The sequence below is a fragment of the Bidens hawaiensis genome, unplaced genomic scaffold, assembly GCF_021521415.1.
Source record: "Bidens hawaiensis isolate Kalapana, Puna unplaced genomic scaffold, B.hawaiensis_p1.1 tig00009623_1, whole genome shotgun sequence".
In the NCBI taxonomy this organism is placed as follows: domain Eukaryota; kingdom Viridiplantae; phylum Streptophyta; class Magnoliopsida; order Asterales; family Asteraceae; genus Bidens; species Bidens hawaiensis.
The window spans coordinates 88,187-156,146 of record NW_027491722.1 but is presented as its reverse complement, the minus strand read 5'-3'; the positions used below and the strand labels follow the sequence as shown (position 1 = coordinate 156,146).

Here is a 67,960-nt window from a genome sequence, read left to right as displayed (position 1 = left end):
AAAAAATGAGAAACAAAAGGATGCCAAACAATCAAGCGAATAATGATGAAGCTTCAAGTCAAAGAAGCAATATGAACATATCATGTAACAACTTGGATTTTTCGTTTATTATTTTGTTAGCCGTTACCTGACACGTTGTTATGATCGGGTAATTTAATCAATAAAATATCGCATTTATCGAGTTATTATTGTTTTATTATTATTGTTTTTTATATTTATTTAACTATCAATAACAATTTTCAAATATATACATTTTTACCTCTAAACTTTAGTTTAACCTACTATGTATTCACACAAGAACTTGAATGACTTAATAGCAAATATGTCCACATCTTTTATATTATACCCAAACCCAAACCCGTAGACCTGTATTTGAACCCAAACTCGTATACATGTTGATTGCTTGAACCATAATTTTCGTGTTATAAATGGAATTTGATCTGGAGGATCGTTGTATTACCTTTTTCGACTTCACCGACACAGTTAATTTGGAAAACGAGATCATTATGATACGGATTTACATAATAACTAAACCGTCTTTATCATATTAGGGTTATACCATATATAAGTTATAATAACTCAATTAATCACGTATGCGTCTTCCTATATACCTCGTGAATCAAAACCCTATAAATTACATTAACACAACTTGCTAGTATCAATTTTTGTTCGAGTTCCAGCCGTCCTTAGTAGTTAGTACGATCAATTAAACATCGTTGTAAGTAATTGCTTTGTGTTTCTAGTTCATCGTTAAATCAACTACAACAACCCTATGGTTAATCGGCCAAACATCAAACGTTCTGGCTGACTGAATTAGTTAGGGTTCTTATGAGAATTGGGTTTGATCTGCTGGTGTATTTAAATTTTAGTTTTTGTATAACACATGAGTTAGTCACTAGCCTAGTGGCTGATGCGTTCTGGTTAAGTCACTGGACAGCTGGGGAAGCCGGTTCGGGTCACCCCCAGCCCATTTTTTTGGAAACTTTATTGTTTTGTTAGTTTAATCTTATTTAATCAATAAAATACATTATAAATTATATAAAAATAATAATTAATTAATATTTTTATGAAATTGGCTCGTTTAGTTAGTCGTTTTCCGTACTTTTGTATATATATATATATATATATAGAAAAAGGGTTCAAATAAAAAGAAGATGTTTCTAGGAATGGTAAGAACCAATAGAATTTTGACATTTGACATTAAAAACTACGGTGAAATAATAAATCTAGGAAACTATGTCGGTTAGAGTAATTCTAGGAAATTATGACGGTTTTCAATAATTTTAAATTTCAACCATTGATTGATATGATCAAATGACTATGATTTATTCTTAGTCTTCATAGGAAACTACTTATTTTTAGGATAACCCTCCCCTATATATATATATATATATATATATATATATATATATATATATATATATATATATATATAAGTAATAAAACGATAAGGTTTTTAACAAATAAAAATTATAATAAATATTTTAGAAGCCTTTTATTTAAAATAAATATTTAAAACATATATTATTACATAACATATTAAAATATAACTATTGGTCCAGGTATTTTACCAATAAGTATATTTTATATAGTAGTTAGATTTTACAAAATAAAAGTGTTATTTTTATAAATAATAAATTAAATAATTTGTTATTTCACAAATACACTCGATCATCATTCAATCCCGAATCTCTATCAATTATAGAATCCATATTAATCTATAGTTATTTTCTCGCTATCACTCTTAATTAGGGTTTTCGATTGATATTTCTCGACGAACGTGACGCCTTATATCTTATTCTTATCAAATCGTTCCTCATTTGCTTATTTGATAAGGTGAGTAACTCATCCCCCATTTTTACCCATGTTTAATCATTTTGAGGACATATGTGTATCATATCTTATTTACATATACATAGTATTCACATTAGCAAACTGTAAACTTTATGTGATATCAATTATTTGCCTAATATGCTGTATGTTTAATTGTTTATTTGAAAAATTCGGGGTGATCCATCATAATCACATTAATAGTATGATCATACGACCGTCGTATAATCAATTATCATGTGATTATTATGGCAGTGATTTAATGAAACATTTTTCTGGGTTATTTTTTACTTCATTTTAATATAAAGTGTTTTTTTTCACGGGTTTATAAAATATGTGTAACATCGTGAAAATATCGGATTAAAAATACCAAGTTTTAAAAGTCTAAAGACCAAAAGTGAAAATTTTGTTTTCCTGAGCCATCACGATACGCGATGGATCAGAAGGCAAGCCCATCGCGTATCGCGAAGAGCCTGTTTACAAACCCAAGAAAAATAGAGGAAGGCGATACGCGATCGCCTGATAGCCAACGTCATCGCGATGACGTGGTCTGACAGGCAAAGACACGTGTTGCCACGTGTCAGCTGGTGGCACTTGGTCTCGCTACGTGTCACCACGTGGCACCGTGTCCACCACGTGGCAGCCCTAGTTGTGACTGGGCAGACCTACGTCACAATACGCGACGGGTCAATCAAGGGACCATCGCGTATTGCGATGGGTCCCTTGAAATGCCTATAAATAGCAAGCTCGGCCATCTCATTCTTCACACCAAAATTTCACACATTTCTCTCTCTCTAAACATCTCTAAGCCTCGTAAAGCGTGCCCTCAAACACCTCGATTTTTGTGCCCGATTTCCACGATCACCATGTCCAAATTCTGACGTTCTTCGAAGTACGCGCCACACACCAACGAAATTATTTTGAAGTACGAGCCATCCCGAGACGACCCGACTATCCACCTCGATAAGCGTGCCAACAAGTGTCTTGAAGATTGAAGTGCATCGTTTTGCGTGCCAAGGTGGTGTTGATCAAGGAAGCATTAAAAGAGTAAAGGCGTCGAAGTGTTGCTCGATTGTCTAGGGTTAATATAAGCCAAACAAGGTAGGCATAATGCTCGAGTAAAATAATATTAAAATATTAAAAGTTAAGACGAGGATATACTCGATGCATCGATAAATAATAAAAGAAAACGTAACAAAGAAATGTAAAAGAAAGATATATATATATAAAGTGATTCTTTGTTATAATTATTATTTAAGTTTATTATTATTCTTGGATAATAAATAAAAGAAAGTATACGTTTCTTAACGAAGAAGAAACGTGGTGTTTTGAGAAAAGTAAAATGACTTAAACTAAAGGTTTATCTTATAAAAGAAAAGAAAAGTAAATAAGTTAAAAGAAAGATGTTTAACTTATAAAAGAAAATATACTTTTAAACCAAAGGTTTAAAGTAAAGAAACTATGTTTTGAACTAAAGGTTCATAAAGAAAATATAATCAAGGTAAGATTATAAAAAGAGACTAAAGGCTTTAAGCCGGATTTAAGATCCGACTAACAAAAGGTTATACTCGTACTATAGGTGCGAGATAGCAAAGAAAGGGAAAGACCCTCGGTCAGTGTATTGAAGCTGATCAAAATAAAAGGTGAATACTCCCAACTTTATAAACTTGTTTAATCGACTCAAAGAAATGAAATGAATTACATGAGATTACGTATCTCTAAAACATTATAAACAAAAGTAACCGCTAGCCCTCAGGCTGTCGTGTACGTTTGTTTGGATCCTTACATATGTGGTAAAAAGTCGGTGGGCACACCGCACCACACTTAATCATGACCTCCGCCACGATGGGTCGGACCTAAGTTACGTCCGAGTGAGACTGACCATGTGTATACGTATGGTACCTAAGTAATGTCGAACGTTGCGGTGTTTGCTGGGGTGTCTTGTGTGTGACTTAAGTTTATAATTGTGTTTTGTTGTAAAGCTTGATTATTATTAAGTCACGATGGGCTGTACCTAAGTTATGTCTTGAGGGGTTAATCAAGTAGCTTATTCACTAGCATGTGTTGCTGACGTATTTTCTAAACATTTTGCAGGTAATCAAGATTAGGAGCTTAGAAGCTCGAAGTGTTATAATATCCGATGGCTCGGATCATTTTATTAATATAAAAATATGTAATGGTAGTTTAACATGAACAAATAATCTTTTAAGTATAAACAAGTAATACTTTAAACGGGTATTTTATAATCCCGTCTTTTGTAATGTAAATATTATAATCCACATAATTATAAACTTCCGCTTTAATTCACTAACTCTGATTTATTCACAAACATGGTACCAACATTCGTGTCATACGCCCAGGCCGTGATCTGGGGTGTGACAACCTGTATGCATGCCGTTTAAACTCATTTACAAGTTTTACTCTTACACAAAAAATGATACCTGATTTTAACATATATAAGTTTCAAACAAACGTTAAAAGGTAAAACAAGGGGTGAGCAAGACAAGGGTCGGACTCTTGAAATCTGGTTACCCGACTCGTAAAACCCTTAATTAGACCCGGATATATAATATGGGTTGGGTAAAGGGTATTTAAATTTCACCATAAAGGGTAAAATGGTTTCAAGGGTCTGGGCCTTTATCAAGCCCTTAACCCGTTTACTAGTTTCTATATAGATATACATCAAATTCGTGATTAATATGAAATTTAGAAGAAACTTGTATTTCATATATGATTCATCAGAAATTACTGAATTACCAAGAAAAATAAAAATAGAGGGTCATACTATTGATTAGAAACATATATATGGAAATCACTGAATTGTTCTCTACATGTAATTTGTGAATGTGAATATTATTTGCATCAGTTCAAATGATAGATAAACTTTCGAAGTTAGACTTTTCTATGTTATTAAATGAAAGTATAATTGTTTTAGGATTCATATATTAAAGTCATATATGAGATATGGAAATGATAAATGCAGAAAAAAAATGTGATTATTGTCTTAGAGGGTAAAGGGTTGGACCCTTGAAACCCTTATTTATACCCGACCTTTTTATTGTTTAGAGGGTAGGGTCTCGAGTCCACGTTTCTTCCTAAAAAGGTAAAGGGTCCGGGTAAGATATTAGGTAAAATGCTCGGGTCTTACTCTTTAAACAGTCCTAGGTAAAACTCCACAGGCCACAACAACATGCGGGCTCTCATGCTTGTTGCTTGGAAGATGCATGTGTTTATGATGGATGTATTGTTGAATGAACACATTTATAAAAATGAGTGATGGTTTAAGCGTCTTCGCAATTGACCTTTTGATTTAGTGATATACATGTGATGGTTAAAGTTTGGAATTTTATGATCTCAAGTTCAAAACTTGACTCAAGAGGGGTTCCCACGGTGGTGGGTTTTCTCTTGACATGTTCCTGTGTGAGTCACGTTTGAAGCGTCAAATCAGTATGGACATTCGACATCATGTGCCAACAAGCCTCACTCAAGTTTTGAACGTAGTTTCAAATGTTGTTTAAGAAAATAGATAAATAATTCAAGTGCGCTTATAATCTTTTAAAACTTACAAAACATATTCATGCAATCAACGTTTTCATGAAGAAAACATGGCAACTCAGCCTTAGGTGTATTGACAAAGTTTTCGTTTTGTAGAGAATAACTCATGTATTGCTTCTTGTTAAAATATCTTTTTTTAAATACAAATTTTTTTTATCTTTTTTTACATTTATAACCTTGCAATAAAAAGTATTTAATAAAATCGATTGATAGCAGTAGTCTTCTTGTTTTTTTTATCGTTCCATAAATCTATTCTATATTATAATAAACGATCAATTTACCGTTTGACAGAGTTTAAAAAAACATTCTTTATACGTAATATTATAATCTTCTATTAAAACTTCACATTCGGTGTTAGTATCTTGTGTTTCTCGTCACATCACATAGACCCCCTCTATTAATATATACACACACATCTATGTTTACCGGAAGATAACTTATTAAAAAATAATATATATATATGTGTGTGTTTTTTATTATTATTATTATCATCATAAACTTTTTCTATGTTATTATTGATCACAATAATAATTTTCATATGCTTAGTTAAAGTAACGTAATTTTACACTTTATTGACCATAACAAATTACTTTTTAATTATACTTAAATATTGTTATTATAAACAAAGATATAAAAAAAGTTTAATTATTACTACTATTCTATTGTATCATTATCATCTCATCAATAATCACGACTAGAAGTATACACTGTTACGCTCGATAGGTACTAGTATAATCGCTAACTACAATTTTGAAGAAAGAAAGAAGCAAATTAGTGAAATGCCCAAACTAGAGTAATTTAACGTCTCAGTTTTAACAATTAAAATGCCGGAACCCATATTTTATTTGTATTGAAAATTTTAATATGATCAAATCATTCTTTATCAAAATACATATATACATAACTACTACATATTTTGAAAATAAAAGCATATAAATAGTAAAAGTATAGAATGAAAAACTAAGACGACGAACCGCCAAAAGTGAGCTAGAAACCAAAATAGTTGGATCTCAAACAAGCTAAACTGATAAAAGCTGTATTGATTTTGACAATTTTAAAAGGCAATGGTTATTCACACGTTAAAACACCACGCATTACCTGTATATTATTTATCAAATATACTCATAAGTCTCATTTTTACTATTTATTTTGATTGTACTTATTTGTTGTTGTATATTATGCTTTAAATCTTTAAAATAGTAGTTATCATCTATTTCACATTTTCCATTTTATGTTTTCTTTTTATGCTTAATTGATTTGTACCTTAACTGTCATTAAGGTGTTAGATATTTTATCGTATCTAATTATTTTATTTCATTCGCTTAGACTTTTGTAAGTTTTTTATTTTCTTTCCTGTAATAATATTAATAATAAAGTTTAGTTTATTTTCTTAAAGTATTAGTAAAAATACAATATAACTCTTATACTTTTGTTTGGATTATATTGAACCTTGTATTAATATACATATACTTTATACTTTTAATAATAAACTCTATACTCTGTAAATCTATTTATTTAACAAATTTTATATTAATTTGAATCGTTTTTAATAATGTTCTATACGTTTTCAACTTAGGTGGTGTTTGTTTTTTAAGTGGTAAAATGTCTGCAGTCTGCGAACCACATCTGCAGGGATCTGTGACAGAAGAGGTGGACCAAACCTCTGCAACATGCAAGAAAAAGACTGTTTGTTTTTTAACGTCTGCAGACTGTTAAAAATTATTTCTGAATGATATAAACAAATAATTCATAAACAAACCGAACCAAACAAACTAATGGTAATCAAACCTATTAAAATTCTTAACAAATCAAATAAAACCACAATTGACATTAATCAACAACCAAAACCTAAATTAATATTAATCAACAACAAAACCTAAACATAAACAAATCAAACCTACTAAAAATGCTTGAAAAAACCAAATATATAAACAAATTTGTGGTCCATTTTCTGGTGAGAACATCACACACATGAACAGAGTTTGTGACACCATCTAACCCTAAAATTGAAACATTTAACCTAATCAATCAATTTGGGGACAATTATACAAACTCAAGTAAACAATCAATCAATGAAGGATGGATGGATGGTTACGGATTCCAGGGACCGGAGACGAAGGTCCACCGCCAACAGCAGTGTCGCCGCCAAATAATACGAGGCAGTGGCGCCGCCGAATAATATGAGGCAAGGAACAGCGTGGGAGGCGGGGTTGTGTAGACAGGGCGTAGCAGCGGTGGATGGATGGAAGTGCAGGAGGAAGGTGGCGGAGGAGCGGCGGCGAGGTGGAGCAAGGTGGTGGCGGCTGAATCAAAGGTGGGAAGGGGCTGACGGGATTTGAGGGTTGAAGAAGAAGATGTATAGGTTTTAGGTTTGAGAGAGCTAAGGGAAATAAAAGTTGAGAAGAGGTTAGAAGTAGCACGAACAACACTTCTGGGAGAAGAGGAAGGGCAGAGGTTTTTTAATGAAATGTCTTCGGAAAAACAAACACACTGCATACCACAACGTCTGCGCTTGGTCTGCGCGGCGCAGACAGAAGTGGTCTGGAAGAGCTTTTGAGGAAAAACAAACACCACCTTAGTTATACCTTTTTATGCTACGTGTTTCGGCTTGATTTTTGCGAGTTAATGCGTATGCATGGTTCAATGTTTTTATACCTACTTCCCGTCACAACACACAGGTCTCTTAAGCTATTAAGTTTTAAACATCTTCAGAACATCAAACTTACACCGTATTCAAACCTACACAATTACCCATCACGAAACTAAAATCTTCAACAAACTTATATATATATTGAACGACCAACTAAGTAACGTCAGTTACTCCGTACGCGGCCCCCATTGGCTAAATGTAGTCCAAGCCGGCCACTAGTCTGGACGGACGGAGCCCCTAGTGGTCCACCTATTGAGAGATTCACCGGATAAAACCCGACTCTCACGCCCGCCAAATGGAACGACAACAAGGAGCCGGTAAAACCGGGTGAGATCAGGACTCGAACCCTGCAAGCCAATGTCATCCCTCATATCTCCCATATAAATGAGTGATAGTAAGATTTGAACCCCCTACCCTCTTCAACAACCTTATATGAACACTGTGATACCACTAAACTATTTTAATCCATGTAATAATTATAAATTATATAATAACCTATTCATGATCAAAATATACACACATTCACACCTCCTATATTATTATAATAAAATATAATTACCTAAAAAGTGTTATAAAAGACACATGATACCACCCCACACATACGACACAACCTATCACATTTGTTTTGTTTCGTTTCGTTTCATCTTCCCCAAACCCTCCTTTGACCCATATGGATTACAGCAAAGCATTAGTCTTGCATTAACTTGTACCCACTCTCATCTTCTCTCTCATCATTCACATACTCAAGACTGTAAAATTATTTATTTATAAACATTTTTACTCACACTTCAAAAAACCAACCTTTTTCTTTTCTTTTTCACTCTCTCTCTTAAAACCCATTTAGTAACAACTGAGAGTGACTGTTCTTGTGTGTGCTTGTTGGGTGTTTCTTTATTATTAATATTATTATTATTGACCACCATGGATACAGTTGAAGCCACGAAGCTTGTGATGTCAAGAATCCAGAAGCTAGATCCGGAAAACGCTTCGAAAATCATGGGTTATATTCTGATACAAGATCAAGGAGATAATGAGATGATAAGGTTAGCTTTTGGTCCCGAGAATCTGCTTCTTTCCGTCATAAAACAAGCGAAATCTTTCTTAGACATTACGTCGAACACCTCATCTGCACTACGAAACACTCCACAAATCACCATTCCGACAAATGGGTTTTCTTTCTCCGACCACCGTGGTAGTCCCCGTCCGGCGTCGTACGCCGCCGTGGTCAACGGCGGCGGAAGTCCGTCGTTTTACCCTAACGATGAGTTTGATTATTCTGACTCTGTGTTGAGTCCTGGTGGCCGGAGTGAATATTCCGACCACGTGGGTCAGCACCATTTGCACCGGAGAAGCTGTTCGGTGAATGATATGTTTGGTGGTGGAGGTGATGACGTGGCGGGTGGGTGGAGGCCGTGCATGTATTACTCACGAGGGTTTTGTAAGAATGGGACTGAGTGTAGGTTTGTTCATGGGAATGGTGGGTTTGTGGATGAGTTAGGGTTTGGGTCTTGTTTTTCACCTACTGGTAATAATAATAATAAAGTTGATTACTTTGAAGATTTGGTGAGGATTAAAGCTATTCAACAGCAGCAGCAGCAGCAAAGATTTGCAGCCATGGCTGCTGAAGGTGTTGGTGTTCCACATTTTCCGTTTAACAGGTGCATTACTTTCTTTTAAAAATTTAAGCTTTTTTTTATTTTTATTTATTTTTTAATGTTTTTTAGGGTTTTTTTTAATATTTTTTTAATATTTTTTAGGGTTTTGAATAATGAGGGACAGAATGATTGTGGTTCAATTATATGTTATAATTAGTTTATTAAAGGGTTCTTTTTGGGGTTTTGATGTTGGAATATTTCTTGATATGTTTGAAAAAAGAAAAAAATATGGAATCTTGGTTGTGTTTCTTGATAAAGTTATGTTATTTTTTGTAAAATTGAATTTTATTTTTTATCTATATGCATGTGTATATATGTGTTTATAGATCAGCAGCAGCTGCATTGATGATGGGAGACGAGTTTCACAAATTTGGTCGGTGTCGGCCCGACCGAAACGAATTTGGACCGATGGGGTTCTTGAATGCGAATTCGAGTTCTCGACAAATTTACTTGACGTTTCCGGCTGATAGTACTTTTAAAGAGGAAGATGTTTCAAATTACTTTAGGTGATTGATGGTTTATAATTTGAATTAAGCAATTAGATGATATTGTTTTTTATTAATTAAGGATTTATTAATTGTTTTGAAGTATGTTTGGACCTGTTCAAGATGTGAGGATTCCGTATCAGCAAAAACGAATGTTCGGGTTTGTCACGTTTATGCTTCCAGAGACTGTGAAAGCGATCTTGGCTAAAGGAAACCCTCACTTTGTTTGTGATTCACGGGTGCTCGTTAAGCCTTATAAAGAAAAGGGAAAATTACCCGACAAGTATGAATGTTTTTGACTTCTTTTGTTTTTTTAATAAAGTTTAGTTTTTTATTTATTATTTGTTAATCTTTTGCATATTTTATGTAGGAAGCATCTGCAACAGATTGAAAGAGGGGATTTTTCTAGTTGTTTGAGTCCGACTGCACTTGAATCTGCTGAACCGTTTGATCATATACCATTTGGTAAGCGAAAACATAAACATGAGATGATTTTTAATTCTTAAAATGTCTTCCTAACAATTGTTTATTTGAACAATATTATTACAGGGGCACGAATGTTTAATCATGAGATGATGATCAGAGGAAAGCTAGAGGAGCAAGAATTACAACAGGCGATTGAACTCCAAGATAGGCGCTTGATGAATCTGCAGTTAAGCGACGTTAAAAACCATCATTTCCAAAGGAGTTTATCCGTTTCTTCACCGACTCAGATAAACCAAAATCTTGTGTTCTCATTTGATGACAACAACAGTGAAGAACTTGTTTCAAAATCATGCGATGAATCTGATCCCAATGTGGAAACCACCAAGAATGATGAAAGGTTTGATGTTGACACTATTATTATGCAAGTTTTTATTTTTAAGGCATGCTATACAAACTTATAATTGCCCGTGAATCTGATCCCACGTGTATCGTTTTGTTTATATATCAGCTTATTAGAGAATGCTCTTCCTGATAATTTGTTTGCCTCCCCGACAAGATCGGCCACCACCGACAACAGGACTAATATCAATATCTCAAATGATGTGTCCGAGGGTGATTTTGGTGCTGCAAATCCACTTCGTGTTACTTCGAAATGTCAAGGTATATCCAAAACATTCTTTTTTTTTAGCTTAAAAAAGTTTGAAACTTTTTAATCTTCTATTAAATATTTACCATTTTTTTTTGTTTTATGGACAAGAAGCCATTGAAATGTAGGTGATTTCCGGATGTGCAATGGCGATCATGGATCAATTTTATCTTTCTTGGTAAGTGTTTATGCATCTTATAGTTGTCTATGTCAACACTTAATATGTTAAGATGATATTGTTACCATAATGGGAATTGTTTGTTGTTGAATACTTGAATATTGTTTTTTTTTTAATATTTTTGTTTTGTTGCAGGAGTAGGAGCATGATATACAATAGGGGAAAAACACCATCAACAAAAAAAAGTTCTTTTTAGGATTATGGTCATCCATCATGAATACTACCTCCATCCCCATACTACTTACAGCTATACATAAATATGCAATACATAAAAGAACAAGGATAGATGAAGAACTGATTTTATGAGTAGGGTATCTTTGTTTGTTTAACTTTTGTACCCCTCTCTTCTACTATGTGCTGGACCCCCTACCCCACCAAACACTTATTGAACCATGCATATATAACAAATCAAAAGACAAAGGGTAGTGGTTAACTTTTTTTTTTACTTGTCATATTTAACTTGCAGCCTTTTATAATTTTATATGGTATTTGTACAAGCATGTGTACCAAAAGATTTGACCCCTCATGGGGATCTTGAATGCTTGTGTATTTAGTTTTAAAGAATCACGTTTGTGTCGATAGGCGACCATGAACATCGCCTTCTGACACAAACGTGTTAACAATTTAGTAAAGTTAAGGTTTGTAGGAGGTTGATACAGAAGACAACCAAAGAGGTAGTGGTGTGCTAGATAAATTAACTCGTATGTAATTATCCGAAATATAGGGTATGCGTGGGTAGGTATTATGTTAAATTCAAATAAAAAAACAGAAAGTTTAATCTTACAATTTTTAAAAGCTGTTTGATCTAGGTTAATGGTTTTAAGTTTTGTTTTGATATTATGTTTTTGCTTCAATATTTGTTGATCGGAAAATAACTAGCTCTAAATTAATGAATTTGGGTCTAAATCTTTTGTTAATTTTTAATTACATCTATTATAAAATTTTTATAAATTATTTTTCTTAATAAATCTTTTTAATTATTAAAATTCAACATTAAAATTGTTAACCCACAAATTCGGTTTGGTTTGATTTGTTTGTCTTTGGTTTAGTTGCATGCAAAATTGAAACTAAACCAGAGGTTTAGCTTTTAAGAAATCTTAAATCAACCCGTTGTTTTTTTGGTTTGTTTCTTTATGTTCCATCGACACCCAATGCAGACTTTAAGTATTTCTTTGTACATAAAGCAAACCTTGTGTGACCTTTTTTAAAACCAAAGTGATGCATGTATGTAGGAGTGCATGTTTAGATTGGATAAAAGTTTTTTTAGACATGCTAGTGTTAATTGTACATTTGACAATAAAATGCTATATTAAGAGATGTTTTTGATTGAGAAATAATAAGAAAGTTGTTGGATGAAAGTAACTAGATTTAAAGTATACTTTAGGGTTTCTTTTATGTGATTTTCTGGTTTCTTTGAGGGTGGACATGAATAGGAAGAGGTCCACATAAGATCACATGGGGGGCTGACACCCCATTTCATTGGTATCTTCATTCACATATTTACTGTTACTGTTTTGGCATTTATCTCAATAATGGCCTTGATGGTACAAGTCCTTTTAAGATGGCAATAATGTTACTCTACTTGTACATGTTGCTGCTTAAGTTGTACATTTGGATTTAGTCAAAAGGGTTTGCCCTTGTTAAAGCTGCTTTGCAGTTAGAATATCCCCAAAAGATCAAGATTTTGAGACCCAATTAGGCTGAGGGGTGTGGGGGATTTTAATGGGGGCTTTAATGAGGGCTCCAACCAATAATATTATGACGTGTGGCAGTGAGAGAAACTGGATAAGGGGGGTGTTGGAGCCCCCGTTGGAGCCCCTGGCCCTGGTGTGGAGGGGCTCCAGCGAATTTTTTTTTATTTTTTTATAAATATATTCAAACAACGTATTATTAAATAAATTAGATTTCCATTTAACTTTTATATTTAACTTTTTTATTAAAAATCATTTTTAAAAACGTTAAAACAATTACCGCAACGCCGATCCTCAGAAATGACTATCCAAGCCCGACACAAGGCTTCCTTCTCATCCGATGACCACGGAGTGGCTTTCCGTTTCGTCCTCGGAGTCGAAGCCGGTCCCGACCCGTCCGTTGCAAGTTGTTTTTTCCGGTGGACGCATCTTTTTGGTCCCGTAGCTTCACCGTGTAATTCTTGTGTCTTCGGAACAACAAAGTTAGGAGACGGTTGTGTGTTGGATGGTTGAAAGCCGGATGATTCTTGCGGCTCCGAATAAAACATCGGTTGGTGCGGTGACGACCATAAATCGTCGTCAATATAATCTGAATCAAGGTTTGGGTACCAATTTCCAGCCATTTTTTTTAAAAAAAAGTTGAGAAGATAAATTGATTTTGGGTGAAGGTTTGAAGTTGTGGTATAAAAATGGGTGAAATGAGGTATTATATAGGAAATTTTTTTTTTTTTTTTTAATTTAATAAGAGCCCAACGGCTCTTTTTCTAAAATTCAACAAGCTCCTCTCTCTCTTCTCCCGCTAACAGGCTCACGCCTGCATGGATTTTCGCGTTAGCGCCCCGTTAGCGCCCCGGTGATGTGATGTTAGTGCCTGGGGGCGCGAGCGGAGGGGCTCTAGCGCCCCCGTTGAAGCCCCACACCCCTCAGCCTTAGATTTAGTCAGAAGGGCTTCAGTTTGACCATGGTGTTGACGTACAACCAAAGATGCACATTGTACAACTCTCTTTTGCATGGCTAGGTGGTAGCTCATAGATGGATGATGATACAACTGTTTTGTTTTTGAGTCTTTAGCCTTAAGTCTTAACTAGGTTTTAACTTTTAACTTTCTAGAGGTACAACCAGAGATAAGTATGGTACAACACCCTATTGCATGACTTGAAAAGTAAAATTAAAATGGAAAGATGTTATGATTTTGACTTTTTGAGACCCAATTCGTTGACCTTGGTTGGGGGACAATCAAGTTGCACACGGTACAACACTTCAATGCATGACTTGAGAGTTCAAGATTATGTGACCCAAGTCCTTAAATGCTATTTATTGAATTTAGTTGAGGTACATGCATAGATGCATATGGTATAACCCTTGAATGCTTGATCTTGGTATGTGCTTTTTGGGGAGTTGGTCATGATTGTATGTTGTTTTTAATTTGATTAATAAGTTAACTGTTCAAACATCTAAGTTGGGGAATATTAAAAAAAATAATTTGTAGGCATGTGGTTACATCACATAAAATCTAATGCTGTTACATCAATGGTCTATTATTAGGCTGAGGGGTGTGGAGCTTCAACGGGGGCGCTAGAGTCCCTCCGCTCGCGCCCCCAGGCGCTAGCACCACACTACCGCACCACACTACCGGGGCGCGAGAGGGGCGCTATCGGGGCGCGAGCACGAAAAACAAAGCAGACGCAAGCTGGTTAGCGGCTGAGGATGGCGTAAAGTGACATTGGGAAGGGAGAAAGAGCCGTTGGTGGTGTTTCAAAGAGCCGTTGGCTCTTATTTAATTAAAAAAAAACGTTTTTTTTTATATAATACCTCATTTCATCCCATTTTTATACCACAACTTCAAACCTTCACCCAAAATCAATTCATCTTCTCAAATTTTTAAAAAAAAAATGTCGTGGTACTCGTCTGATTCCGACTCCTCCGAAGAGGATGATTTGCTTCTTCATGTAGGGGGAGTTTTGACCGCAACCGTGGTCGAGCTCTTGCAAAATCAAGCCCATCAACCTCGAGTCCCGAGGGTTAGAGCACCACCTCGTGATCGTGATCGATCGGGTGCTAACGATACTTTGATTAGGCATTATTTTAGCCCTCAACCGGTATACGAGGAGTCGGATTTTCGAACTCGTTTCCGAATGAGCAGACAATTGGTCATGCGTATAGCAAGTGATTTAGAGGCACGGTATCCCTTTTTTCAACAAAGGGAGGATGCTAGGGGTCTCCCCGGTTTTACCCCTCTTCAAAAATGCACGGCTGCTATCCGTCAATTAGCGTACGGCATCTCGTCGGACGCTTTGGATGAGTATTTACAGATGTCGAAAAGGGTTGCACGTGAATCCCTTCATTTTTTCTGCCAAGGTAAAAAACATTAATTTTATTTTTTATTAAATATTTATTACATTTTGTAATATATATTATATGTTTATAGATTATTTTATATACGTAGGAGTCATATCGATTTACGCTCGGGGATATCTGCGTAAACCTACAATGTATGACATCCAACGCATATATGAGGTGCACGCAGAAAAACATGGTTTTCCTGGGATGCTAGGTAGCATCGATTGTACGCATGTTGGATGGGCTATGTGTCCAACGGCCTGGCGAGGTCAGTTCCACCGTAGTGATCATGAAGGGCCGACCCTTATACTTGAGGCGGCGGTGTCACAGGATCTTTGGTTTTGGCATGCTTTTTTTGGTGTTGCTGGGTCAAATAACGACCTTAATGTTATCGATCAGTCACATTTGATCAACGACCTTATCGACGGGGTTGAACCACCTCAATCTTTTGTTGCAAATGGAGAACTCTTCAAGTACGGGTACTATCTGGTCGATGGTATTTACAACGAATGGGCTTTGTTAGTTCAAGCTTTTACAGATCCAATCGCCGACAAACGGAAGTATTTTACGAAGAAGCAAGAGTCTGCTAGAAAAGATATTGAAAGAGCTTTTGGAGCTATTAAAAAACAATATTATGTACTGGCGAACCCGATACGTTATTGGACTCGGGAGAGGATAACTGACGTCGTCTACACGTGTCTGATCCTACACAACATGACGTTAGAAGACGAGGGCAAAGCTATCTGCCAAAACTACCAAGGTGACATTCCGCCGCAACCGTCCACAATCAGTGATCAACAAAGACTTCATAACATAGCAAATATCAAGAGCCGTGAGATACACGGGGTTCTTCGACATGAGTTGGTTGAACATTTGTGGGCGATGCGACCCGATGATCTTGTATTAGATTAGTGTTATTATTAAGTATTATTGTTTGTTTAATTTTTAGTATGTTTTTTTTTTGTAATTTGAATTTTAGATATTAATGTGTTTTTTTTATTAATGTGTGTTTTTTTAATAATTTATGAGTTTTTTTAATAATACGTTGTTTGAATATATTTATAAAAAAATAAAAAATAAAAATCGCTGGAGCCCCTGCTGGAGCCCCTCCACACCAGGGCCAGGGGCTCCAACACCCCCCTTATCCAGTTTCTCTCTCTGCCACACGTCATAATATTATTGGCTGGAGCCCCCACTAAAGCCCCCATTAGAGCCCCCCACACCCCTCAGCCTTAGTGGTTATTGACATGTTTTCTTAATGTTTTTGTCTTCCAAACATTTTTTAACATATCGAATCTATGTCATGTCCTTTTTATCAGGCTTGTTATTTAATCGTTCGAGCTGTCTAAATCGAAGCAAGTGATTAGTCTGGCCGGTTTAATTTAAAAAATTTTCTGTTCAATTGGGTCTAGTTCGGTTTGGAATTGGCTGTGTAAACTGAACTTTTATATGTAGTTAAGCACATGTATTATAACAAAAAAAAATCATTTTATTATATATACTTTTTTAAATACGATCAATTCATGTCAAACCAGTCAAACCGGCTCATCTCAACGCCCAACGGCCCCAACCTACCAGACATATTTGTTTTGTCATTCTTCGAACCCATGGTAAGTGATTTGACCCAACAAACTAGACCATGAATATGCATTACTATGATTAGTATGCCTAACAATAACAAAAACAAAAATAATTACATCACCTTATGTACAATAACCATGTACATGTTTACATGCATCATAGAGTTATTATAATGATTCCAAATGACCAACTGTACATCTTGGTTGCATGTGAAGCACTGAGCCACTATCATCAGCTTCTTATCAATGGCAGTACATGACCGCTTTCTTTCTTTCTTTTCAATGCCTTGTAGTTTTCTTGTCTAGGCAGTACACTTACATAACTAGCTCTATCCCTTGATCCACTTTGATCACATGCCGAATCATCATGGTACATGATTTGGAACTACTATAAATATTGTGTTGTGTAGATGAAGAGGTCCATGATCGATAAGACATAATTGTCAAGTGAACATGTAGTTGAATAGGGTAATTTAGTTCCTCTTGTGAGTTTGAAATATAATATATTGTACATTTTATAAGTTTCATGATCAAGATGATTTGTAATCTTTTCGGATGGTCTTGTGATCGCACCACGCTTCTAGGGTTAAACACCGACTAGGCAATTAATCTTTGTAATGGTGCAATGATGACGAGAGAAAGCCATTGAAACGTGATAGTCCTCATGAAGTGAGCCTGAGGGAGTATGTAGTATACTTCGTAATCGAGTTGGTGTATAAGTGTATGATGAAATGAAGACGTATAATAAATAATATGAGGTGGTGTAAAGGAGTTGGACATTGCATTATTTCGTGCACTCGTATTTAATAGACAACTTGATCTCTATACGAGTATTCATATTAGATTCTCAATCTTTATAATATTGTTTTAAGTCTATCTTTATCTCTCTAATTTGTTCATATGACAACTCTACATCGTATTTGTTGTATACATATTAAGTTAAATAATATTTTTTTTATTATTAATAAGAATGGATGAGAGTGAATCCCAAAAATTTAATCCCTAGAATATATAATCATCTTCACCTTATTTGCCATATAATCATCTGGAATATATAGCCTCTGATTGTCATTTTTTGAAGTAAATGTTCTTGTTGGATTTTATAATAAACTAGTCACAACCAAGAGGTACATACATTAACGGGTCTTTTTTTTTTTTTTCCAACCGGTGGTCACAGATTGTGTAGACATCTTGGGCTTTCGTCAACTGTTTGAAAGTGCAAGACACAATATTTGCGTAGTTGGATTTTTCACTGAATCGGCTACCTTATCGTTCATTGATCGTACAAACCGAACCGGTCAAAGTGGTTGAAGTCATACTTAAGTCTTAAAAAAAATTGAAAATACACAAAATATAAATACTAAACTAAATTGAGAGTTCAATAAAAGTGTGGTATCATGTTAATTAAATTCTTAAAAATTAAAACATAGATTGTTTTCTTAAAGATAACAAATATTAAAAAAAAAACGAATTTGGAATTGGTTTAGCAAAATAGATAAATAAATAAAAATAACTTGTCCATATTATTGGACGTTGATTTGGTTCGATATAGTTTGTTTAGCTAAGAAAATAAAAAACATTATAATATAGATGAAATCCACCTCCTTGTAAAGAAAGTTTTATTTTCCTTATCAACTGATGTGGAATGTTACAGAATAAAATAGAAAGAACGTTTCACGTTAGTGACAGGTGGGGGTGATCAATAATGATCAAAATTCAAAAAAGAACAAATTTGTAGAAGTTTAAACAAGAAAATAAATGCTGAAAATAATAATTAAACAAAAATATCGGAAGGCATGTGCCTAAATTCTTTTTTACAAACCGTGGAGTACCAGACACGAGATAGATCATCCAAAGAACAAGGCATTTTTCAAATAAGCCAATTCATTTGGGACCCTGCAGATCCACTCTTTTTCCTATTCAAAGCCCGGCTCTTTGTCTTCGTGTTTTGGATTACATTATATAAAGCATGTATTATGAGCTCAAGCAAGAAGCGATGTAGAGCATTGACAAAGATAAATTCTTTAAACACCTTAGGTTGGGAAGGGTTTAGGATGTCTTGGATTAAGTCTCATAAACAACAAAAATTAAATTTCGCCCTTAAAAAAGAGGATGAAGAAGCTATTAGCTATGAGGAACATTTACCAAACTACTCACCTCCCTTTGACTTTTAGTTGTTTAAACTCTAAACGGACTACTCGCTTGCTAGCTGCTCTGTGAGGTCACTAGGTCAGTGGAAAGTCCAAACTCAGCATTTTGACTGGTCATAGTAAAGACCATAACTCTAGTACTAGTAGTAACAACACAGTTATTTTGCTACATATTTTATTGAAATATATAGTCTTTTCCATATAAACAAAAATTAGCTTGGTCGTCATCAGTCAAGAAAAAATAAATATTTTTTTCAACAGTGTTAGTAGTTTTCAGTTTTTAGATGTCCGTCTCTCCGTTATAGATATTTCGGTCAACTGGCCGGGACACATCCTCTAAATATTTGACCAAGCATCTAAATTCTAAACAAGATTACACGAAAGAATCAAAATACCAAATGACTAAAGGGGGACAGTCGCGGAGGCGTGAGGAGCGACAGATGTGGCCGGACTACAGCGGCGTTTTGGAATTAACTTCGGCTTAGAGGCCAAATAGCGACAGGGGAGGCTGCATTTATGCTCACTATTTAGTGGCTTGTACTCTTGTAGGTTATGGGTTTACTCGATTTTATTGTTAACTTAATTGTTGTTAATACTTTGTTTATTTGCTTGCTAAAAAATTTAAAATAATTTCTTTTGTTGTCTTTGATCACAAAATTTTCATGGGCGTCACTGTCAAAATATCTTAGGTGTCACTTCAACTTTATGTTGATTTAGGTAATTTAGATTTGCTTAACAGGTTCATTTAAGTTTGCTTAAATTATACACTAGGTCAAAATGAGTTAGAATTGATCCAAATGAGTCATCAATTATTGTCTACAGCCGCGACTACCATCGTCCTCACCATCACTACTCCACTAGCCGTCATAAAACAAATATAGTGAGTAAACCCATTATAATTCCTTTTCTTCTAGACGACTCGCTTCTATTGGGCTCATTTTAGTCAAGACCCGTTCTAACATGAACCAATTTGATACTTTCTAAAAACATGTTTTGACCCGTTACCTAGCTCAGCTGGCCTGGTCGTATATGTATACAAATTTGTGAGTTTTTAAATCGCGACAAAGGAACAGAAAAGATAGTTTTTATATATATTTTAAAGCAGTGATTTTGCTAATGAATAAAGGTGGTGAAGAAATATAACAATGTAATATAGTAGGATACTTTCTGTGTAACCAGTCTCTGTCACAGTGTGTGGTATGTATATATTTGTGCATATGTTACACGTATATTCCAAGTCCAACCAGCTTTGGATTTGTTTCCACCATCCATGGAGACCTGTATGCATGCATAAACGACTTTTTAACACATACATATATTGTATGTACATGTGTATATACGCATAATGAAATTGATTGTGCATAATGAAGGGAAGAGAAGAATCATACTTGTGCATTACAAAATTAATGGTTCCTTGTGCAGCACGTTCAAGGAGAAGTTCCCGAGCTTCAATGGCGATCCCTTCCGGCTGTAAAAAGAGTGAAAAACATAAATGCCGAGAATCATAGAACCATGTATGGAACGTCATTTTTATACCGCATGAAACGATCCATTCACTGCTAAAACTTTCAATATTACAAGTTTACCCTTTCATTTTTTAAAATTATGTGTTTGTGGCGCGTACCTCTTCTGGAAACCATACGCCTGGTTGTGTGCTGCCCTCAAGAACAGCTAGAGCAAATGCAGCTACGGAATAACCAGCTGATCTGGAAAACATTCAACCGCATACAATTTTTTAAATTTACTCATTTTTAAGATAAATTAACACAAAAGCCAACCCATTTACTCATTATAAGGCCAGAATTGCGGAGTCCAGATAAATATGACTTACATAGAGAGTCTTTTATGAGTGAAAACACCGATTGTTTGACGTCCTCCTGAACACTCCAAATCAACCTGATAAAAAAGACTTATTAGTGGAGATTATTATTAGTATACTTATTATTTTGTATAAGAAGAAAAATTTTTGAACTAGTTACTCTTAGTGAGACGCGTTCTCCAGCATAGCCATCTATGACGCGAACTACAGGATCAAACAACCGAACCATCTCTTGTACTTTGCTTCTGTCTCTTAGTACTTCCTAAAACATTGCAACCATAACCAAACATGTAATGTCAATGTGGGCCCCTTGTTTAATTCTACAGGTGATAATATTAATGAATTACAAGACTAAGGGGCTGTTTGGTAGCTGTTAACCATTAAGAGTCTACCTCTGAATCGGTCAGAGGTAAAGAGTGTTTGGTTAGACCTCTAAGAACCATGTAGCCTCTTAGACAATGGACGAGAAGAGAGGGAGATTGGGAAGAAACACCCCCCCCCCTCTTGAGAAGTGAACAAGAAGAGGAGTGACGAGAAATATTTCTCGGCCAAATGTTTGTGGGCCCACCCACTTTTATTAATTTTTTATTCACATAACCACTAAAATTGTGACACCTCTCCCTCATCACTACACCCCTAAAATACAATCCATCTTCTTGTTGACTGGCGTCACGTTGCACAACTCTCCTCCCATTCTCCCCTACCACTACGCATGGTCTTAATGGTAAGATTCAGAAGCATGTTGAACCATTCAGAGGTTTCCTCTAGTCGGTCAGATATCTTAATAGTTCATCACTAGATTGACAAACAACCCTTAATAATTTGAGATAGAACAAAACACACGTGATATTTAACAAACTGAAACATGATTTGCATACAATATATTCAAACGTGCCAAAAGTCGTGCAAAGTGTAAATTTCATTTATTAAACCTTCTAAATCATTTTATTTAAAACAATATATTATTATTGAAATAATTAAAAGCTTGTAATCATATTAGATGTTATTTATTTATATGAATTTCAGGTCAACGGTCAACCCACCCCATTTGGATCCATACAAGAGGTTGCATGCATTGACCCGAATCCGATTTGGCCCGTTATCCAACCTCTTTATTTTTTCATCTCTAATGTTAATGTAGATAGGCCTGTAAACGAACCGCACGCTTAGTGAACCGTTTGTAACCACTCGGTGGGAAGTTCGTTTATTTAATAAACAAACATGAACAAATCATTTTGTTCATTAAGTTAAACGAACAAACATAAGCACAGGTCTCGTTCGTTTATTTATGTTCGTGAACGCTCGTCTATTTACACTCGATTATGTTTGTACGTTCGTTTACGTTCATTTATGTTCGTTGGTTTACTACTTTACTTTTATCAAGTTCGTTAGTTTATATATTCATTTAATTTTCTTTTGGCCTCATTAAAATTTATCTAGTTTATACAATTAAAATACCACCCATGAAAGTTGAGTCTGCTTTTATTATTTCTTCAGGCCCAACAGATTGATGTTCACGTTTACCTTTAATTGGTGTTCCCTCGGTTATGTTTATTTGTCTATGTTCTTCGTTCGTTTCTGTTCGTGAACCGTTCACTTATACTTTTAACGAACGAAATCCCGTTCGTTTAATTTTTTGTGTTCGATCATTTGTTCGGTTAAAGTTAAATGAACGAACACGAACACACCTCCTTCTTGTTCGTTTTTACAGGCCTAAATGTAGAAAAATGGATTGTGATTCTTCACATGTATATCTTACAGAAGGAAGGAAACCGGTCATTGCATCCATGGCCCAGTTCCAGATAAACGGTGCTGTTCCAAATCGAGCACTGACAGTTGGAACTCCAAGAATCTCATGTGCACTTGTCACTTCTGGTAGATTCCTAACATTAAATGGTTTATGTGTTAAACTTTATGCACGCATATAATATAAAGATTTCAAATTTCAAATGATTACTGGTTCTGTTGAATGCTGATAGAATGATGGTTGAAATATAGAACTTACAAGAGATACACATCTCTTTTCCCAATTCCTTTCCCAAAGTCAATGTTGATCATTCCACTATAAGGCCTTAATTTGATTTTCTCTCCTGTTATAAACAGTTACTTGTTAGCATCATGAAACATGTATAATGTTATAAGAGAAGCATAAACAGTTAGATAGACCTTTATTATATGCGATAACCTCCTCTCCAAGAAGTAAAAAACTAGTGGCTAATATTGTCGGGCCCGCACCACCAGTTCCTGCTGTGTAGTAGTAGAACCTGAGACGAACATATCATTAAATCCAATATGTAGCATCTTCATAAACAAGGAACGAAACACATAAGATGTTGACTTGTTAAGCAAATTAATACCTCAATCGTTCAGGCTCACCCTTATTTTCACTTTTTGCAACACGCACTAACTCTGCTGCCATCACTGTCGGGATAAGTAGATAAACGATCACGTCAAAATCTAATGTCGATACATAGTAATTATGTTCTATAAATTGTTTTCAATCTTTAGTTATTTGATCATGTAAAGAAGATGGTTGTAGTGAAAGTAATGTTTATTACTTGAAGGTGTGTGAAATACATAAACAACTACATTTATTTATACACAAATAAACCCTAGCTATCAACCCATAAAAGGCCCATGGGCTTTAGCCAACTATATGGGCTAAAACCCTAATTATAACTAAATACAACTAACACTCCTCCTCAAGTTGGAGCATAGATGTTAATCATGCCCAACTTGTTACAAATAAAATCTATCTGAGCTTTCCGGAGCGGTTTAGTTAGAATGTCTGCTAGCTGAAAATTTGTCTTCACATGAACTGGTTGAATGGAAGGAGGATCAGTTTGTGTGCCTACTACTCGATCTCTGATAAGGTGGCAGTCGACCTCAATATGTTTTGTCCTCTCATGAAATACTTGATTCTTGGCTATGTGAATGGCTGACTGACTATCACAGTATAACCTCATCAAGTCATTAGAAACAACCCCGAGCTCTCTGAGAAGACGACGAACCCATGTCATCTCTGATGTTACATCTGCCATGGCTCTATACTCCGATTCGGCACTCGACCTGGAAACCGTGTGTTGCTTCTTACTCTTCCATGATACAAGATTTCCTCCAACAAACACACAATATCCGGTGGTAGATCGTCGAGAAATCGGACAACCTGCCCAATCTGCATCTGAGAACCCTGATATCCGACCATCTCCTTCTTCCGTGAAGGCACCTACATGACAATGACCCTGATCGGAGTATAATATACCCAAGCCAGGTGAGGTCTTAAGATATCTTAAGACACGAATGGCAGCATCCCAGTGACCGGTGTATGGTGTAGCCATAAATTGGCTCAGAACACTGACAGTAAAGGAGATATCCGGTCGTGTGACGGTTAAATAATTAAGTTTACCAACCAACCGTCTGTATCGCTCAGGATCTTTCATTGGATCTCCTTCCTTTGGGAGGAGTTTCTTTGTAGGAAGCATTGGGGTATCAACAGGTTTACAACCCAATAAGCCATATTCAGTTAACATATCAAGAACATACTTTCGTTGGGAGAGAAGTATTCCTTGTGGAGAGCGGGATACTTCTATGCCAAGGAAATACCTCAATCGACCTAAGTCGCTGACCTGAAACTGAGACTGAAGAAACTGCTTGAGTTCGATAATCCCGACCTCGTCATCACCTGTGATTATAATGTCATCCACATAAACAACTACGATAATCCTCTTTCCTTTCTGGTGTCTAAAGAAGACAGAGTGATCGTAGGCACTCCGAGTCATCCCAAACTGTCCCATAACACTAGAGAATCGACCAAACCATGCCCTGGGAGACTGTTTAAGACCATATAGAGAACGACGTAGTCTACAAACTTTTGAGGCCTCCTCCTCAACAACGAACCCTGGGGGCTGCTCCATATATACCTCCTCCTCAAGAACACCATTAAGAAAGGCGTTCTTGACATCAAGCTGATGGAGCGGCCAATGATTAATGGCAGCAAGAGCGATACAAATACGGACAGATGACATTTTAGCAACCGGAGAGAAGGTTTAATCGTAATCAATGTCATATGCCTGAGAATACCCTTTTGCAACCAACCGAGCCTTTAAGCGGTGTAAGGAGCCATCCGGGTGTAGTTTAACCGTAAACACCCAACGACAACCAACAATACGCTTCCCTTTAGGAAGTGTTTCAAGATCCCATGTATGATTGGACTTTAGAGCCCCAATTTCATCTTCCATAGCCTGTCTCCATCCTGGGTGAGCGAGAGCGCTCGTCACATTCTTGGGAATCGGGTAGGAATCAAGGGTAGTGGTGTACTCATGAGATTCAGGAGATAGGTGGGTGTAGGCAACATAGTCCTGAATTGGGTAACGAGTACATTTCCGGGGTTCCTTGCGAAAGGAAATAGGTATATCGGGAAGCGGGGCACCAGGAGGATCATAAATGGGTGTATCAGAGGTTGTTGGATCGGGTAAGGATGTATTAGTGAGAGGTGTGGATTGCTCAGATGTAGACGGAGTATCGGAGGGTATTTCGGGGTCGTGGCCAGGGTGTGAATCAAGAGTCGCTGATGTTTGACCCCTACCCCGCCTAGCATATGTGAAAAGCAGTGGCGGAGATTCTGTCGGTGGGTCAGAATCAGTAGAGATTGGATCGGTAGAAGGAATTGACACAGGAATGGTGGGGATGAAGGGAGATGTGGGTATATCGAGGTCGGAAAACGGGTCAGAAACAGGAGTGGAACACTTGAGAAAGTAAGGAGACTCGTGAAAAGTGACATCGGCACTGGTAAAGTATCGGTGAAGTGATGGGCTATAGCATCGATACCCTTTTTGAACCCGTGAGTAACCAAGAAAGACACAACGAATGGCTCGGGGATCAAGTTTGATGGTTTTTGGACTATGGTCATGAACATAGGCGACGCAACCAAATACTTTAGGTGCGAGAGGAAATGGATCATCGTTGGGAAATAGTACAGAAAACGTGTTTTACCATGAAGAACGGTTGAGGGCATGCGGTTAATCAGATATGTGGCAGTGAGAACGGCATCTCCCCAAAAACGATGAGGAACACGTGATTGGATCATGATTGTGCGAGCAACATCCAATATGTGACGATTTTTGCGTTCGGACACACCATTTTGTTGAGATGTATAAGCACACGATGATTCATGAATAATGCCGTTGGTTTTTAAGTATGAAGAAAAGTCGGTGGAAAAATATTCTTTAGCATTATCAGATCGAAAAGTTTTAATGGTGGTGTTAAATTGGTTTTGAACATAAGCATTAAATTCTCGAAATATGGAAAATACCTCACTACGAGATTTCAACAAATAAACCCAAGTAGTGCGAGAATAGTCATCAATAAAGGTAATAAAATATTCAAAACCCAACGTAGATTTGATAGGGCAAGGACCCCATACATCAGAATGCAACAGTTCAAAACAAGAACTGACTCGATTGGACACCCTACGGGGATAGGGACGCCTGGTATGTTTACCAAGTTGACACGACTCACAATGAAAATTAAAAGACGAAAGTGGTAAATCTGGTCGCATTTGCCTCAGAACCGCTGTAGAGGGATGACCTAACCGACAGTGAGCCTCCCTGACAGCGGAATCACATAAGTTTGCTACATGATGCGAAAACGGGGATATACGATAGAGACCTCCTGATTCAAAACCAGTACCAATTACCCGGTTTGTTCCTAGTTCATGAAAAACGCAGTGAGTTGGGTGAAAGGTCACAGAACAGTTGTTTTGTTTGGTAATCTGACTCACTGAACAAAGACTGGTAGGAAATTTAGGAACAAATAGGATAGAAGACAGTTTTAGGTTTTCCGAGTTACTGATGGATCCTATGCCGAGAACGGGACATGAAGATCCATCGGCAAGACGTACCGGTGCATGGGAAACATTTTGAAGACTAGAAAAAATACCCCGATTCCCAGTCATGTGATGTGTGGCTCCAGAATCAATCACCCATGATAAGTCAAGGCTAGAAGGTTTACCTGAATGTGCCGAGCTGGTTTGAGGATGAGGCAACTGGGAGGTAAGAAACCGTTGAATGCTCCTCTTTAGTAAATGTATACATGTATGTATTTTCGCCCATAGTGATACACGAAACTGAAAATTGACTGTGAACAGTAACAAGTGCGGGTGGAGGGCGGGAACAGATTCCGGCGTAAACAGTTAATCGTCGCGAACAATTAATCCCGGCAGCGAACAGTAATTCCGGCAGCGAACAGTAACTTTCCGGCAGTGAACAGAAATTCCGGCAAACGAACAGTGACTTCCGGCAGTGAACAGTGACTTCCGGCGTGAACAGTGATTTCGCGGTCAAAAAAAAATTTTTCGTGACAGGACAGAACAACAAGGCAGGGGCTTGTTTCAGATCTGAAGGCTGCTGGTGACGGCTGGTCAGACTCGGGTTCGGGTCAGATCGCGGCTAGGGTTTGGATCGAGAGCCGTAGCTCTGATACCATGTAAAGAAGATGGTTGTAGTGAAAGTAATGTTTATTACTTGAAGGTGTGTGAAATACATAAACAACTACATCTATTTATACACAAATAAACCCTAGCTATCAACCCATAAAAGGCCCATGGGCTTTAGCCAACTATATGGGCTAAAACCCTAATTATAACTAAATACAACTAACAGATCACATGTTTTTAACAAACAACTGTAGTCGTGTAGGTACGGGTGTGCATGAAACTGAAAAAACCAATTCGTAACCGAATAAATCAAAATTATTGAACCCAAACAAAGACCGATGGTTTAGTTTTATGTTTTGTAAAAACCGAATATAGGTTCAGTTTCAGCTTTTAATGTAATTAAAAATGAAAAATCCCAACCGAATGTATAGGTTTTAATGCTTATTTTTGAATGTTATGTAATTTATAATCATATAATAAATAGTGTAGCCTAATTAGCTAATTTTTTTGGCCCAAAAATTTCAAGCCCAAATGGAAAAACTGAAAAAACCAAAATCGAACCAAACTCTAATTAAAAAACCCAAACGGTTTTCAAAAACTCAAAACCCGAATTATTGGGTTTTGGTTCAGTTTGAGCCCAAAACTAACCCAAGCAACATCCCTACATGTAGGTGTTTTGGAATAAGGTTTGCACCATTGCTCACTCCTGGATAGATTCCACCAGTAGTTATAGCTGGAACTTTTGCAGCCAATGCTTCATTCATAAACGATTTTGCACGCAACGCGTAGCTTGTATCATCACACACATCCAGATATGCTGTCTAGCAATGGATGGAGATTAGTTGAGTTGCATTCAATGAAAACAATGCGTCAGAACTCAAAAGTATTTCCAAAAACGACAGATTGCTATAACTTGAAGAAATTATGGAATTAGGTTTACCTTGTTCTCACCTTGGCCCTTAGGGCGGCTTTCAGAACTGTGCAATTATCTGTTTGTTGGAATGGCCCTGCAGCGTGTACCACAAGATCGACATCTGCAGAAGTACTAGACTTAGCTATTTGTGCTAAATTAAAAGAAATATATTAAAAAAAATGCAAAGTTTCAAATATTTTTAAGAGCTAACATACCGGTCAAAGCCGATTCCAGTGTTTTAGTATCGTTAATATCAAGTTCAGTAAACTCAGCATTTTCCCCGAGTGTGGCCACCATACTAGCACCTTTTTCCCTAAAATACATCAGAGTGTTCAGCATGCAAGTTACAGAAATAACGGGTGTTATTATGTTAAGCACTTCCAAACATGATATTGAAATGGGAACGTGGACGACAATTAGGTTAACCCGAAAAACGAAGGCATATGATTAATATCATTCATCGCCATTATTATGTGTTTGACTAATTCAACATGGTTGGAGATATGCAAATCCAAGAGCTTTCAACTGTATTAATGTGGCAGCATCTGAATTGCTTACGTGTATGGGGACTTTGAATCCATGTGATAATTTCCATGAATCAGATACATCAAAGTTAGTAAGAATTGTAGGATTAGAATATCCCAATGATCAGTCATGTGTGTGTATTGAGAGAGATATCAGAATTGACCAATGTGGGATTAAGCAAATGAGAGTTACATGTATATATAGACTAGTCAGGTGCCCGCGCTATGCAGCGGAGTAAATGCGCAAACCCGACGACGGTGCGTTCGTAACTCGAAATTGGACGCGTAACACATGCAAAGCCAATACGTGTGTAACTGACAGTTGAACACGCATAACCGGCACCTGAATGCATGCTACATGCATTAAACATGCTTAACCGACATGATGTGTGTAACTCACGTTGATTACTTGTGTGTTATGTGGTGTTGGGCGCTTACCAAGGTTGGGTAACGCTCATTACGTGGTGTTGGACACGTGTTTATTGGGTCTGATACGTGTAAACAATGTCATCACGGAACTGATGCCTAAAATGTACAACAATTTCAAATAAATCGATTTTCAAACTAGCCCGTTTTGACCCGAAACCCATCTGGACCAGACACCGTTTTAACTCGAAACCCGTTTCGATCTGATACCCTTTTGACATGACCCCTTTCGTCCTGAACCCATCCCGAACCAAATTAACCAGCTTTTGTATTGATATGTTCCGACTCTAATTCATTTTGACCCATGATTCGAACCGCCCGACCTGACCCGCTGTCGTTACAAACCGGTAATCACGTAAATGTTAAATTTTTTGAAATGAATAAACTCTAGCAATATCATACTCAAACTAGAGAGAATAAAATGTTCGTTTTTATTGAATAATTTTCTTAAAAAAATATTAAGTCGTGGAGGTAGTTTGTTTTAAATAAGGAGTAAATGTGTAATTATTCTATAAATTAACAAAATTTGATAAAAGTTAGAGGACTAAAATTGAAACTATTATGTAAGAAACTAAAGTAACCATGTTGTGCTATAAAGACAACATTACGCTTAAAATTTCTTAAATCTATGCATAGTATGTTGTACAATAAGCAACAAGTTAGGTACCTCTTAAAATTTAAGAGGTCCCTAACTCATGCTTTATATATAGTAGAGATATACAAACTAACGGTTGTCTATGCCGTCGATATTGCCGGAATATCACCGATATATCAGTGATATATCGGTTAACAGTCCCTTGATAAAATATCGGTCAGAATATCGGTACCGATAACATCGTCGATATTGACCGATATTTAAATGATATATCACCGATATTCCCTATATCAATGTTTTAACTTTTAAGTCTTAATTATCAATTTTTAGTTTTTTTAAGTCTTAGTCAGTTCCTGCTTGCCAGGATTGTTAGTGTTTTGAATGTTTTGCAAGTTCCAAAAGATTAATTAGTTAATGGTAGAAAAGTATACTTAAAGTATTAGTGTTAAATTGCTATACTTATAAATTTACATGATATTGAAATTACCTATATCTCACCGCGATAACCGATGTCTCAAATATCGGTCCTTGACTGATATCCGATATTTTCCCTCAATAACTGCCTAGATGGTTGTTATGAACGTTATGGATCCGAGCCCAATTAGCATACATGACACCATAATGGACTCATTATACAGCCCAATTCAAGAGTTTGAATGGCCCAACAATTTGTGAAGGATTTCCAGTACCATTGCATGTTAAAAAGGACAGGTAGATTAGAGTTAGGGCATGAATGAATTTGTAGATGAAAGTCTAATCTCCCATCTCCTTCTCTCTGTAACCAATTTACTTATGGATCAATTAAATACAACCGATTACTCCATTAATCTCGTGTTTAATTGTTTAGCTTGTATCGATTTGCTTCAACAGGAATAAGTACTAACGGCGAGTAGGGGTGCAAACGAGCCAAGCTGCTCGCGAGTTACTCGAGATCGGCTGGCGAAAAAAGATCGACTGAGCCGAGCCTAAACGAGCCCGAGCCCGAGCCTAAAAGTAATCTCGTTTAATAAACGAGCCCGAGCTTCACTTGTCGAGCTCGAGCCGGCTCGTGAGCCTAAACGAGCCTAGCAATTTTATAGCTTTTATAATCCACACACACACACATAATAACTATTAACAATTATATATTATGTTTTGATAAAATAACTAAATAATATAGTATGTTACAAATAAAATTATAATTGAAAAAAGTATAAAAATAATTATAAATATATAAAAATTAATTAATTAATAGTAAACGAGCCGAGCTCGAGCTTGAAAAACTACTCACGATCCGAGCTCGAGCTTTAGAAATAGAGACCGAAATGAGCTGAGGTCGAGCTCTATGCAAGTTAAACGAGCCGAGCTCAAGCCTAGTCGAGCTCAGGCTCCTCATTTGTACCCGTGGCGGTGAGTAGTTATCTGAAGAGCAAAACATGATCAATACAAAAGAGTTGATGATGTGCCTACTTCATAAGTGCAACTAAGCTATCATTAACATTAGTTAATTATCAATTTTATCACAACTAACTACGACTATTTACTAGACGAATAATTAAAAAAAATTAGGCGTTTAAATATTGAAAGAGGATGAATTAAAAAAACCTACCTGTTACGACCAGCAATGATGATGCGGAGGTGAGGTGAAAGCTTGGAGAGAGCGATGGCGGTAGAGCCACCGACTCTGCCGGTTCCACCGAGTACCAGAACCCTAGCATTCACCGGTTCCGGTTGAACACCGGCGCAAGCCACCGTCGGAGCCCTGATACTGCTCCAGTGGCGCATACACCCCCACGCCATACTCTCTTCCTTCGTTCGTTACAATATCCGTTATGAAAGGTTTCTATTAATTCTGGTTCTATACTTTAAAATAATACTAAAATGAATAATTTAAAAAAAAAAAAAACGTTACGTCTGGAGTAAATATTTATTCATTTAAATGGTAAAGATTATTGAGCTTACTTATAAAATGATTAAAGTGTTTATAATGATAGATTAAGATGGTTAGATGAGCAATTATTAAATGAATTTAGTTTTTTAAGCATAATAAAAATGTGTTTTTTTCGACTAGGGTCTGTCACAGTTAGGTTATCTCATTGCGCGAATACACCGCGCCTCGCCACCCCACTTAGGCCAACTATGTTGACATGACCGGGATTCCGAGTTTGGCTTGGCGATCCCGGTAAAACCCAGTTGGCTCACCCCGCCCGAAGGCACGACAGGTTTTAATGCTCTGGTAAAATCCGGTCGGAATCAAGATTCAAACCCAGGACATCTAGGTCATCTATCATGTTCCTGACCATTGGAGCAAGCTCCACTGGTTATAATAAAAATGTGTTAAGCATATCTATCTATAAACAATAAAATTTATTTAAATAAAATAAAGAATAATTTTAGTAAGATATAACTAAAACCAAAATCATATTATCGTTATTGAATTAAATTAACAATACAATAAAATATAAGTTAAAAGTTAAAGAGAATACTAAGTTTCAAATTTTAAATATGCAAAGGGTAAATTACAGAAATTAGATTTTGTTTTGAAAGACCTACCGAAATTAGATTGAGTGTGCTTTTTTTAATCTATACTTTTATGAATTGAAATGAAAGGAGTATTACTAAATGAAAAGAAGTTAAAAGTATATGTCTAACTACAACTTCTTCTCTCTTCAATTTTCAACAACTTTCTTCTTCTTCGTTTTACAATTACACCTAACACTATTGCAGACCTTTGTAGACAGTAGTTGCCAGATACACTCTAAAATTTAGAAAGCTTGTTTTCTCTTTTCACCTAGATCCTCCAATAGTCCTATTAACGGGGGCAAGTGGCGTATCTACTTTTAGAGCAGGGGGGTTGGCTAACCCCTGTGAGAAATTTCTTTTTAGTGGTATATGTGTTAAAATCTCGACTGACCCTGTGAAATTTTGACATCGACCCCTGTGAATTTCGTGAATGACAAAAAGACCCTGTGAAAATTCGAGAACGACTCCAATGAAATTTCGAGACCGGCCATAATAAAAAAATAAACTTTACAAATTTACATTTATAATTATATAAATGTATATAAATAACTAAATTTGAGTTTAATTGAAACAAATTTAAGCCCAAATACTCGATCAATCTATTCCTAAGTTTTAAGTTCAAGCTCAAAACTCTCAACCCAAAATACATCTATCTTATTAAAAAAGGTTACAATGACGCAAGTAATTTGTTAAGTGAGTTCAACGGGATTTTAAGTGTTTTAATCTTCAAATAAAATGTTTCGACTTCCTACATACGTTGGTTTGCTCGCCAACTTCATTTCTATTGGTTTATCGTTTATTGAGGCTAGCTCTTGGATTACCCGTCACAACCGCAAACGTTGAAAATACTTTTACGTGAAGTTTGATTTGCATAATAATATGGGCGATAAGAATTTAAAGAACAGTTGTATTTGTTTTATTGAAAAAGACATGTTTACCATATGATATTTTTGTTAAGCTTCAAAAAATGAAAACCCGTAAAGAACAATTTTAGACATGGCATTTTATTTATGCATTTATAATGAAATTCACCTTATTTTTTTTTGTTTGATTATCTTTTTTCTATATTACTCGAGCCGACCCAATTCTAGCCAATCGGAGGGGCCAAACTTGACCAAAAATTATATACCGATTACTTGACACGGGCGGCCGAAACATATCGGAAAAAAATTATGTAACGATGGCCAACTGAATACCGACTAAAAAGTTTTCCGACACCTGTAAAAAAATTTCCTGAATCCGTCACTGCGGGGGGGGGGGGGGTGAAATAAATCACATATATACTTAAATAAGATAAAATTTTAAGGTGGGCGGCCGCCTTCCTTATCTACACCCTTCATATGATATGCAAGCCTATGAACTTAGAAACTTAAAAGCTTTTGAAAACTCACGTTATCCATTCTTATGTAACTATTGAAGACAATAAGATTCAAGTCTAAACCTTTATTGTATTGATTAGTAAGTTGTTGTGAATACTTGATTACAAATAAACCCTATTTATAACCATACAATTACTTGTTAGACAATAATAGGAGGAAAACTAAATCAATAACCCCTAGGTTTGTAAGTACGACAACTAGGGGTCCCCGCACTTACGCAAGATTACACTAACAATCACCCCCTAATCTTGTGACACTGATGAAGCTTCGCATCTCGTTAAACTTCAACCGTGGCAACGCTTTTGTAAGGATGTCTGCTCTTTGTAAATCTCCACTGACATGCTCCACCTTGATTTGTTCTCTCTCGATGCACTCCCGAATGAAATGGTACGTGTGTTGATGTGCTTGCTTCTCCCGTGAAAAACCGGGTTCTTCATCAAGGCAATAGCCGATGAATTATCCACCTTCAACGTCACGATCTCCTCCTTTTCTCCGGTCATCTCTGACAACAAACCCGAAGCCATAAGGCTTGACATTCAGTCGATGTAGCTGCCATAAATTCAGCCTCACATGATGATAACGCTACCGTTCCTTGTTTCTGAGAAACCCATGATATCGGTGATGTACCATAGTATAAAATCAAACCTGATGTACTCCGACCATCATCCATATCCACCGCATGACTACTATCACTATACCCGTGCAACATACTGTTTCCGCCTCTCGAGTAAGTAATACCAAAATCTAGTGTACCTCTTAGATATCGGGGAATATATTTAACCGCTTGAGCATGAGCTTGAGTTGGTGATTGCATGAACCGACTCGTATAACCAACCGAGTAGCTAAAATCGGGTCTCGTATGAGTTAAATACCGCAAGCTTCCGATTATCTTTCTATAACAAGTCGGATCTACCTTCGGATTTTCATCTTCCTTTGACAACTTTAAGCCCGGTTCCATAGGAAATTGAGTCGAGTTGCACTCCCAAAGACTTGCTTCTTTTAGGATCTTCGTTGCATAACCGCTTTGCTTTAACGTTATCCCACGATCACTTTGCTTGACTTCGATCCCGAGATAGTAATGCAACAACCCGAGGTCACTCATCTCGAACCTTTACTCCATTTGTCTTTTGAAATTTGCAATTTCTTGCACACTTGTACCCGTGACTATCAAATCATCAACGTAAACTCCAACGAGTAGTAGCCTTTGACCGGAACACCGTTTGTAAACCGCTTGTTCTTGTTTACATCGAGTGAAACCGAGTTCTTTTAACGACCCGTCTAGTTTAGTATTCCACGCCCTTGGAGCTTGGCATAGACCGTATAACGCTTTAGCCAACTTGTACACTTTTCTTTCTTCACCTTTCTTAACGAACCCATCCGATTGAAACACATACACCTCTTCTTTAAATCACCATGAAGAAACGCGGATTTTACATCCAAGTGATGAACTTCCCAACCTCGGTTTGCTGCTAACGCGAGTAAAAGTCGAACGGTTTTGATTCTCGCTACTGGTGCGAACACTTCTTCGAAATCGATCCCATATTTCTGAACATACCCCTTAGCTACGAGTCGGGCCTTGTACTTGGTTATTTTCCCGAATTCATCTCTTTTGATTTTATAGACCCACTTTAAACCTATCGGTTTTACTTTGGGTGGTGCTTCGACTAACCGCCATGTCTTATTTCTTTCAATCGACTCGATCTCCACTTCCATTGCTTTTCTCCAATGTTTTTCATTATTCGCTTCTCGAAATTTACCGGTTCATCATCGAATAATAGGAGATTTACCTCGTCGGTTGTCGGATCTTGCTCAGCGGGTGTCGGTATACCTTCAACTAGAAAGTCGCTAAATTTCTTGGGTAAAACCGTCTTTCGAGTAGTTCGACGCGGCTGGATAACTTGTAACGGTTCTTCGTTTAGGCCAGTGTTGGGCCTAGCCGGGCTTACAGGTGGGCTGCCACCTTCTGAACTTGATGACTCATTTCCGTTTCTGAGACGAACCAACTCACCAGTATCATGTCGGTCTACGGACCTGGTGTCAAACCCGGATGTCACTTGCTTCGGTTCGGGATCAATGTCGCACCTGACAATTAACTTGGTCCATTCAGGACCATTTTCGCCCTCTTGTTTGTCAAGATTAGCCCACGCGTACCTTTTACACTCGTCAAACTTAAGAGGTTGGCATCGACTAAGTGACCCTAGCCTCGTGCGAGGTATACAAAGGCAAGGAGTCAGAAGCTGGTATCAGCTTTTTGCGGGGAAACTTGCAAGTACAGTTTGGGGGGAGACGGGCGTCGACCCAACCTTATGAGTATTTGGACTATAACAGTTCCGATGAACAGTCACTCACTTTTGACAGTTATACGCTCTGCCTTTCTTTCCTAGTCCTGAGTTTTTCTTCTTGACTATTGCTTGGGATTGGAATGAAAGTTGCTATGAAGCCCCTACTACTTACTTTGTTTGATTCAAAAGGCGAACGGCCTAGCGAACAAAGAAGCGCAGCCCCTCCATCGACCAAGACTCCTTCAATATGCACTTTCCCGCGTAACATGTACTCACCTTTTGATCGGATCAAACATACGCTAGGCTTTTGTTCCAGGTTGAGTACCTAAGTGAATCATCACAATGCTTCGGTCGTCTAATTTCTTTTGACCGGTACCAAGGACTTTTACATACATACCCCGTGCATCCGAACACTTTAACGTGTGAAAGGTTCGGTTTTCTTCCTTTAAAACTCTCGTACGGAGTCGAATCCTTCAAAGATTTTGTTGGTGACCGGTTTAGTAAATAAACCGAGTGATGAACCGCTTCTCCCCATAGATCTTGTGGTAGTGACATCGCATTTAACAAACTTCGAGTCGTACCAAGTATGGTTCGGTTTCTTCTTTCAACCACTCCGTTTTGATGTGGGGTGTACGGGGCCGTAAACTGATGTGCCACACCTATACTTGATAAGTAATCTTCCAACACATGGGATGTAAACTCACCCCCGTTGTCGGTTCGTATGGTTTTGAGTTTCTTGCCCGTTTCGTTTTCCACCATTTTCACGAAATCAATAAGTAAACCCGCAACTTGGTCTTTCGTCTTTATCGTGAAAACCCACATATAGCGGGTGTAGTCGTCAACAACAAGTAAAAAGTATCGGTTGCCACCATGTGTTTCGGGAGTAATCGGGCCACAAACATCGGCATAAACGAGCTCGAGCGGTACCTTTGCACGATAATTAGATTCTTTCGGGATATCCGAATCTTGTTTGTTTACCTAGCATACATGCATCACAAATTTGCATCGGGTGTTCGATTCTTGGCACTCCATCCGCGAGTTTCGAGAGTCCCCGAAGGGCATCGAAATTCAAATGCCCCAATCGAGCATGCCATATCCATGCAACATTATGAAAATTGACTTGTAAGCAAACCGAAGAAACAACCTTTAAATTAATTTTATAAACCCGGTTGAAGGAACGCGGTACCTTGATCAGAAGCCTTCCATCTTGTTCGAGTATCCATAAGATACCATCTTGTATCCCGATCTTGCATCCTCCTTCGTCTAATTGCCCGAGACTTATAATATTATTTTTGAGAGATGGAATAAAATAAACGTCACTCAAGGCTCGTTGTTCTCCCCTTTGGCCTTCTAATACTATCGTGCCCCGACCTTCGATTTCAACACACGAACCATCACCGAAACTTACTTTACCGGTCTTGTTGCGATCGATGTTGGAAAACCATTCCGGATTTCCCGTCGTGTGGTTACTCGCCCCGTTATCAAGAATCCATGTGTTTTTATCACATGGGGTTGAAGCATATTGCTTTGGATCAACCCGACCTTCTTTTAGAAAAAATACATCTTCCTTACTCCGAGCTACCGTCATCATGTTTAGAACCGGTCCGCCATCTTGAGCGAGGTTACTTTGATCGTTCGTCTCCTTGTTTCGGTTAGGACATGACGTGGCAAAGTGCCCTAGCTTATCACACCGATAACATTTAATCTTTGACCGATCCTTCTTCACTCGGGGTTCTTTCTTTTCCCGATCCACAACCTTACCAACCTTACCCTTTCTCTTGTTCTTTTGACTTGATTCGGTTCCCATCTTACCTTTCCCATGACGCCTTTCTTGATTGCTTTTAGCTTTCCATTCTTCATATGTATATAGGAGTTGTTCTTGCTTACCGGACATGGGTTTGTCTTCATCTCCAGATCGTTCCTCAAACGCTTTTAGGCGTCCAACAGCTTCATGGAACGTCATGGTCTTTATATCGACAAACTGTTCAATAGTAGCAACAATCGCTATATACCTCTTTCTCGGAACGGACTTCAAAAGCTTTCTCACAAGGGTCTTTTCTTCAAACGGTTCTCCAAGATTACTTGCTTTGGAAGCTATTTGGCTTATCTAGGTCGAGAAGTCATCAATCGTGTCCGTTTCTTTCATCTTGAGTACATCGAACTCATGTTGAAGAGACTCAATACGTGCTTCTCGAACCTTATCAACCCCAACGAAACGAGTCTTAAGTGCATCCCATATATCTTTAGCGGTGGAAAGGTGAGCCACTTGCATCACCAAAGCCTCCGGCATGCCTTGATAAAGATACACAATTGCCAACCCATCTATCTTCGGGTCAACCACCGTTCCCGTTCTTGGTTCGATAGCCTCCAACAACCCTTGAACCTTGAAGATAGCTTTGATTTTTACCGTCAAAATCGTGTAATTGGTGGTCGTAAGAATCGGAAACTGAATCGAGAGGGAACTCGATTCTTTGGGAAAACCGACTTGATTACTTGGCCCACTAGTATCACCCATCTTTTTGCTAATCGTTGGTACTTCTATCGAAATCTTGAATCAACTTTCCTTGGAAAGCTTGAACAACTAATAATGGTATGTGACTTGAAAGCAAAACAAAAATTCGTGTTCTGCTTTTCAAAAAAACTAGCTGTGTCCACAAAACAAACAAAAACCCTTTAATGCACTTTTGTCTGCTTGTGACAAAACCCTCTTTGTTTTCAAGAAAACCTTTTTTTGACTTTCGTGACCCTGCTTTTATCAATGAACCAAAAGAAACCTCACAAGCTTTCCTATTTTGATTTTCCGCCAACAAAACAGATACACCAACGTTCGTAACCAAACCACACAATCAATCGATCGCACCTGCTACAAAACCCTATCGCAAAGAAATCTTACAGTCGTGGAGATGGCTGACTTTTTCTTGCGGAACTTGGTTTTTGCCGTCAACACCTTACAAACAATTTGTCGGAAAATTTTAGATGGGCCACCGGAATTCAACGAACACCAAATCTTTCTTTTGCGGGTGCCGCTCTTGATCTCCGATCTGTCTTCAGAACCCGTCGCGGAGGTCTTGCAACCAGATGTGATTGCCTTCCTCGTCGGACTCGATCTTCGATCAGAGATGCCTTGCGCCGCCGGTGGTGTTGATCGGTATTTAGGCTGACAATAAGATTCAATTCTAAACCATTATTGTATTGATTATTGTGAAAACTACAAATAAACCCTATTTATAACCATACAAAATAGGAAGAAAACTAACTCAATAACCCCCTAGGTTTGTAAGTACGACAACTAGGTCCCCGCACTTACGCATGATTACACTAACCTATTATATGATAGATATGTCGAAATGTGAGTATTTATAGTTGAACTTGATTGGTCTTCTTCATCCTCAACATCGTCAAATAAGCATTCTAAGACTCTTTGCGTCTTTCAAGATCGTTAATTAGTCTAATGAAACTCTAATATCTATAATTTTATTTTAAAAAAATCACAGAACATGACATATTATTAAGAATTATAAAAGCAACGATTATATTTACTTGATTGTTCAACGCATTACAGATAAAAAGCTAACATTTAAAAGTCTTAAATGGACGAGTTTTTACTTTTTAGTAAGTCTTAAATAGACGAGTTTTTACTATTCATCTGCTTACAAAATTAGAGGTTCTTTTACTACTTCTAAATGAAGTATCTTGACCACAATTATAACATCTTATTTTCCTATGGGGTTTAAACTCTTATAGTCTAATGAGTACCATGTTCCCTTTTTTTTACATATGTTTAATACTCACAAGCAAAAGCAAAGTTCATCATTTTTTTCCCTACTTAATTAGCTTTTGAAGTTTTTCTTTCAAATGATGCATACTATAAAGGCATGTGAACACTTAATCCGGTAGACATGCGTATATGAGTAATCAATATTCAAGAATACCTTTTTGTCGATAAAGTGTGTATAAAAGTTCGTTGGTTTTATATATACATATACAAAACCCACCCACATGTACACATACTAGATGCGGGTTCGATTTGTACACCTTCATTGTTAGTATTAGTGTATGGGTCGCCTTATATCTACTTTTGTTCATTTTTTTTACCATGATTTTATTTATTTGTTATTTTTTTATCTATTTGTTGCGACTTGCGCCCTCAACACTCTTTAATAATGACATGTCTTTTTCTTGTAATGATATGTCTTTTTCTTGATTTTTGAATACACCCTCACGACATGTTTTCTTTATATATATTTTGATATTTAAGACCGAACCGTCGTAACCCCTTACACTTGCTTTTGCATGTTTAACCACACTAGATGATTTACTTAGGTGCTGTTTGTTTTTGAAGACAAAATATGTCTGCAATCTGATTTCATCTGATTTAATGTCTGCAACTGAAGATGTGGTCTGAAGGTCTGCAAGCTGAAAATATAATACTGTTTATTTTATAAACTGGAAATCGTCTGCATAATCATATATATTACAGTAAATAAAGTCATTTAATGTTTGTAGACTGCTAAAATAATTCGTAGTGGTGTACGAACTATGGAAGTGGGTGGTGGTAGACGATTGTGGTAGGCGGTGAACGGGGGGTGGTGGTGATGGACGGTTGTGGTGGTGGACGGTGATGGTGGCCGACAAAGGGTGGTGGTGGTGATGAACGGTGGTGGTGGGTGGTGGACTATGGTGGTGGTGTATGGTTGTGGCGGGGTGGTGGTGGTGGTGGTGGACGGTGGTGGTGGGTGGTGGTGGCGGCGGACGGTGGATGGTCGTGGTGGTGGCGGACGGTGGGTGGTCGTGGTGTTGGACATTGGGTGTTGGTACTTGGTATGATGTTAAGAAGTGTGAAGATAGTGAAAAAAGCTTATTTTTTAAGACAATAAAAACAGTTTTTAGATCTTTTTTTAAAAACAAACAGTCTTCAAAAGCTTATGTCTGCGCGCCCGCAGACATAGGCTCCTTGCAGACCTTATAAGCAAAAACAAACACAACCTTAGAGCATTCTCATCCCATCCCCTATATTTATGTATGGGGAGTTTGCAAATTATAGGGTGAGGTTGTGAGTGTAAATTATAGGGTAGAGAGACGAATGTAATGATTTTTGTAAATTTGGGGAAACATTGTTTGCCCCTATTTATTTTTTAATATTTGTTGGATTGGTTGTGAGTAGAGAAGAGAGAAAACTGTAATGATAAAGGTATAAAAATATTATTTAATTAAACAAGAGAGAGAAATGTAGTATTTTTTAGTGTAATTATAGAGATAAGGATGAAAAATGGGATAAGAATGCTCTTACTAAGAGCATATACAAGGGGAAAACCCCCTTGTCTGAATTTATATGGCACCACTGCAAACTAATAAAAAAGTAACTTCACCATTGTAGCAATTAAAGTTGTGAATGAAGTCCTGTTCTGCAAACTTGTAAAGGACTTCAAAATGTGGCCCACTTTCTCTCTTTCTCTCACATACATATATATACACACACTATATATATATTAATATTTTTTTAATTGGTTTGTTGTTGTGGGAAAAAAGTGAGGTTTTTGAGAAAATATTGAAATCAGATATGGCGATAATGTGGCGATGAGGTGTCAGTTTGTACGAGTTTGTTGTTGTGGATGCTCTAATTTAATACTAACATGTAGTCTATAATTAGCTGATTCCATATCAACTATGAAACTTTATTCTCTAATCATTGTACTCACAAAAATAACCAAAGTTTTTGATTCGTTGGATGGGTTAATCAAGGTTTATAAAAATAAATTATGCTTTCACAACATTGAAACATCTATAAAATAAACGCTCCACATATGTAATGATACCCGATATAAATAAAATTAACTTATTGAAACATACAAATAATGTTAAAATGTGTTGTTTGTATTTTGGTAAAAACCATGAACACCAATTAATTTGACCATTCCCTTACTTTCTGAACCCAATCGCCAAAGAATTACAGGCAGAGACAAAAACCCTAATTCCAACCCAATCATCATCATCATCATCATTATCATCATACATATACATATACATACACATATACATATACATATACATATACATATACATATACATATAATCAATCTCACTGCGCACCAGAGTTTGTATCATATTTTGCCCTTACATTCATATGTCTTCTTCTTCCATTGCTTCTGCTCACACTTCAGAGCCTCAGTCTTCTTCTGTCACACTCCATGGCCAACACTTGTCCTTGATCTTATTTCCTCAACATGACTGACCACAACGTAAGCTTATTTCCTTTAATTTCACTCCGATTTACTCATTTTGTGCTACTTATCTTGTGGAAGAAGTTATCGAGTTACGGATTTTAGGTTTAATTCGTGCGATTCGTCACTGTCACTCAATTAGGTTAACTTTAGCTTTAGCTTTAACTGTGGTGCTGCTGAATGTTATTGATTCTATCCGAATTTACGATTCGTACATCGTTATGTTACTGTTACTCATTGCTGTGAAGTTGATGAAGCTATGTAGTAACTGTTATTTAGGTATTTCTTTTACTGTTGTTGTAAGACTGCTAAGAATGTGTTATCATTTGCTTTCAATACGTGCAAAGTTTGTTTATATCATAATTTGTGAAATTATCCTTTTGATATGATTCCATCATGTGATCAAATAACAATATATGGAACTGGAAGTTACTAACGTACTATAAATAGATCTACAACATTATTGGTGTAACGTTATTACAGATTATAAGTAACTATAATCTGTTCATTCATCGATAAGAATTCTAACTTCCAACTGACTGGATGTGTCTTTGAAGTAATATCTATAGGTTACTAGAAATAGCTTTACAGTGTTATGTGTGTCACTAAATTAGGTTAAGTTTTTAGTTTTAGGTTTAGCTTTGGTGCTTTCTTGTTGCAAAAGAATGTTATAGATTTGATCCTAATTTCCACATCGTTTCTGTGCCTGTGAAGTTGATGAAGTTATTTACCAACTTTTGTTAATGGTGTAAACTTGTTTCTCTGTTTTTGTCAGACTGCTAGGAATATATTTATCATTTTTCTTTTCATAAGTTTATGGCTTATATGTCTGTTTATATATGATTACATCATTTTTTGATCAAGTATATCTGGGAGTTACTATAAATAGATCTGCAACTTTGTTGGTGTAACATTATTACAGATTGTGACTAAGCAGCAACTTCAAACTGTATTCTGTTCATTCGTCATGTTATTGTTAGTAATTGTTGTGAAGTTGATGAAGCTATTTAGTAACTTTTTTTTAATATGATTACATCATTTTTTGATCAAGTATATCTGGGAGTTACTATAAATAGATCTGCAACTTTGTTGGTGTAACATTATTACAGATTGTGACTAAGCAGCAACTTCAAACTGTATTCTGTTCATTCGTCATGTTATTGTTAGTAATTGTTGTGAAGTTGATGAAGCTATTTAGTAACTTTTTTTTAATATGATTACATCATTTTTTGATCAAGTATATCTGGGAGTTACTATAAATAGATCTGCAACTTTGTTGGTGTAACATTATTACAGATTGTGACTAAGCAGCAACTTCAAGCTGTATTCTGTTCATTCGTCATGTTATTGTTAGTAATTGTTGTGAAGTTGATGAAGCTATTTAGTAACTTTTTTTTAATAGTGTGAAGTTTTTAATTTTTTATGAAGCATAAGGCATATCGGGAGTTTTATATCTGTTTTTCTAAGACTGTTAGGGATGTATTATCATCTTTCTTTTAATGAGTGTAATGTTTTTATGTTTGTTTATCTTTCTAATATGATTACATCATTTGATCAAGTAACAATATCTTGAAGTTACTATTAATAGCTCTGCAATTTTATTGCTGTAACATTATTACAGATTATTATTGAGCAGCAACTTCAAACTGTATTCTGTTCATTTGTCAATAAAAGTTCTAACTTTCAACTGATTTGATATGTCTTTAAAGTAATTTGGTTTGGCTCTAGTTGATAAATACAATTACATGACATGTAAAGTTATTCTTATGTTCAATGATAGATATATCTTGTTCACCACTTTTAGGTGTTCGTGTTTGGATCATTTACTGAGGATGAGACCAAATCACTGCAAAGTTCCCCAAACGAGAATAGTGTACAGTTATTGTTTGGTACTCTAGATGCTGAAACTCTTAGATCTGTGGGATTTAACAACATACCAACTGAAATTACCAAAAAGCCCCAACCATCAAAACTTGTAAAGAAAGATAGCACCAAAGAAGTTGTATATAAAAATGGGAGCGTTCATGATTTGAATTCTCCTTCCTTTAGCAATGGTATAAAAGAACACAAACAAAAAGATGAAGAACCAAATGAATCGGTTGTACCCGGAAGTCTTGACAAGTCAATTCAGGTTGAAGCTCTGGAAGTAAAGGATACCAAATGTCGTATTATCAGTCCATCTGTTATTCCGTACACAACTGCAACTGAGTTACTGCCTCGAGGTTTAATCAACTCAGGAAACTTGTGCTTTCTGAATGCAACTCTTCAAGCTCTTTTAGCTTGTTCTCCATTTGTAAATCTTTTACAGGAGTTAAGAACGCGCAAGATACCTGAGGTAGAATACAGTTTTATCTTTTATAGTGATTATAATTCATAATGCAGTGTACCCTTTTGGAATTACGCTGTTTTTTAACCTTATTTCAGATTGGAAACCCGACATTACATGCATTTGTTGAGTTCATTTCTGGCTTTGACATGCCACCTGGCAGGCGTTCAAAGAAAGAAGATGAGTTTGTTCTGGAAACTGGGAAGCCTTTGCGACCAGTCATGTTTGAGTCTGTTTTGAACAATTTCTCACCAGATATGCCAAATAGCTTTTCAGGGAGACCAAGGTTTGTTTTTTGGATTCTTGTTAATTCATGTCTGTATATATTTGGTATTTTGATGAACTTTTATATGCTGCCTTTTGTGCTGAGTTGAAGTTTTTCCAGGCAAGAGGATGCTCAAGAGTTCCTAAGTTTTGTGATGCATCAAATGCATGATGAATTACTTAAATTTGAAGGACAAATTTCTGTTGTGAACGGAGGAAAAGTTTCACTGGTTTCATCAGTGAGCGACGAAGATGATGAGAGTTGGGAGACAGTTGGTCCAAAGAACAAAACCGCAATTACCAGAAAACAGAGTTTTATTCCTTCAAAGTTAAGTGAGATATTTGGAGGTCAGCTGAGAAGTGTTGTGAAGGCAAGAGGTAAGTTAGAGGTATCTTTATATACTGTGTGTATTGTCTGTACACACATATAACCTGTTACGCTCATATCTGGCTCAAAAAGAAGTTGCATTGCTCACTTGTTTCAAGAGCACCATTTTACTAGTTTGTTAGAGCTAAAATTTGAAACTGATTTTGACATGCAAAGTATATATTTTATTATAGTTAACTGAGTTTATGTTCTTTTCATGTAATAAAATTACAATATTGAGAGAAAGTAACATTTTTTTCATGAAGGTTTCAAAGAAAAAGTATATTAACAGTACTCTTCTCAAGCTTTGGATGTTCATCCAAAAATAAGTTACTGCTGTTTATTAGTTACAGTTCTTAATTCATTAACATTTTTCTCATCAGAAGTTGTTTTAAGATGATTACAACTTCTAAATTCATGTTAGAGATTGTGCGCTGTAAAACATTAAAAAACCTGTTCTTAAATTATCTAGCTTCATTAAATTAGAAAGAATAAATAATCATGATACAGAAGGTTGTTAGTTTAGCAGTTGCATATTCAGCATGAGCCCTAATGTCAGGATGACGTGAACTTATCAGTTATGCAGTTATGTTAAGATTGTGTTCATCATCTTTCTATTGACTGTTCTTTTTTCCTTGATCAATTCTTAAAAGAATAATTTTGCTTCTTGCAGTTTAACACTTGTATTTTTAATCTAAACAGGTAATAAAGCCTCGGCTACTATAGAGCCATTTCTTCTACTCCACCTTAATATATGTCCCGAGCCTGTTCATACCATTGAGGATGCACTTCATCTTTTTTCTGCACCAGAAACGCTTGAAGGGTACCGTGCGTCATCAGCAGGAAAGGTACCATACTTATAGTGTGTATGTGGTGTACAATGTTTTTACTATTATGATAAATCTTTTCATAGCTGCATCACTTGGCAATTGTTATCATGATAAATTTCTTTATATCTGCATTACTTGGCAATTGTTATTAATACAAATTTTTATTTATCTGCATCACTTGGCAATTGTATTTATAAAAGAGACTGAAGTTTGTATTTAACTGAAAGCTGTAATTAGAATGTAGGGGGGCCCTCAATATATATGTAAAGAAACCTTAGAGAAACCTTTCTTGGCCTCTTGGGCCTACGGGGCCCTCAATATATATGTAAAGAAACCTTAGAGAAACCCTAATAATAACACACTAATAACTATAATTAACACCTATCCTTAAGTTAGAGCATAGATGTTAATCATGGCCAATTTGTTACAAATTAGATTTCGAAACTGGCATTAAAATTTAACTGAATCCTGAAATTAGAATGATGAGGGAAGTCTCTCTATATACAAGTGAGAAACCTTACTAAATATATTTAATATTTGAATGAACTTTCTATAATCTCAGTTTTCCTATTTTCCCTTACCATCTCTTTTAGATCATGTTCCTTTTTTATCACCTTTTACATCTTGTATATTCTACAATTTGTGTTTTATGTTTTATATATGCTTAGAGGTTTATTAGTAATATGGTCGACGCAAGCGACCTTTTGGTTATCAAAAGCTTCAATACTGTTAAATATATATTTGACTATTTGTAGCAGGGTTTAATTGTGTTTAGCCTACAGGCCTGAGTTAGGTTTATCTAGGTTTTGTTACTAGTTTCTGGTATCCTATGTATTGATGGTTCTCCCTCCATTTTAATCATAGTTCAGAAGTCAGAACTTCAGATATTATTAATCACGGTCTATTTTACAAATATTAACATGACGAGTGACACTAACTGAAACAAATGGTAAGGCTTTAGTGTTAGACTTCACCGTTTAGTAACTTGGTTTCACATGTGAAACAGGTTAGAATTGGGATGGAGTCCGATTTGGGTTAAGAGTATTCTAGAGTCGGTTTTTTATTATTAGTTTATTTTGGTTTGTTTATTTCTGGGTTAAGAATATACTAGAGTCGTTTTTTTTAATACTCACCGTATTGTTTTGATTCACTTAAGACAGGCCATGCAAATAAAAGGAATCCAGAATCTGCAGTCTTAGTTTGCAAAGAACATCTTTTAGGAATCGATAGATATACAGGGAGGAAATGTTTCTGTTTAAAATCCAAATTGGGATTCTATCTTTTTTCTAGTCGTTATATACGTTTTTTGAAATGTTCTGTTTCAACCCAGACCCATTTTGAACCAGTTACCTCAGCTGACCCACCCTGCCTGACCAGGCTATGTTAAATAGATAACTGAGTTCAACATGATTATGAACCTTAACGTAGATGATTGTTAATAACTGAAATGTGTTCATCCGATTGATTATCAGGCTGAGTTGGTAAGTGCGAGCAAATCAGTGAGGATACTCGAGCTTCCAGAAATTATAATACTGCACTTGATGCGCTTTAGCTATGGAAGCCAAGGGAGCACCAAATTACTAAAACCTGTCTACTTCCCTCTCCACCTCATTCTTAACCGTGAACTGCTCGTTTCCCCCACAACCAAGGTATCATCATTCTCAAATACATCATAGTAATATCATTGTTTTCATAATCCATTTAACTCATTCATTACCTGTAAATCTCTTCGAAATGGACATAAAATTACAATTTGTATACAGGGTCGAAAGTATGAACTTGTGGCAACAATAACTCATCATGGGAGGGAGCCTTCAAAGGGTCATTACACTTGTGATATTTTGCATTCAAGTGGCAAATGGCTGCGTTATGATGACGCCTCGGTTATTGATATTCCTACAAACAAAGTGCTTCATGACCAAGCTTATGTTCTCTTCTACAAGCAGCAGTAGATTTATACGCGTATTTAACAGGTTTTCTTACCATTTTTTGCTATATAACTTAAGTGCATTATGTAAGAAAAACATATAATTTTTATCTGCATTATTATGCTTTATAAGTTTATGGTAATGTGCCAGTTTTTTATTTGTTACGGTTGCTTAAAACACTCTCGCTCCCTTTTCTCTTTGGACCTGGAAGTTTTACACAAAGTCATCTGATGGGTATTTAATACATTTACAATAATTATAAAAAATAAACGGGTCAACCCATAAGCCTGCAAGGTTGGCCCAAAATGACTCTTAGCTACACGTGTTCGCTAGAGATGCCCAAATTGGTTTTTGGGCCCAAACCGGTTGGTTTCGGACTTTTGGTCAAAGAAAGTTTCTATCAGTTTTTGCTCAAATAGGTTAGGTGAGAAATTGGTTTATAAGTGGAAAATGATCGGTTCGGTTATAACCGGTTTCAACGAAGGTGTTCGTTTTTTAAACCGTTTTCTCTCAAACTGTTTCCATAGTGCTTTTGTTCAGTTTTATCCGGATTCTCTCAAACACGTGAAGTTTGTGTTGTATCTGGAACTCATACCCTTAATTTGGATTGTGTTAAGTTTAACCAAAGGTCAAACGACCGAACAAGTTTCATATTATACATTTCAAAAATAATTTTTATTTTTCTTTATATGAAATGGTTCAAACATAATCATTAAGAGTACATCTGACCATCTGTATGGCTTTTGAAGCATTTGACTTTTATAGTTTGATGTTTTAATTTGCATCATGATATTATACGGGTGGAAATTGTCAGACATAAGTGGTTGGTCATGCCATTCACTCGTCACATTCATGTCTTATGTATGTACTTTGTATCGAATGTATTGCAAGAGAAGTTATTGCACATGTTTTAACATTTTTAGAAGCAACATTTTACCCCTTTTGACTACAGAATATTTTTTACATATCCGATCCACCACATAAAGCTCTAACATTTTTATTATTATAAGACTTCGAAAATTGAATCATGGTAAAATACATTTGTTGATAGTTTTGTATTTATATTTAATAATATCTCAATCTAGGGTATCGAGAAATGCGTCGCTCGTAGCACATCGAAAGACTGAAATCGGCTTCTTGTAAACGAGCTTCTTTAGGTTGAGCCAAGATTTTATTATTTGTAAGTTATAATTCAACTCCATTTATAATAGTTCAATACGATATGGGGCCAATTATAGACCGTCTTAATATTAGCTTATTTATAACAAATATTAATCACTAAGCTGTGTATAATATTTGAGCCCACGCAGCCACGCTCGTTTAATCTTGACTTTATATGAAATTTTATTAAATTGATATTGAATAACTCGTGTTGCTTGGCTTGTTTAAGGTCAAATGATTTGGTCATTTGCGTTAAATAAATTGTTGTGGGAGTATGTATTAGAAACAAGAAACCTTGTCCCTAACGAAGGTGATTCCATCTTTCTGGTCCTTCACAAAACCCATCTAACAACATAAACATGACACACCTACCAAAGTGATTCTGGTTTAATGATATAAAAGGTGTACAAAATGATGCCCAGTTCCATATGGTTAGAGGAAACGAGTCTCGTAGCAAAAAACAAACAAATATGTAACAAGTCTTGTTTTAAGAAACAGCTAGGATTAGGATCTCACGTTTCGTGATGAACCGTTGAATCGACAAAATAGCATAAGTAAAACCATTAAACCATATACTCATTGCAAGTCAATGCAAAGTCAGTCTGTATCAAGTTACAACATTGAAATTAAACAAAAGAAATAAATCCGTCAATGTCAAAATACAACAAATTATCATAGGTAGAACCAAAAAAACCGGCACGTTACATCTGCGAAGCAACCCAAATTCGGTTAGTATCAGCGGTGCCAACACAAATTCGTAAACATGAATTAGTGGGCCAAAAAAATATTTTAAAGATGAGGTATTAGACATTGAAACACGGATATAAAACCATTTAAGATGGAATATTTTTAAATCATGAAAAAAGTTTCGGTTATTGTAAAGACGAACTATAAAAAATATGAAAGCAAAGTCTAAGAAAATCGTTTAACCGACAAATAAAACATGTAAATCCAACCCTTGTCCAAATTTAGTGTTTAAAAATCTAGTTTGCTAAATATTTTTATTAATTGGAAAAAAAAGTAAAATGAGAAAAATAAAAACCATTATTATTATTTATGGAATTATGACTAAATATACATATCATCGTTCCCTTTGTTTCTTCAACATCCACCAATATAAGTTGCAAGTTCCAAGCAAATCGTTCAATCCAGCTGCATACGGTATGTTTACATTAGCTGCATACGGTATGTTTACATTAGGTGTTGTTATAAACTTTAATGTTAAATAATATAATACACAAATTGTATGAAGTGTTTTTTTATATTTATACAATTAGACTAAATATTAATGACTTATGTTTCTTTTAGTATCTCATATGGATCTGCAAGGAGTTCGTTACATAGGCCTCAACCAAGTTTATAATAATATAAAAAATTTAAATAAACCCGCGAGTTTATTAGTAAAGCATCTAACATAAAATCAAGACGAATCTGGATGTGGTCAAACCTATAGAAACAAAGATTAATAGTTGTAAAACATTGTACTTATAGCAATCAGATCTTTTAACATCGATGAATAGCAGCTATGGCTTTCTTCTAGATCAATTAAAGTTCCATTGTAACAAACCGCTCCAATCATATACAAAATAATAGCACTACTGCTACTGCTACTGCTACTGCTACTGCTACTGCTACTGCTACTAATAACAATTAACAACAACAACAACAATAATAATAATAAACGTACATGATTTAAAAGGTGTAAAGTTTCAGCAACTTATCCAGTCATGATTTTGTTATCAGGATCATAAACCTCAAATGATCTTCAATAACCAACAAAGGCATAACGAAAACTAACCCCTAATCAGAACACTAACGTAAATAACCTTTTGAAATTGAATACAATAATAATAATAATATATATCATAAAACCTTAAAAAAATTAACGAAAAAACCTAATTAATAAAGAACTATGAATCTTTAATAGTTAACAAAGGCCGATCTTAAATATAGAACAATATCCAATCAAATTTAGGTATACATATAGGGGCAATTATACAACTTACTTATTGAATTCGATTTGAAATTACCATAATAAGAAAACGACGCATGCCAAAAAAAGGATTCAAAATTGCGCAATTAATGTGTTGTTGAAACTGTAAGGCCCCGTTCTCGGTGCCTCACTTTAACGTCGGATTTACTCATAAACACAGTTCTTACAATCAGAGTTAATTAAAACTTTTGCGGAATAAATAAAACATCAATCGTTCGTTACAAAACATTTAACCTTATCTTTAAAACCATAACTTAAAACATCATATTTAAAACATCATTTCTTCTATCTTCAGATGCCAGCCGTTCAATCCATGCCATGTGCCGTCCTCATGCTAGCTCCTTAGTCTGCTCACCTGCGTGCATACTAAAAGTCAGCTACGCTGAGTGAGTTCTAGTTAATCAAGCAACTTACCATACAACCACTTCATACATTTATATACGTGTCCAAAGATACACAACCATCTATCTAACTTGTTCACCTTACCGCTTAACCACTTAGTTGCCCCTTACGTCTTAGCCACTTGTTTACAGAAACACATAGAGGCTTACCCTCTCACGCGCTCACGTTATGCCACTTAATAACGGAGGCACGTATAGGCTTTCCCTACCACACACTCACGTTATGCCAATACTTGGGTATTCAATTCCCGAGTAAATTTTCAATGTAAATTAATATTATATTCAACCTAAAGTCTTCTGCTAAAATTAACCCATAAACTCTGATATATTTACAAAACAGGTACCAACTTGTGGTCACACGCCTAAGCCCGAAGTCGGGGTGTGACAGGTTGGTATCAGAGCCATCGGTTTCAGTGAATTAGGTATTAAACATTAGTACCTAGGCTTTAACCACTATTATCATCGTTATTACTATCAGTAGGGATAAGATAGGATTGGTAAACCTCCTATCCCTAACCTAACTAAAGTGCAGATGTCTTATATTAACTACTTTGGTCGTAGACACCGAGTAGCCATACGATCAGTACCGACAATCATCACGAACCATCCGATATGGAAAGTAGCAATAGTTACTACACTAGCTTTTTCAATCGTGATCAACCAATCAATCCGGTGTTACCGTACGGGAGTCAACCTGTGTATCTCCCAGGCAGTCAACAATGTCCAATCGAAATATCAGACAATACCGAGGACAACGTTCCCCAGTATTACTCCTCCGACATTCCAACATACCATCCTTCCGAGGAACAGGAGGTACAGAGTAAAATCAATCAAGAAACTGAATCGGAATCATCAAGCTGGATGAATTGTCACTCTGATCAAAGAAGATGGCAATTCGGATCACCACCATTGGGTTATCAATACCAGATCCCACCGACTATAGCTGAACCAAGTCGAAAGCCAAAGATGAGGGTCATCTTACCATACAAAAATAGATCAGTTCAATCGCCAATCAAAAATCCTTATGAATCTGAGGAAGATCCCGAGGAAGAGGAGGATTCCAAGAAAGAAGACGAGGAGAATCAATATCCTTATTTTCTATCCTATAAGGGATCAATACCATCGATCTCCCAACAAGCAAAAGAGATTCGGGAGGAGGCAAATCTCATCGAGGAGTTTTACACCAACAACATCCCCGATGAAGAAATGCATGCATACGTTGCTAAACCGCATCTCTATCCACAAGAGAATGCTTATCTCTTTCTAGCCGCATCCGCACCAACGGGATATCCGAACCCGCCAAATTCGGTGATGGACGAGCTGAAAAACGAGAAAGTGGACAAAAAGAGAATAGGGAGAAAGATTGCCAAGAAATGTGACAAGATGAAAAATCTTGTTACAAAATGGATTAAGGATTAGAACTCATAGCTATGTACTGTTGTAGTTGTTATGATCTTTTTCTTGTAAGATAAATAAATGTAATATAAGTGTGTATTTTCTGAAATTTTGTTTTATTCATGTAACAGCATGTCTAAAGCAAATAGTAATCAAGAAACTCAAGTAAACAATAAAGGAAAGACAATCGAAGAAATCATGCAAGAAAAAGTAACTGCGGAAAATATACAAGCCATACCACAAAATTATGTGCTTGGTATCCGCGGTCTAATAAAAGAGGCTGTGAATCCAATCTATGAAATATTGAAGAATGATCAAAGTCGTACTGCCTCGCATTCCAACAAAAGAACAAGTCGAAGTAAAAGCGAATCTGCTACTTCGAAAAGAGAATCAAAGAAAGAATCGAAAAAGGAATCGGAAAAGAAAGAAAGTAAGAAAGAAAAAGAACCGAAAAAGAAAGAAGCGAGTGATGAAAGCTCGACTGCGGAAAACAACCTCCATGAAAAGACAAAGAAACTTAAAATACATGAAGGTTGTGATTTCAAGGTGTTTAAAGTCTATAACCCCAAAGAATTTCACGGGGATAAAGGAGTGATACATACCCTCCGATGGTTGGAGGAAATGGAATCAATTGTGCTGATTAGCAAGTGCACGGAAAGTGAGAAGGTGCAATATACCTCCCAGATGTTCAAGGGAGAGGCATTAGAGTGGTGGAATACCCTGATTGGAATCAAGGGTAGAGAGAATTTATACAATCTAGACTGGACAACATTAAAAGCTATGGTAATGAAGAAGTTCTGTCCAATTAACGAAATGGATCAGATTCAAACCAAGCTGTGGAACCACAAGGTTGTGGGAACCAACCTCAAGGAATATAACACTAAGTTTCTTGAGTATTGTAGGATCGTACCTCACTTGGTCACTCCTGAAATCAATAAAGTGACGCGCTATATTTACGGGTTTCCAATAGAAATCTGTGACTTAGTTCGATCACATATGCCGACCACAACGGAATCTGCCATGGAGTTGGCCGGATATTTAATGGACGGGATGTTGAGGAACCGAGATGAGAAGAAGAAGGATGATGGAAAAACAAGTGTGGGTGAAAAGATAAAGAAGACGGAGAAGAAAAGAGAGGGGGATTTGTGTATAGTCACCCCATTTGCAAGACTTATGGTAGGAGACACTTTGGAAGATGTCTTCGACCAAACAACTCGGTTACATGTAATTTTTGTAAGAGACCGGGTCATGTGGAAGCAAATTGCACAAGAAAAACAATAGAATGTTTCATATGTGGTGAGAAGGGACATTATAGCAACGAGTGTTCGAAAAGAAACTAACGACGGTGACGGTTGGAGCAAGTGGCAGCGGTACGAAGACCGATGCCAAGAAAGGAAACGCTCGTGTCTTTATGTTAGACACTCAAATAGCAGCTGACATACCGGACGTGATCACCGGTACGTTTCCTATAAATAATGTTTATGCTAGAGTTTTATTTGACTCGGGTGCAAACCAAAGCTTTATAGATTATAAATTTTGTAGTCTATTAAATGGGCCCTTAGTTAAATTAGATAAACATTATGAAGTCGAGACTGCTGATGGTAACGTAAGTAGAATAACCGAGGCTTTAGATAATGCTACAATTTCTTTAGCCAATCACGTCATACATGTCCGATTGTTACCCATGACATTAGCAGGTTTTGATGTAGTTTTAGGTATGGACTGGTTATCATTTAATCAAGCCCGTATCCTATGTAACGATAGAGCCATCGACATTCGAACACCCAATAACAAAACCATTCGTATAACCAGAGATAAAGAAGGAGGAAAAGTACGAATCATTTCCAAGACTAAAGCAAGTCATTGCATAGGTAAGGGATGTCTTGCATTCATAGCCTATGTAACCAAAGAACCCGAACCAAAGAAGATGAAGGAAGTGCCAATCGTGTCCGAATTTCAAGATGTATTTCCTGATGAGTTACCAGGAGCTCCACCTGATAGAGAAGTAGAATTTAAAATCGACCTCATGCCAGGAACATCACCAATTGCCAAATCACCTTATCGTCTAGCACCAACGGAAATGAAAGAACTAAAGAAATAGTTAGATGAACTTTTGGAGAAAGGATTTATACGACCGAGTTCCTCACCTTGGGGAGCCCCAATTTTGTTCATAAAGAAGAAGGACAGATCGATGAGGATGTGTATAGATTATCGAGAACTGAACAAGGTCACGATCAAGAACAAGTATCCATTACCAAGAATCGATGACTTGTTCGATCAGCTTCAAGGAGCTAGTTGTTTTTCCAAGATTGACCTAAGATCGGGATATCATCAATTGAAGGTGCAAGAAGAAGATATACCAAAGACAGCCTTTAGAACCCGATATGGACATTATGAGTTCACTGTGATGCCTTTCGGACTCACTAATGCCCCAGCAGCTTTTATGGACATGATGAATCGGATTTGCAAGCCCTATTTGGACAAGTTTGTTATTGTTTTTATCGATGACATCCTTGTTTATTCAAAATCCAAAGACGATCATCAAGTTCATCTTAAGATCATACTTGAAACCCTAAGGAATGAGAAATTATACGCCAAGTTCTCGAAATGTGAATTTTGGTTGTCCGAAGTACAATTTCTTGGTCATGTTATAAATGAGAAGGGTATTCAAGTAGACCCAACAAAGATTGAGGCTATAACCAAATGGAAGAAACCCAAGACACCGAATCAAGTCCGAATTTTCTAGGCTTAGCCGGATACTATAGAAGATTCATACAAGATTTCTCTCGAATAGCTGTCCCATTAACTTCACTTACAAGGAAAGCAATTAAGTTTTAATGGGGACCGAAGCAAGAGGAAGCATTCGAAACACTAAAACAAAATTTAACTAATGCACCGATTCTGGCTTTGCCAGAAGGGCTAGAAAACTTTATCATTTACTGTGATGCTTCGCATACGGGAATGGGAAGTGTTTTGATGCAAGGAACGAAAGTGATTGCTTATGCTTTGAGACAATTGAAAACTCATGAAAAGAATTACACCACACATGATCTTGAATTGGGTGCTATAATCTTCGCGTTGAAGTTATGGCGACATTACTTGTATGGTGTAAGATTCACGGTATATACTGAACACAAAAGTCTGAAGCATATATTCGATCAGAAGGAATTGAATATGAGACAAAGGCATTGGATGGAAACACTTAATGATTACGACTGTGAGATCGTATATCATGAAGGGAAAGCCAACGTAGTGGCTGACGCCTTAAGTAGAAAAGAACATGAAAAGCCAAAGAGAATTCGAGCTCTTAGATTAGAACTTAAAATCGATCTAACTAGTCAAATCAAAGAAGCTCAGAAGTTGGCACTAGAAGAAGGAAACATTAAAGCCGAAAAAGAAAATGGTACAATCGATCAGTTGATTAAAGGAAATGACGAAATCCTTAGACTTGGTACTAGGATTTGGGTACCAATGGTCGGAAGTCTAAGAGATAAGATTTTAGAAGATGCACACAAGTCAAAGTACATGATGCATCCAGGAAGCGACAAGATGTATCATAATCTAAAAGATGATTATTGGTGGATCGGGATGAAGAAAGACATTACTTTGTATGTAGCTAAATGCCTGACGTGTTCTAAAGTGAAAGCTGAACATCAAAATCCATTTGGATTACTACAACAACCGGAAATCCCGATATGGAAATGGGATATGATAACTATGGATTTCATCATGAAGTTACCGAAAACTTCACGCCAAAATGATGCAATTTGGGTTATTGTCGATAGACTTACTAAGTCTGCCCATTTCATTCCAATTCAAGAAACGTTTAGTATGGATAAGTTAGCACATCTATATGTCGAAAACATAGTATCCTTACATGGTGTGCCGCTATCCATCATTTCTGATAGAGATAGTCGTTTCACTTCAAATTTTTGGTCAAGTTTTCAAAAGGCTATGGGGACTCGATTAAACCTAAGTACTGCTTATAATCCCCAAACTGATGGCCAAAGTGAACGTACAATTCAAACGTTGGAAGATATGCTTCGTGCCTGTGTTATCGACTTAGGAGGAAGTTGGGACACTCATCTCGCGCTAATGGAATTCTCGTACAATAACAGTTATCATACGAGTATCCAAGCAGCACCATTTGAAGCATTGTATGGAAGAAAGTGTAGAACACCTGTATGTTGGTCAGAAACAGGTGATAGTTAGTTGTCAGGACCTGAAATTGTTCAAAGAACCACTGATCAAGTTATATAAATCCGAGAACGATTAAAAGCAGCAAGAGATAGACAAAAGAGCTATGCGGACGTTCGTCGCAAGCCATTAGAGTTTAAAGAAGGCGATAGAGTTTTATTGAAAGTGTCGCCTTGGAAAGGTGTAGTAAGATTTGAAAAGAAAGGAAAACTGAGTCCACGATTCGTTGGACCATTCAAAATACTTAAAAGAATTGGACCAGTTGCTTATCGGCTAGAGTTACCCGATGAAATGAAAGGCATTCATGACGTGTTTCACGTATCTAATATGCGTAAGTGTTTAGCCGACGAAACCCTTGCTATGCCATTGAAAGATGTTAAGATCAATGAAAAACTTAAGTTTGTGGAACAACCTATTAAAATAGAAGATAACATAATCAAGTTTCTCAAACACAAACGACTCAAGCTCGTGAAAGTCAAATGGGATTCAAGACGAGGACCCGAGTATACGTGGGAACTCGAGTCAGAAATGAAGAAAAAGTATCCCAATCTATTCCAATAAATCTCGAGGACGAGATTATTCAAAAGGTGGGGAGGATGTAACACCGCGTTACCCTCTTTAATTTAAGCTTAAAAGTAATAACTTAGGAAGTACAGGGACCAAAAGTGCATATTCTGAAAATTTGTTCCCATCGTGATACGCGACGGGGTAACAATCAACCCATCGCGTAGCACGATGGGCTTGGTGAGTCACCAGACACGTGTTGGACACCGTGTCGACACGTGGCGCAATATGACAGGCCGCGTGTCATCACCACATAAGGCTGTGTAAAATAGCGGCGTCGCGATACGCGACGGGCCACAAGAGACCTATCGCGTATCGCGATAGGGTTCAAAAACGGCTATAAAAGGGGAGGACGGGTATGAACCCCATTCATCTCAAACTCACCTTCATTTTCACATAGTTAACCTAGGGGCCGTGCTCAATAGCCATGACGAGCCGACGTGCCATTTTCTCGTAATACGTGCAAGAAACGAAGTTGGAATTAAGCTAGCAATCACATAAGCGAGTTGATCAAGTCCTGCCTTATCGTGTTATCAATCTAAGCATCCGAATTAAGGTAGGAGTTATGTTTAAGTTATTTGAATTATAGCTTAGACTATCAATCGAGGCAATGGCCTTTAACCTTGATCATATTTTACAAACATTCATTCACAATCATATTTTCATAAAACGTTACTTCATGATGAAGTAATGTTAAACAAAAGATATATTTTGACGGGCATGTAATAACTGGAAGGGGGATATCATTAGTAGTAAGTTTCTTGCCTAAAGAAAAGTAATTCGCATAAATCCCAATCAACCGAGGGACCCGTTTACTTACCTGGAGAAACTTACTAACGTGATAGAACCTATTAGGCCAAAGCATGCTATATCAAACGTCACATAAAACTAAGTGTTTTCATTCACAATCAAAGATAAACAATTTATCATTCAAAACATTCATACAAACCTATTTATGTATAGGTTAATATCATTCACAGTCGATCAATCAATCAGTCAAGGTTTACAACACCGACGGTACAGGTGAATACGTTCAAACCTTTTTGATCAGTCAAAATATATTTATACTCAATGAGACGAACGGGTGTTTGTCTTAACGAGTCAATCAATGTCTACATGAGATCGAGTAATCTCTAAAACTTTATAATACAAGATAGAAAATAAAGTCAACTCAGACCGAATACACATGTGTCTGGATCCAAACATAACCGTTCAGCCTAATTATTCTAAGGCTACGTGGCCGCGGGCTAATGGTCATAACTAGTCTCCCGAAAAAAGGGCTACGTTGCTCGTGAACAATTGTGTGTGTAGGGCGGTGGTACATAGACCAGAAGTAGAAATGCTTCTGCTGAGCTTGTAGAGAAAACTATATTTGTATTATATTGCCATTCAAATGTTTTATTGAGTCATACGTGTTCACCAGCATATAGTTGACGTATTTTTCCAACCCATTGCAGGTAACTAAGCATAAGTAGCATTAACAAGGATTGGAGTCTTATTGAAGATAGAAACGCGTACAAGATGGCTCCGTTTTTGATATAAAATCCTTGTAATATGAAAACATATCTTTTGTAAACCAATACTCGGGTATTCAATTCCCGAGTAAATTTTCAATGTAAATTAATATTATATTCAACCTAAAGTCTTCCGCTAAAATTAACCCATAAACTCTGATATATTACAAAACAGGTACCAACTTGTGGTCACACGCCTAGGCCCAAAGTCGGGGTGTGACATATATATACTCACATTATATATTTCATTTTCCTTTTTCTTTATTTTCTTTTTTATATATTTCTTTGTTAATCGAGAATAATTTCGACTTGGGGTATTAAGCCCTTATAATATTATATTATTATTTTATTCTGGCATTATGCCTACCTTTGTTGGCTCAATACACCCTATTTACTTGGGCAGCACTTCAACTCTATTCTTTATCAACACACGCTTTAATCAATATTCCACTTGGGCACGCGAATCGAGACACCAACTCTTCATGGCACGCACTTCGAGATGATTGTCGGGACGTCGAGACAGCACCTCCTTCTTGTTTGGAATGTTTGTCGGGGAGTGATACGAGTATCGAGATATTGGACACGGAAAACGAGGCATCCCGCAAAACGAGGTGGATCGAGGGCACGTTTTTCGAGGTCTAGAGAGAAGTTAGAGAGAGTAATATGTGTGAATTGAGGTGTGATGGATCTGAACTCGTGGCCTTCTATTTATAGGCTGATTTTGGATCCCATCGCGGCACGCGATGGTTCCCTGGCTAACCTATCGCGTATCGCGATATAGGTTAGCTGAGTCACTGTGTAGACCTGCCACGTGGCAGGCGCCGCGCCACGTGGCGAACGTGTTGCCACGTGGCGGCAGACGTTGCCACCGTGTGCCAGGTGGCACACGTGTCACTGCGTGTCAGACACTCTATCGCGATACGCGATGGGGGTCTCTCTTGATCCATCGCGTAGCGCAATGGGTCAAGAAAACAGATTTTTCATTTAAGCCCCTGAAGTTTGGAAATTTACAGAATTTGTCCCTTAACTTTGATTCTTGACATTTTTGGCTCGATATTTTCCGTGATGTTACAATTTTGAATGACTCAAGCTCAAGTCTAGAGTTCCCTCCCAAAATACGACAACTGTGTGTAACTCATTTGTGACTATGACCCATGCATGATTACATGCAACCTTGATAAGAAAGGAATTGTCATTCGGGGGAGTTTACAAAGTAATTACAGAAAGATACAGTCATTTATTTCATTCATTTGCCCATTCCATTACAACGTTTATTTCATTCCTTCATTCATTCCATTACCTCATACCAAACAGACCTAAGTCTTAAAAAATATAAAAATATGTTATAAAAATAAGGAATATTGGATTTTAATAATCTCTATTAACTGGTATTGGCCGATAATAATCCATATTCGATTTATCGCCACTGGCGGTCCCAAATTCAAAAAAGTTGCCCCCCAATGGTCCCCCGTTAAAAATGACTTAACGGCGTTATAGTTTTTTCTGAATTTCAAACCAATGTTTTAGGGCTTTTGATCGTTAAGTGGATACGAGTTGATTGGAGTAAACTTAGCTCGAAACAATGATCAAAACGACTCGATTTTGGTTAATTGTAAGTTTAAACACCCGAATTGAAGCATTGTTTCGTCATTTTGAAGCACTATTTCAAACTAAATTTTACACCAACTGACTCGTATACTCCTAACGATTAAAAGCCCTAAAACATTAGTTTGAAATTAAAAAAAAACAATAACACCGTTAAGTCATATTTAACGGGGGACCATTGGAGGCCAACTATTTTGAATTTGGGACCGCCAGTGACGATAAAACGAATAGGGATTATTATCGGCGAATACCATTTAATATGGATTATTAAAATCCAATATTCCTAAAAATAATAACAATAATATAAGATAACAAAATAAGAAGAAAAAAATAAAGAAAAACCATGAAAGGTTTGAACGGTATGTAAAACTTGGATGTTGCGAATAAATAAAAGTAAAACCCAAGAAAATCGGCAGAAGAAAAGAAAGCCTCCTCCTCCGAGCTTTATCTTGTTATGGAAAGTGTTGTCCATAGCTTCGTTTCACTTTCACCGGCTGCTGCTGGCTTCAAGCCGTACTTGACACCTAAGCCGATTGCATATAAAACCCAAACCCTAACATTTCACAACCTCGCTTTACATTCTCCGACCATCAAGCCTTCTAAAGGTACCTCCAGTTACATTATTAATTATTCAAGGATTATTATTATATAGAAGTGTGCTAATTATATTATATCTATACTAGTATGAAACCCGCGCGATGCGGCGGCGACAACAATTTACAACACGATGCTCGTTTTCCTGTTACTTTATTTATCCTCTTGCAATATATTGTATTGTACATAGTTTTCTTAATCGTATAATATTGTAGTAATACCGAGAACTAGGTCAAGCTTAAAAAGTTTTTAGTAAACCAAGCTTTTAGTCGGCTCATTCACGCCTTACCAATGACCCTAACAAATAATTCAAAATTATCAAATAATTCAAAATAAAAAATACACAAAACAATCTAACAACGATGAATAAAAGTTCAAATTGCTAAACAATGTAAATTACATGATGTAATATATTGAAAGCATAAGACTTTCATCACCACATTATCGTTTAAATTTTACAAACAATGTAAGAAATATCCATAATATTTTCAACATGCATTGAGCTTAAACAATAACAAGTTACATCCAAATTCTTTCACTAATTGTTTAACTTCTGATAAGCAAACAACTACTGCTCGAATACAAGTTGTTGATACCATTGTTGTTTCAGTAGCATTGTTGTTCTTCAACTTAACAGAATATTGTAATAAATTCATAATTGAAAATTAGTTAATTAATAAAATTAAGGATAAATATATAACTAAAAATGAATGAAAATTTCCTAAATGAGTCGAGTCCAAGCCGAGCTCAAGCTTGAAAAACCAATCATGAGGCAAGTTCGAGCGGTCGAAACAACTTAAAACTACTCAATTTAAACAATAAAATATTCAGCAAACAGTTTTAATTTGTTTGACAAAACCGATTCAATTTTGACCCGTTAATAAAATTCCAATTTGAAACTGAATATCTAATGTGGCACAGTGCACCACCTGATACAACGCGTGAGATATTGCCTAATAAAAATTTCATAGATGCCTTTCATGTATGAAAACAATATATGGCCCGTTTCCAACCAAACAAGCACGTAATCAATCTATGATCCGAAGAAACACGTTGTCTATCATATAAATAAACTGAATCTTCTTTTAAATTAAGCCGAATCAGCCCCAAAACAATAGTTGACCAGAGTACACACTTTGACTAACAAAAAGTTAAAATACATTTCACCAGTTTTTTTTTTTTTGTTTTTTTTTTTTGGAAAAATAAGAAAACAAAAGCCCATGTTGACTCATTATCCATATACAACAAATATTTAACAAACATATTTCTAACAATGGAAAAGAAATATCAAAGTTTGATAACTGACAATGATCAGTTTGACCAAAAAAGTCAAAAATTAAAAATGTGGCATTGCTTTAAAAGGGCTTGAAAAGTTTGGTGAACTTGAAATGCTACTTCACCATTATGTTAACCATTTATTGTCTACCAATACAAAGTTAAAGTTGACGATATAAAAATAATGCATATGGTACCTCAAGCATAATTCTGTAAAACAGTTCTTCATTGAAGTAATCTCTACGGACGAAGACAAAAGGTAACTTGTATAATTGTATGTTGGAGCTTCACTTCAAGTTCCATATCCATTTTTTCCTGAATATTACATAATATATTATCCATATTATCCATATAAAGGAGAATTGGAAAAGAAAAAACATATTCTCAATGACCAAACATACACTCATATGCTGCCATTACAACAAGGGTATATTTGTCAAAATACAGCAATACGCAAATGACAATATTAGTGGCCTCATACAGGGTGGCTGCCCTACGAGCCTATTTATTTTCGCTAAACCGAGGTATTTAAAATACTCGGGCCGGCCCTAGCCTCAAATATGAGCTTTGTTAAAATTTAACATCAATTTTCTTTCAGACAATTTTCGTTATAACGTTTGACAGCAGTTGTACACAATATACTTTTCTTCAAATAGTTTCATATGCCCAAACTGACAACCCTCTAAAGTGACTGCAGCTTTTAATCATCCCAATAAAACTTATCCCTACAAGTCACATAATGTTAAAGTTAGCACATGCCAGCTGGTTTATAAACTGACTTAAATTGAATCCGCTCGTTTAACTTAAGGAGCGAAAAAACTGAACTCGAGCTTGGCTTATGAAAAGCTTGAACCCAATCATGTACTGTAAAAAGATATTTAATTTTATAATATATGCATTAATACATAAAAATGAAAACTATTATTAACAAACATAATGCATAAGAACTTATAACTCATATGTTTTAAAATTAGTGTTATACATTTTGGGTAGTGTTTTGTATATTTTGAAAGTTGGGCTTTAATTATAATGAATCAACAAGCCATCAGAGCGGCCTAAAGCAATCTGAATGGCCTTGTTTAACCCAAGGAAAAACCTAAAACAGAAAATACATATATTATTAAAATATATGACATGTTTTGGTTCAACAACTCAACCTAAATAATTATAACCTATGTAGTGTTATAATTCAAATATATTAAACAAATAGCTCCCACATGCTCCACAATGATTAACTATCAAAAAAACGAAATTATAACGAAGCCATGAAAAGTAAACGAAGAATAAGAGATTAAATAAAACCTAAGGCAGACTCTTTTCCTTTTATGTAGCAGTTCCATTTTTCACCTGCAGTATTAACAAACTTGATATATCAATCGCGTACATGTATTATATAAGCAGAGATATGTATAAAAATACATGCATAAATACTACAAGTACACTTTTTTATCTGCATAAAAACCCTAATTTTGATCGAATTACCTCAACGATATGATCTTCTTCCTCTTGCCGATTGCCGATGGAATTGGAGAATATGGAGAAAGTTGAAGATGAAAGTCGTTTCCCTAGAAAGTGGTGGTGGTGGGGTTTTTCTAGTACAAAAACAATTAAAACAAATATTCAAAGTGAATTTTTCATATAAAAAATAATATATAAATATTAGAATAAACTAATTACTACTGTGATGCATTTCGATCCAATTACAAGCATATAAACCGACACTACAAGAACAATTATATGAAATGAAAAACTTTTCATATATAACCCAAAAAAAAGTCAAAAGTAATTGAAAACTGTCAACACTAACCAGTAAACATGTTTGACTCAATGTGTACATTAGCGATTCCTCTTATGGAACTCAACGTGTGCGCCATCAAGTTGGCGAGTCCTATCCTCGGCCCATAGAACCTATGAAATCAAACCACAATCTCATCAATATATATATCCAGATCATACAAACTAAAACAGCTCTGAGCTTTAGAAATAGAGCTCGAAACAAGGCAAGCTCGAGCTCTCGTAAGCTAAAAAATCGACATGCCTCGTTTACACCCCTCTTCGAGACGAACTCAAAAAGTCTTAAGAAAATCAGCTCGATTCAGACCAACTAAGCTCGTGTATTAAAATACTTGAGTTGTTTTTACGCTTTTACCCTTTTACACTTACCTCAATAAAATACGACATAACTTAAACGACTTCTTTAGTAAATGTCTGCCCTGCCTCTGATGATCCAATCATAGATGTTTTAATTCTTCAAGAACTATGAGTACAGCAATGCTTGTGCTCGCATGGAAAAAAACAGTTAACAACTGAAACAAATCAAAAAAAGATAAAAATCAAACAATTTAAGTAGAAGAAAGATGAATCAATCAATTGTAAGTAGGATTAACTAACCTCTATAGCTCAAAGAAATATAAATTCATGTTTTGCCAATGATCCACCTACTAACTTTAATGCAGAAATAACCCTACAAGTCTTAGCCAGCCAATTATTATGTATATTAGGAATAGATTATAGTTAGTTATTTAGAGATAATCATTGTATTCATTGTGTATATCCTTTCCTTATTTCTTGGTTGTATTCTTCCCTATATATAGGGTCATTGTTTATCAATAATAATCGATCGATACTTTACAACCAAAATCACTTTCATGGTACCAGAGCCATAATCTGATAACCTACTCTCTTCTTCTTCTTCTTATTATTATTATTTTCTCGATCCCACCCTAATACTCACCGGATACGTCCGACCCCGTCACCATGACGAAAGAAACCGTGGCTGAATCATCGAACAAACCCGATCCTCTTCATCCTGCCTACTCCGTGTCGAACATTCAATCCAAGATCCGGACTTTGGACGGAACGAAGGTTACTTATTCGGCATGGGTAAAAACTGTTTCGCCTTCATACTGTTGCGTATAAGGTATTAAACCATATCGATGAATCAGCCCCTCCAGCCGCCACATCTCCCGAATACGCCCAATGGAAAGAACTCGATGCATTGGTTCTTCAATGGATCTACATCACCGTTTCGGATGATCTTATGAAACGCCTTATAGATACAACTGTGGCTAGAGCGGCTTGGACAAAGCTCGAGAAGATCTTCTTAAGCAACAAAAAGGCTCACGCTGCGGTGCTTGAGACAAAGTTTTGTAATCTCACACTGACAGCATGTTCCTCGGTTGACGACTACTGTCAACGGCTGTCCGATTTAGCCAGTCAATTGGCCGATGTTGATCAGCCCGTCTCTGAATCACGGCTTGTTCTTCAGCTTGTTCGCGGGCTTCCACCTGAATATAACACCACTGCTTCTCTAATTAATCAGCAGGGTGTTGATTGGGACCAGGCTATCACTATGCTTAATGACGAAGTCATCCGGATTGAAGCTCAGAAGGGCTCACAGAATACAGTTTTGGCTGCTACTGTAGCGCCGCCTTCAGCTGGCTCTTCATCCAACAACAACCAGCAATCTGAAGCTTCCTACTCCACCAATAATCGTCGTGACAGCAGAGGCAGAGGCGGGGCTTCCAACCGCCGGGGCAGATCTCAGCAACAACCCCCATGGACCGCCTATCAGGGACAGCCGTCTTCTTTTCCTAATTGGGCTTGGTGGACACCTCCACCATGTCCTTACCCGACCCAGCAGCAGTGGTCTGGCAGCAAGCAACCCGCCCAACCTCGGCTCCTCAGGTTCAGTTCACACTTACCTCAATAAAATACGACATAACTTAAACGACTTCTTTAGTAAATGTCTGCCCTGCCTCTGATGATCCAATCATAAATGTTTTAATTCTTCAAGAACTATGGGTACAGCAATGCTTGTGCTCGCATGGAAAAAACAGTTAACAACTGAAACAAATCAAAAAAAGATAAAAATCAAACAATTTAAGTAGAAGAAAGATGAATCAATCAATTGAAAGTAGGATTAACTAACCTCTATAGCTCAAAGAAATATAAATTCATGTTTTGCCAATGATCCACCTACTAACTTTAATGCAGAAATAACCCTACAAGTCTTAGCCAGCCAATTATTATGTATATTAGGAATAGATTATAGTTAGTTATTTAGAGATAATCATTGTATTCATTGTGTATATCCTTTCCTTATTTCTTGGTTGTATTCTTCCCTATATATAGGGTCATTGTTTATCAATAATAATCGATCGATATTTTACAACCATAATCACTTTCATGGTACCAGAGCCATAATCTGATAACCTACTCTCTTCTTCTTCTTATTATTATTATTATTATTATTATTATTATTATTTTCTCGATCCCACCCTAATACTCACCGGATACGTCCGACCCCGTCACCATGACAAAAGAAACCGTGGCTGAATCATCGAACAAACCCGATCCTCTTCATCCTGCCTACTCCGTGTCGAACATTCAATCCAAGATCCGGACTTTGGACGGAACGAAGGTTACTTATTCGGCATGGGTAAAACTGTTTCGCCTTCGTACTGTTGCGTATAAGGTATTAAACCATATCGATGAATCAGCCCCTCCAGCCGCCACATCTCCCGAATACGCCCAATGGAAAGAACTCGATGCATTGGTTCTTCAATGGATCTACAGCACCGTTTCGGATGATCTTATGAAACGCCTTATAGATACAACTGTGGCTAGAGCGGCTTGGACAAAGCTCGAGAAGATCTTCTTAAGCAACAAAAAGGCTCACGCTGCGGTGCTTGAGACGAAGTTTTGTAATCTCACACTGACAGCATGTTCCTCGGTTGACGACTACTGTCAACGGCTGTCCGATTTAGCCAGTCAATTGGCCGATGTTGATCAGCCCGTCTCTGAATCACGCCTTGTTCTTCAGCTTGTTCGCGGGCTTCCACCTGAATATAACACCACTGCTTCTCTAATTAATCAGCAGGGTGTTGATTGGGACCAGGCTATCACTATGCTTAATGACGAAGTCATCCGGATTGAAGCTCAGAAGGGCTCACAGAATACAGTTTTGGCTGCTACTGTAGCGCCGCCTTCAGCTGGCTCTTCATCCAACAACAACCAGCAATCTGAAGCTTCCTACTCCACCAATAATCATCGTGACAGCAGAGGCAGAGGCGGGGTTTCCAACCGCCGGGGCAGAGGCAGGGGCAGATCTCAGCAACAGCCCCGATGGACCGCCTATCAGGGACAGCCGTCTTCTTTTCCTAATTGGGCTTGGTGGACGCCTCCACCATGTCCTTACCCGACCCAGCAGCAGTGGTCTGGCAGCAAGCAACCCGACCCACCCTCGGCTCCTCAGGTTCAGTTC

The 67,960-nt window shown here is 36.7% G+C and overlaps 3 protein-coding genes and 1 pseudogene across 4 annotated transcripts; 2 read left to right on the top strand and 2 right to left on the bottom strand.

Annotated features, from left to right (window-relative positions):
• The first annotated feature begins 8,871 nt into the window (after nucleotides 1-8,871).
• On the top strand, nucleotides 8,872-11,426 carry LOC143533191 (zinc finger CCCH domain-containing protein 46-like). 2 transcript variants are annotated; one of them, XM_077028045.1, is made up of 7 exons: nucleotides 8,872-9,693; nucleotides 10,017-10,196; nucleotides 10,279-10,458; nucleotides 10,546-10,640; nucleotides 10,725-10,998; nucleotides 11,110-11,261; nucleotides 11,362-11,426. In XM_077028045.1, the coding sequence occupies exons 1-7, from the start codon at nucleotides 8,957-8,959 to the stop codon at nucleotides 11,373-11,375; spliced, it is 1,632 nt and encodes a 543-aa protein (XP_076884160.1). In that variant the 5' UTR covers nucleotides 8,872-8,956; the 3' UTR covers nucleotides 11,376-11,426. The 2 variants fall into 2 exon arrangements, with proteins under 2 accessions (XP_076884160.1, XP_076884159.1); XM_077028044.1 differs by having other exon boundaries at nucleotides 11,359-11,420.
• Nucleotides 11,427-20,318: 8,892 nt separating this feature from the next.
• Nucleotides 20,319-31,723, bottom strand: LOC143533190 (uncharacterized). Its single transcript, XM_077028043.1, has 13 exons — nucleotides 31,485-31,723; nucleotides 28,567-28,664; nucleotides 28,390-28,472; nucleotides 28,133-28,259; nucleotides 23,363-23,426; nucleotides 23,172-23,269; nucleotides 23,011-23,095; nucleotides 22,765-22,888; nucleotides 21,166-21,267; nucleotides 21,018-21,082; nucleotides 20,811-20,892; nucleotides 20,575-20,654; nucleotides 20,319-20,464 (listed from the first exon to the last, which is right to left on the bottom strand). Exons 1-13 carry the CDS (start codon nucleotides 31,673-31,675, stop codon nucleotides 20,407-20,409), a joined length of 1,257 nt encoding a protein of 418 aa, XP_076884158.1. The 5' UTR covers nucleotides 31,676-31,723; the 3' UTR covers nucleotides 20,319-20,406.
• A 2,550-nt stretch (nucleotides 31,724-34,273) lies between these two features.
• On the bottom strand, nucleotides 34,274-34,879 carry LOC143533181 (secreted RxLR effector protein 161 pseudogene; annotated as a pseudogene).
• Nucleotides 34,880-42,228: 7,349 nt separating this feature from the next.
• Nucleotides 42,229-48,064, top strand: LOC143533201 (ubiquitin carboxyl-terminal hydrolase 24-like). Its single transcript, XM_077028056.1, has 7 exons — nucleotides 42,229-42,298; nucleotides 44,085-44,615; nucleotides 44,705-44,892; nucleotides 44,992-45,248; nucleotides 45,940-46,085; nucleotides 47,540-47,716; nucleotides 47,831-48,064. Exons 1-7 carry the CDS (start codon nucleotides 42,284-42,286, stop codon nucleotides 48,017-48,019), a joined length of 1,503 nt encoding a protein of 500 aa, XP_076884171.1. The 5' UTR covers nucleotides 42,229-42,283; the 3' UTR covers nucleotides 48,020-48,064.
• The last annotated feature ends 19,896 nt before the right edge of the window (nucleotides 48,065-67,960 follow it).

Excerpts from the sequence above, each read along its gene's own strand:
- LOC143533201 (XM_077028056.1), top strand. Across the intron at positions 44,616-44,704 it reads GAACGCGCAAGATACCTGAG|ATTGGAAACCCGACATTACA; the intron begins GTAGAATACAGT and ends ACCTTATTTCAG. Across the intron at positions 46,086-47,539 it reads GTGCGTCATCAGCAGGAAAG|GCTGAGTTGGTAAGTGCGAG; the intron begins GTACCATACTTA and ends ATTGATTATCAG.
- LOC143533191 (XM_077028044.1), top strand. The coding sequence starts at position 8,957 with ATGGATACAGTTGAAGCCACGAAGCTTGTGATGTCAAGAATCCAGAAG. Across the intron at positions 9,694-10,016 it reads CCACATTTTCCGTTTAACAG|ATCAGCAGCAGCTGCATTGA; the intron begins GTGCATTACTTT and ends ATGTGTTTATAG. Across the intron at positions 10,459-10,545 it reads AAGGGAAAATTACCCGACAA|GAAGCATCTGCAACAGATTG; the intron begins GTATGAATGTTT and ends TATTTTATGTAG.
- LOC143533190 (XM_077028043.1), bottom strand. The coding sequence starts at position 31,675 with ATGGCGTGGGGGTGTATGCGCCACTGGAGCAGTATCAGGGCTCCGACG. Across the intron at positions 21,083-21,165 it reads GAGAACGCGTCTCACTAAGA|GTTGATTTGGAGTGTTCAGG; the intron begins GTAACTAGTTCA and ends CTTTTTTATCAG. Across the intron at positions 20,893-21,017 it reads ACTCATAAAAGACTCTCTAT|ATCAGCTGGTTATTCCGTAG; the intron begins GTAAGTCATATT and ends AATGTTTTCCAG.